Source organism: Juglans microcarpa x Juglans regia, chromosome 1D (assembly GCF_004785595.1).
Source record: "Juglans microcarpa x Juglans regia isolate MS1-56 chromosome 1D, Jm3101_v1.0, whole genome shotgun sequence".
Classification (NCBI taxonomy): Eukaryota; Viridiplantae; Streptophyta; class Magnoliopsida; order Fagales; family Juglandaceae; genus Juglans; species Juglans microcarpa x Juglans regia.
This window is the reverse complement of record NC_054594.1, coordinates 37254633-37315580: the sequence shown is the minus strand read 5'-3', so window position 1 is coordinate 37315580 and position 60948 is coordinate 37254633. Positions and strand designations below refer to the sequence as shown.

The 60948-nt window shown below is 36.8% G+C and overlaps 4 protein-coding genes and 1 long non-coding RNA gene across 6 annotated transcripts; 2 read left to right on the top strand and 3 right to left on the bottom strand.

Moving 5' to 3' along the window:
* Positions 1-8157: 8157 nt before the first annotated feature.
* Positions 8158-25197, bottom strand: LOC121251794. Its single transcript, XR_005938120.1, has 3 exons — positions 25105-25197; positions 19618-19621; positions 8158-8170 (listed from the first exon to the last, which is right to left on the bottom strand). It is a non-coding gene; the product is annotated as an uncharacterized LOC121251794 (long non-coding RNA).
* LOC121251784 (actin-depolymerizing factor) lies at positions 8834-12630 on the bottom strand. The gene is made up of 3 exons (XM_041151138.1): positions 12122-12630; positions 10504-10769; positions 8834-9266 (listed from the first exon to the last, which is right to left on the bottom strand). The coding sequence occupies exons 1-3, from the start codon at positions 12134-12136 to the stop codon at positions 9116-9118; spliced, it is 432 nt and encodes a 143-aa protein (XP_041007072.1). The 5' UTR covers positions 12137-12630; the 3' UTR covers positions 8834-9115.
* On the top strand, positions 18319-22581 carry LOC121251768 (chromatin modification-related protein eaf6). Of its 2 annotated transcripts, XM_041151122.1 has the most exons (7): positions 18319-18581; positions 18803-18897; positions 19221-19321; positions 20316-20385; positions 21828-21855; positions 21962-22022; positions 22236-22581. In XM_041151122.1, the coding sequence occupies exons 1-7, from the start codon at positions 18569-18571 to the stop codon at positions 22342-22344; spliced, it is 477 nt and encodes a 158-aa protein (XP_041007056.1). In that variant the 5' UTR covers positions 18319-18568; the 3' UTR covers positions 22345-22581. The 2 variants fall into 2 exon arrangements, with proteins under 2 accessions (XP_041007056.1, XP_041007065.1); XM_041151131.1 differs by lacking the exon at positions 18319-18581 and having other exon boundaries at positions 18793-18897.
* A 10514-nt stretch (positions 25198-35711) lies between the features above and the next one.
* On the top strand, positions 35712-37939 carry LOC121251758 (transcription factor MYB13-like). The gene is made up of 3 exons (XM_041151113.1): positions 35712-36054; positions 36261-36390; positions 36970-37939. Exons 1-3 carry the CDS (start codon positions 35922-35924, stop codon positions 37550-37552), a joined length of 846 nt encoding a protein of 281 aa, XP_041007047.1. The 5' UTR covers positions 35712-35921; the 3' UTR covers positions 37553-37939.
* Positions 37940-41889: 3950 nt separating this feature from the next.
* Positions 41890-45728, bottom strand: LOC121251753 (malate dehydrogenase). The gene is made up of 7 exons (XM_041151099.1): positions 45526-45728; positions 44400-44558; positions 44109-44284; positions 43148-43425; positions 42932-43067; positions 42736-42847; positions 41890-42216 (listed from the first exon to the last, which is right to left on the bottom strand). The coding sequence occupies exons 1-7, from the start codon at positions 45566-45568 to the stop codon at positions 42122-42124; spliced, it is 999 nt and encodes a 332-aa protein (XP_041007033.1). The 5' UTR covers positions 45569-45728; the 3' UTR covers positions 41890-42121.
* Positions 45729-60948: the final 15220 nt, after the last annotated feature.

Sequence of the window (60948 nt, the reverse complement as noted above, 5' to 3'; positions counted from 1 at the left end):
TAATCCATATGACATGGAGATTGCAATGTGACATTAATATATTGATTTACTAAAGCATATAAACTTAGTCCAATTCTTTTAGCACGACTCTAAAAGTCAAGTCGATAAAATAATTAGTTTATCCCAAGATGAATCGAGTCATTTACCCAAAATGTTCTGCCATCAACATTATATGCATTACTTAATTGAATTCTAGAGTTAAGATTTGAGAAACTATACATGTGAATCTTCTCTCAAAATGAAGAAACCCATCAATTCCAATTGTTTGTTGTTATTGTTATGGACAACCTTTAGTTCTCTAGAAATCATATTATTCATGAATTCTCCAATCCTACTGTGAGGAGATTTTTCCTCCGACCCAACCAATTTGGGGGTCCCACTAGGAGAAAGGAAAGAATCTGAGAAAGAAGGGAGACAAAGGCATAGAAAGTGTGCAGTATTAGATATGGGAAAGTAATGTCAGGAAAGGAAAATTGGTGATTTGACATAAAGCAAGATTGTCAGGAGTGAAGGTGTTAGGAGAGAGGGGGTGTCAGGAGAAAGTAGGAAAGGAAGAGAGACAGACACGCAAGCAGATGGTCAAATAAAAAGGGCAGAGGGCCTACAGTTTCGAGGACTCTAGATTTTCTTTCGACTTTTAAGTTCTTCTTCGACTTCTTCTTCAATCTAAGAGCTTCAGAGAGAACTTCTTCTCCAGCAAATAGATCTATATCTTCCATTGTATAGTAAGAAATGAGAGGCTATGAGAGACTGTAAACAAGTTTATTATAGTAAAATCTCCTCAAACTCTTGTGGACATAGGCCTAGTACCGAACCATGTAAATATGTGTATTCATCTCTTCTTATTTCTTTTGTACTTAAATATTGTTCATCACCATGGATGTACGCACCGACACTATACAGCCACTGGACCACTGCCGATGGCTCCACACAACACCGATCGAGGCCCAGTTTGGAAAACCTGAGTTGCTGGAACCTGGCTCAAAAGCTTGCGAAACACAACGTTAACAGTGGCGCCGTCTGTGGGATCGTTATAGGTCTTGCGTGTACTTCGTATGTCTATGACAACCCATTCTAGGTAACTTGGAAGTGAAAGAACGGGATTTTTCTTCGTGTAAGCAGCCGAAGATTTTTCTATGGGACCGGAAGCGGAAGGAGGATGATTTTTCTGTGCGAAATTATCTCCAAATGAGCAGATGAAACTCTCTCAGATAAGTGTTCTCAACCTTTCGACTTTTATTTTTATAAAAAAAAACTGTTGCAAAAAATGGGCAAATGAACTTCTCCTCGCCTAGGCAATTAAGTGCACTGCATTTATTTACTTTCCATGCACGCAGTGTAAGGCCGGGAACCCAAACTCCCTAGCCACTCGGATTGCGGATATTCAGTCACAACCACATGGTTTACAAGAAAAGAGAGGTTGGGGTACACTGTGTAATATCCCGTATTTTAGTGTATTTTCACTGAAGGATTATTTTTAATAATTCAAAAAATTTATTCTCTTATTTTATAATTATCGTATATTTTAAATGGATTATTTTATGATCTTTAAATTGTGAAAATTAAATTGTTATATTTTTTAATATTTATTTATTGTTGTACATTTAAATTGTTCTTCATTGTATCATTATGTTTAATTTAATTTAATTGATTTGCTGTTTTAAAATCATTTTCGTCGGATCATTTTCTGTGACCCAAGATGTGACGATTGGACCTCATTTCTTTCCCTTCATTTTTTCTTTTTCCCTTTTTCTTATCTTTCCTTCCTTTTTTTTTTCTTCCCCAGTTTCCCCCCTCCCGCGCGACGCACTCTCTCTCTCTCTCCCGTCCGATTTCTTCTCCACCCAGCCTGCCGCCGTGAGCCGCCAGTGACCGACACCACCCCTTCCGTCCACCTCCCCATCGACCGGCGACCTCACCTCCCAAATCCTAGCCCCTATCTCGCTGCCGATAGCCTCCACGTGCAACACCCAGCCGCGGCCTTCTCTTCCTTCACGCGCCGTCGTCGCGCCACCTCCGGCCACCATCTCTTCACCACTTCATCTCCGACCTCTTGGCAACCCAATGGACCTAACCCCGGCTCCGATCCGTCACCGGTGAAGCACAACCAAGCCCATCTCCGATTTCGACTTTTTGGCCTTAAAACCACCCTTTGCGCCGCCACCCACAACAAACCACCACCACCATTGGCTTCATCGACCTCTCTAGGCCCTACCCTATCAATTTCGGGTCTTAGTTTGTCCCCATTCAAAAGTGGGTATTTGAGACCCACGGCCACAGTGTACTTTACACTGTTACGTTGCTGAGTCACCACTTCTTGCACCTCTATGATCCTTCGGAAATTATTATATAGCACTGTAAGTATTTTTCCAAATAACTATCGCGATTTAAATGTATTTTTGCACTAACTCATATTATTGTAAACTGGTTGGACATGCCGGACTGAGTCCGATGAGTTCGGGGGTCGGATGGATTATGAACGGAGTTGTGTGTTTGGTTGGTATTGTGAATTGTTGGTTGTTGTGGTGTTGTTCATATACATGGCATATTGCACGCATGATCATGTTTGTAAAGGAAACTAGGTTTTCGTGTACATGCATTCATGTTCATGTGTTTCATGAAAACTGAGTTTTCATGTGTTAAAGAATTTTGGGTGCGTGTGTATCACGACCCCAAGCCGAGATGGGGTATTATCTCGGTGGAGCTCCTCTGGTCACTCGGGAGCAGAAAATACTGAGTGACGTTCCCTGGGTTGTCGCTGGGTGATAACGGGATCAGACGAGATGGTCTCGTGCCGACTCCGTGGCCCCTCTGCTGGTGGGAGCTAGAGGATACTTGGCCACGTACGCGCTAGGCGCGGAACTGGGCATCGCTCGTTGCGTAGTGGGAGCTTGGCCACAAACGCGCTCGGCGCAGAATTGAGCACAGCTACGAAGCCAGGACGTACGGATGATCCCTAGGAGAGATCATGGTGCATTGGTTAATGGAATAATGAGCTGTTTTCTGTGAAAATAGCGTGTGTTGATTAAAAGATTTTTATGTGATTTATTTTCTGGAAAAAATGAGATTTTATTGATTTGGGTTATTTTCTAAAAAAATGACAGATTATTGTTTTGAGCCAAAATGGGATTTTGGCGTGTGTTAAAAATATCTATTTTCGGAGAAAATAGTATTTTGGGATTTAATGCATATCTCATCATATGCATGCATGTTGGTAGCATTAATGTATTTTTATCTCGTGGTTTTTTGGGTTATACTTACGTGTGGTACCATTTTGTGGTAACGCAGATTTTGATGCAGAGGAGGATAAGGGTGAGCCTAAGGAGTCGGCTCCTCCCGAGGAGTGATTGGATCACTCGCATTTTAGTTTGGGACTTGTAAATATTTATTTTGGATGACTGTATAATTTTTTTAAAACTTTTAACTGATTGTTTAAATTGTATTAACAATTATGGTACTTAGTTGTATTAATTATCCGCTGCGTTATTTTTGTACACTGTTGCATGTACACACACTTGGCACTAACGTTGGGATGTGTGACCCTGTTGTCATCATCCCGAAGTCTCGATTCTCGTGTCTCCTTACATGGGGGTCGCCGGCGCCACACACTGCACACGCTCACAGGCAAGGACCAAGTGTGCACAGTGCATTGGTGCAAGTGGCTATGCATGGCATGAACAATGCCATGCATGTACCATGTAGGGTGCAAGGCAACGTGCACCCAGGAGCTCGCAGCACCCAGCCTCGAGCTTGGACCACCCACCGGTGGCCACCGGTGGCCTTCTCTGGGTGGTCTTTGATGGCAGACCTGCCGGCCCCTACTGGCAGGAAGTCGCGATCAGTGTACTCCCATGTGCACCTTACCTCACACACAGGGTAGTGGCTCTGACCATCAGTGGCGTGACCAGGGGAGCTTGTCGGCAGTCACCTTGTGGTCTGTCGACGTCGTCTGTCCTCGTTGGATTGGTTTCCGACCATTGAGGTGGAAGAACGCCATCAACGACCATACACGAACGGGCAGCGTACTCACGGCAGGCTCATGGTAAACTGTCGCAAGCCTTTTGTTCCCGTCGGCGGTCACCTCCTGAGGTGGACCGTCGGCACCTTCAGTTGGCACAAAAGTGGTCCTTGACCACCATGGCGGGCCCACAGTCCTTGGCGCACACCCCGTATGTGGGAGACTCACAGAGATCTCTCGGCAAAGTCGTGAGCTCCTTGCTCGAGCCTAAGGTCTCCACTTGGGCCTCCGGCATCTTCTGCAGACAAAGGGGTGGTCCTAACCACGACGACTGAACCTGGTCTCCCCTCGGCCAAGCACCCAATGCATTGGACTCGTTGGCCATGCTACTCCACGGCCATTCATGCACTCTTCAGCTAGTACACTCCAAGGCCACGAACCTCTCGGCCACCTTACTCCTCGACCTTGGGTCCCCCCCCCCTCCCGGGGCCACTTACTCCTCGGCCTTAGGTCCCTCGGCTAGAGCCCTCACGAAGCTCCTTGGTCATGGGCTCCTCACCACCCCTGACCTCCCCCTTAGCCATGCAGTGGTAGCCAAATACTCCACGACCATGCACGTAACTTCCTTGCCCATCACATGCAGGTGGGCATCAACCCATCTCGGCAACCGCACGAACCAGCAACCACAAACTCGCCCATGCGTCAGCAAATCCCGACTCGGCCATGCACGGAGAAAGGTAACTCATCGCCCACTGCACTGCGAACATGCAACTAAATCTCCTCGCCCATATTCAACCGTGCAAACTACTCAACCAACAAACATCCCAACAATAGACTGACTAAAAAAAATAATAATAAAAAGAAGAATAAGAAGAAAAGAAAGAAAGAAAGGAAAAAATAGAAATGAAAATAAAAATGAGGAGCGACGAAAGGAAGAAATGACAAACAACTGTGGGTAAAAATCAGTCGTAGCAGCTAAACGATCTGGTTGTCCCCCTCAAAATTTATGTGAATTTTGTTTTACTAATATAATTATTTCCTATGGTGCAAAACAACAGTTGTACGACCCGACACAATATATCTAATCAGCATAACCTACAACAACAAAATTACCGTCAAGTCAATAACTATCTTCCCTACGATGTCAACAGGTAGGAGCGGGTCTAGTTGTAAACTGCTGAAATAATGTACCTCATGCAGGATCGAAGGGGAGAACTGGGCCGAAGGCCGTTCAACCCCTCCCGCGATAGAAAGCAGGTCCTGCCCCCCCAGCAACCAGAACAACTTACCCTGACCTCTATCGTGACAAAGAGCGGACCAACTATATCATTATCCAAACTTACCTTCCTTGCGAGCGTCAACAGGAGGAAGCAGGTCTAGTTGCAAATTGTTCGAACATTGTATCTCCCGTGGGACTAACGAGGAGAACTGGGCTGAAGGCTGTTCTACCCCCCCACCCGATGGGCTGAACAACTTACCCCAACCCCTATCGCAGTGAAGGAGTGGACCAGCCACATCGCTATCCAAATTATCTCTTCACAGGATAACGGAGGGAAATGTAGGCCTAAAGGTTGTCTTATCCCTCATTCGGCGGAATGCGGGTCAACCTTTGACTACCTGAAGACAAAATCTCCATCAGCAACTTACCCTTATTGCGATGTCAACGGGCGGGAGCAGGTCCACTGCTCGAACATCGTACCTCCCACTAGACCAAAGGGAGAGAATTGGGCCAAAAGCCGTTCTACCCCTCCCGTGATGGAGAGCGGGTCCTGCCCTCTTGACGGCCCAAAAAACTTATCCCGACACGTATTGCAGTGAGGAGAGGACCAACCACATCGTTGTCCGAATTATCTCCCCCGCGAGATAACAGAGAGAAATGTAGGCCTAAAGGTTGCCTTATCTCTCATGCGGCAGAGTGCGGGTCAGCCTTTGGCTATCCGAAGACAGAATCTCCACCAACGGACTCTACGCCAGCGAAATATCCATCAGCGAATTACCTCCCCCACAGGATAATAGAGAGAAAAGTAAGCCTAAAGGTTGTCTTATCCCTCTTGCAGCGGAGTGCGGGTCAGCCTTCAGCTACCTGAAGAACAGAATCTCTATCAACAGAATCTCCATCAGCAACTTACCTTCCCGCAAGACAAAAAGGGAAATGTAAGCCTAAAAGGTTACCTTATCCCCCTGTGGATTGACCATTGGCCAACCGAAGACGGAATTTCCATCAGCAACTTACCTCCCCGCAAGACAAAAAGGGAAAGGTAGGCCTAAAAGGTTACCTTATCCTTCTCACAGAAGAGTGCGGGTCGGCCCTTGGCCACCCGAAGCTAGAATCTCCACCAACGAACTCTACATCAACGAAATCGCCATCAACAACTTACCTCCTCACAAAACAAAAAGGAAAATGTAGGCCTAAAATGGTTGCCTTATCCCTCTCGCAGAGGTGTGCGGGTCAACCCTTGACCACCCAAAGATAGAATCTCGACCAACGGAATTTCTATCAACATAATCTCCATTAACAAAATCTTCATCAACGGAATCTCCATCAACATAATCTCCATCAGCAGAATCTCCATCAACAGAATCTTCAACAATGGAATTTCCATCAATGGATCTCCATCAAAGAAATCTTCACAAACAGAAACTAACACTCTGATAATGCAAGAAAGAGCAAATGGAGAGGAAAGCAAAAGGTAAGACAAAAGGCCCGACGGGGTAAAGCAATAGGAGCGGAGCTAAAGGAAATAGCTAAGGGAAATGCAGCTAAAGGAAATAGGAAATGGAAGAAAAAGACAGCTAAAGGAAATAGTTAAGGGAAAGGCAGTTAAAAGAAACAGGAAATGGAAGGAAAAGACAGCTAAAAGAAATAGTTAAGGGAAAGGCAGTTAAAAGAAACAGGAAATGGAAGGAAAATGCGGCTAAAGGAAATAGCTAAGAGCAAGAGAGCTAAAGGAAATAGAAAAGGAAAAGAATGTTAAAGGAAATCGATAGGACAAAGCGACGACAAGAAGGCTCGGTGGAGTAAAACTCCACCCAAAGATCGACGAGTGAAAAAACTGACGGCGCAGCATAATGAGGCGAGACGAATGGAAAACAGGCTGAAAAATTCCTATCAGACAAGTCCGATGGAATTGGCGGAGTAACTGTGAGGGGATTTTTCCCCTCGGCCCATGGAATTTCCTAGGTCCAACCCATTGGAGGAGGACTCACTAGGAGAAAGGAAAGAATGAGGGAAAAAGGGGGGGGGGGGACAAAGGCATGAGAAGTGCAGTATCAGACATGAGAAAGTAATATCAGGAGAGAAAAATGGGTCATTTGACATAGCAAGGGTGTCAGAAGTGAAGGTATTAGGAGATGGGGGATGTCAAGAGAAAGTAGGAAAGGAAGGGAGGGTCAGATAAAAGGGACAGAAGGCTTACAGTTTTGAGGACTCTGGATTTTCTTCCGACTTTTGGGTTCTTCTTCGACTTCTTTTTCAACCTGAGAGCTTTACAGATGAATTCTTCTACAACAAATAGATCTATAGCTTTCATTGTACAATGAGAAATGAAGGGTTATGAGAGACTATAAACAAACTTATTATAGTGAAATCTCTCCTCCCTAAACTCCCGTGGATGAAGGCCTAGTGCCGAACCACGTAAATCTGTGTGTTCATCTATTTTTATTTTCTCTACATTTAAATAATGTTCATCGCCATAGATGTACGCACTGACACCGTACAACCGTACTAGACTATTGCCGGGGGCTCCACAAAGCACCAATCGAGGCCCAGTTCGAAAGACCTGAGCTACTGGAACCTGACCCAAAGGCATGTAAAACACGACATTAACACTTACTATTGATCAATTTATCTCTAGAGATTCTAGAACTTATAAAGACCACTGTAATGAATGGGACTAGAAAATCCAAAACAACAATCCAAGATGACCCCTCCCACCACAAATCACTAATCAATCACTTTTGATGTAGTAATCAAACCAAATGGAAGCACGACAACAACAATTTGTAGATCAAGAAATGGCTCTTTGAAATTTGTAATAATCGTATTCACGTGCGGTACCAACCCAAATCAAGCGGAAGCCATTGCAACATTCATAGGAGTTCAAGAAACTCATTCACAACATATAAGAAAGATCATTATTGATGGTGACTCACAAGTAACCATCAAAGCCATTGATCAACCTCAAAATACTTCTAATTAAAATATGGAAGTAACTGTCAGAGATAGCAGAGTTTTCCTCCAAGATAGTTGGAAACTAGTAAAAATACATCGATTTCAAAATTGATGCACACATTCCTTTGTAGAATGGGCACCTTCCAACAATTTGTACGAAATCATCCTCTTATTACAATTCCCTAGTGATTACTTGATTTTTTTTCCTTCTTTTTTTTTTTTATGTAGGATAAATAGGATACATTTTTATGTTTGTATCATACTATTTTTCTTAATGAAGTTTGTTTGCTTAGAAAAAAAAATTCTAAAATATTATAAAACCTAATTCACAAGACAAAAAAACATTGGCAAGTTACATCGACTCGTTGAAAGCTCTACATTGCGCGAAAAAATATAAAAAGTAACATCTCTCTTTTTCCCAACCAAACCTCCAATATGTATATTTTCTTAACCGACAGCGGGTGTCTGAGACAAAGTTCTAACTAATCCTGGATTCTCTGGAGTGCATAAGAAAAACTCCAACATAATGTATAAATCACCACAATCTGCCTACAAAAGTAGTAAGAAAACCTAAATTTGGAAACGACAAATCCTCAGTAATAGAATCCTTAAGTTAGTATGCGAACCTCCGGGGTCCAAGTTGTCTGTTCAGAAACAAATAACTTGCCATGATAAGCGATAAAATGAACTGAAGAGAGGCCCGCTGGTACAACATCCACATATTCGTAAAATTGCAGTCATATTCTCAATACACAGAACATACCCATATTCACCTGGGAAGCATCATGGCAATAAGGAAGCCCAAATTTCCCCGTACATTATCTACGAGCCCCCCAATCAGCCTTCCCAGGTGGCAATTACAATTATTTAATAGTCAAGCTATATTAATTTGTGTCCATCTAATTGCAGCATGAAATTGCATTTCATTCGATCACCAAAGAAAACCCTTGGCGTTCTCTGATAACAAAGCCTTTTGAATCCAATGCTCAGTTTGCACGGTCTCTGAGGACTTCAAGATCCATTTCAGTTGGGTCAGTCGCCTGGATCTCGTAATGGATGCCATCCAGCTCCCTTCTGAACCTGTCCTTTGATGTTGCATAGAGCATCTTAGCACGGATTCTGGATACAGCAGGAGACCTGGATTTATTGAGAAGGAAAAATTATTAACATCACATATTAAAAAAAACACAAAAATACAGCTAAGAGACATTCCCACAAGACTAGTATTCCAATCATTCCACAAGGAACATTGAAAATTAATGAACAGAGAACATTCACAACAGCCACATTAATGAGCCGAGTACAAATAGGAACTTTAACAATTTGGAAACATGCCCTTGCCAAGATCTGTCTTCAGCATCACTTGCATGGAGACCAGATTCCAGCTCTGAAACATTCTTAAACATCATTCTTTCATCAAATTCGAGAGAACTAGAGGATCATGAAACCAAAGAAAGGGGAATGGATTCTCAATGACCCTACAAATACCAACCATTAAAACCTTACTTCAACCTTCTCATTACAAGAGTTGAACTCTAGAAATCCTTACTATTGAAAGCACCCTTTCCAAATGCTCATCCAATAGTACACACCAGAGAGAGACATCATTGTCATCCCATACATTAGTAATCCTCTGTCTTCTAATGAGCAACACAAATGATGCTATTCTCAGAAAGACAAGGCCATCTTGTTGTGAAAAGGCCGCCTGGTCACTTTATTTACCCAGTTTTCATGTAATTGTGCATGGAAGCCAAATACTTGAATTATGAAGCTATTCTTCATAGAACATTGGCAACCACATAATGACATTGGCGACCACACGATGAAGGGAAGCTATCTATATCACCATGCTGCTACTCTAAAAAACAAAATGAGCGAGACATGAAACTTTGATCGAGATGGAGATGCTCCTGTGTCGATTACTAGTCCACATGTACCAAACAAATGACAGTTTAAAAATCAGATTGAAAGTTGAGAGGTAGCAGATCAAGGTTGGACAGGAAAACTTCATTTAGACATTGTTCTGTGATAGACTAATCATCGGGAAAAAAAAATAGTGGTCACAGGAAAAGATCATCTTAACACACCATAGAAATTAAGGGAAGGTCCATGAACACAATGTGGTTATGTATAGCTCCTTCTCAATGTACACACTTCATTCTCATTCCAACAAAGAAAAAAAAAAAAAAAGCAATGATGTATTCAGATTGCAACTTCAGCACTTGCCAGAGTTTTTGCCAATAAAAAGAAACACAGGAAAATACTAACATGACTGGTCACAGGATCTAAGGCACATTTGATGAGTGCAATACTACAATTGTAGTCTGTTCCCGACCAAATAGTACAGAACTAAGCAATTGCAAAAGAGACTAACCATGCAATAAAAAATATTTTGCTCTTCTGGCAGTTCTCAGAAGTCACAAAGTCGAAGTCATAAACTGCATATCGGCAATCATTCTCTGGCAAAGCAGCAGTGAAGTCCTCATAGCTCTCAGCCGGGCCACCAGTTTTTTCAACCACAACCTCTTTTTTGTTCTCATCAATCTTGAAAATTAAATAGCGGTGCACCTTCTTCCTCTGCAGTTCGAGGAATGTGGACTTACTGAGCTCAGCAACACCCATGCCAGAAGAAGCATTTGTCTGAAAATGAAGTTCGTTAAAGTACTTGATCTGATAAATTGTTAATAAATATAATTACGATGATAATGATGTTGATGAAGATAACGGTAATAGTAAAAAAGCAACTATAACAATATAGCAAAGATAATTCTGTATTGTTTTGTGATTTTTCCGATGCTAATCCTGAAAATATCCTCCAAGTGGCAGTTCCTATGATCAACTTTTTCTGGCACCTGTGAACGTCTTTACTTTGGGAGGGCTTTTGATTGGTAGGACTTGGTTACCCTCTAAAACTGTTACCATTTGACAGTGGAATGGCCCAAGGACCATGGTTATGGAGCTTCTTCTTGAGAAATGGAGCACAATTTTTGGTAAGTTCTTCGGCAGTATAGCATACATGAGTATTCCATTCTTTTTTCTTTTAATCAATTATCTTTATCTCTTCTTTCCTGGTTCACGTTAGTGTTTTCAAACACCGGTTCATTGGTTTAAGAAGCAAAGCACGGTTGTGGGTTCAAAATAATGGCTGCTCCAAACAATATAGAATCATCCATGAAGCATGACTTCTAATGCATTCAATATTCAACATGCACAATGCTTCAAGCCTTCCCCAGTTTAAACAATACCTTACAAAATAAGAACAACGCAAACATTCATCCAGACTGCAATTGATCATAAATAGGGAATTCGATTCGTAATACTTTTTTTATTTCAGATATTATTACTAAACTATCTCCCACATTTGCATGCAACCATACAAGCCATAACTGCAAAGAAATTCAGACCCCACAAGCAAGACTCTGAAAATAGCATCAACCCAGGTATTTACGATATAAGATGTATGTCAAATTACTTACATATATATATATATATATATATATATATATATAAATGTATGTAAAACATACTCAATTTCAGATTATTTAAAAATGGGAGGAAATAGGCACTGATACCCAAAAAAACTTCCCAAAGCAGTGGGACAAAACCAAAACCAACTGGTATTCAGAGCAAATCACAACCTTTTCAAATAAAAAACTATTTTAAAAAAGTGCAAGATAGATACTACTTCATTTCTTGATAAGGAATCAGAATTCCGAAACAATAAAAAGGGAAAATCAGTAAGGCAAAGATATATTCGACTTTCCCCAGTAGAAGCTCCATCAAATAAAATCCCAGAACTTAAAGAGAGTTACTCTGAACTACAAGAAATTAAGATCTATATCAGATTTAGATTCACGCCCAATTATATATTAAATAAAAAAAAAAAAAGAAGAACCAAACATTAGATCTAAAGAAAACGGTTGCAGGATCGAAACGAAGTGAAATAAACAAGAAGAGAAGGTTGCAGACTTGCAGTGATAGCCTAAGCTTACCCCTCTGAAAGACATTGCCGCTTTGATTGCTATGGAAGGGAGATATACACAGAGAGAGAAAGAGAGAGAGGACAAAGAGGCTGTGTGGAGAGGAGAGAATGGGAAAAGGCAGCCACCGAAGAAATTCAAACAGGGAAAAGAAGAGAAAAGAAGAGGAGGATTCGTGCTTTAAGGCTGAAGAAAAGAAAGGCACAGCGCCGCTTCAGTCACTCTTTATTCTTTTCCCTCCCAAAAAGGACAGCAATTACCCGGTGGACAGAATGGGAGCCCCCCATCATGCTTTGCTGTTAGATTTTGTCGCCACAGATGTGTGACACTGGTGATTGTTGATGGATAATCACTGAACAGATGATGGAAGTGAAGATTTTTTTTTTTTTAATTGTTCATTTTTTTTCCCTAGATGAGATAATTGATGAAGATCTTAATTTATTCCGAGAAATGCTTCGTCCATAGATAAATTCTACGAAAATTAAACTCGTAAATTCTATGTGAGATTATAAAATTTATTTGACTTATTTTAATTTTTAAATTTATTTATGTGAGATCTATTTATAAATCTAGGGTTGTACAAGAATTGACAGAATTGGCAGAAATCAATAGAGAACCGATTGGCTGGCAGTAGAAAATTGATGAAATCGACGTCGGCCGATTCGGTCCAGCACTGCCTGATGCAATATTATATATATTTATATATATATATATATATATCTTATGTAAAATGATGATATTTCACTTAAATGATGTCGTTTTACACTAACCGTTTAGGAAAAATATTAAAATAAATCGATGTTGTTTGGTTTAATTCACCAAACGATATCGTTTAAATTTAAGGTTTAATACCCCCTTCCGTCCCATTTCTTCCTCCAATTCTCCATTTCACTCAGGCTACTACGTTTGGATAGTGAGAATACCTGAGAAGTGTTGAGAATGTTTGTGAATAGTAGTGAAAAATTAATAAAAAAGTAATAATAGAATAATGAATAATAGGTAAAAAGTAATAATAAAATAAAGAATAGTAATGAGAGTACTTGAGGTACTCTTGATATCCAAACGTAACCAGACTCTCTCTCACGCAGTATTGTTTGCCGGTCCATCTCTATCTCTCTCCCTTGTCGCAACCTTTATTCTATCGGCCTCTCTCTCATCGTGCCACCGTCGGAACGCCGACAAACATATTGGAATCACGCTGAAATTGAGCATGTTGATTTTCTCCCTTTAATTGGCCAGTTTTAAAAATGTATGAAACCAGTCAATTTGATTTTGCCGATTTTCACCCCCACGTAGATCTAACACTTTAACTCTATAATACCGATAATTGTTTTTATTGAACCCTTAGATTTAGACAAGAAGAAACATAAACATATAAAGTAGTCTCAAACATTTATTAGGCATCTTTTTAAGAAAATGTATGGTACTCTCAATTTTATTGATAATCTTTTTTTGTAGCGGAGGAATATATTTTTACAAGTAGTGGAAGAGTTTATATTTCCAAACTAATACGTACAATAATTGTTCCAAACTAAGAAAAACTAATACGTACAATGATTGTTCCAAACTATCTAGTACAATAAAAGAAATAAAGTTAGTGTTCAAAAAATTTATATTTCCAGGAAACCAGATTTATCAGGAACAAAAATCACATACAATTTCCTAGGTAATTGTAAAATGGAAGAAAAAGACAAAGTAATACCCATCGCTTAAAGTTTAGCTAAGTCATCTGTCATACCATTACATTATCCGTATATATGTTACGTATCAAAACTTAAAAACTTGTTAAAATCAATTATATCTTCCCAAAAAAGCGTTTTTTTTATTTTTATTTTTATTTTTTTATTTTTATTTTCTATACCAGTTAACTACTAGCTAAGCATCCGACTAAACAGACATCATAAAAATCCAGTTAGTAAGAGACCTTAAATGCAAAAACTTATACAAAAATATTTGTACCAATCCCTAAATGAATGAAGAAGCCATGTATAAACTGTCCATAGTGACTAAACAATTTGCTCGAATGACTATAAATAATATATGATTTAATTTATATGTTTATCTTTCTCTACTTCTCTAATTTCAAATTCAGTCAAGAACTCTAAAAGGTACAAATCCGATATAATGCTATAAATTTGGGTCATTGCAAAGAGGCTATTTTATTAAAATGATAAGAAATGATTTGCACAAATTTCAAATAGAAAAGTTTCCATAAATATTCTGTAAAAAATTAGACTTCACCTTGAAAAAGTATGAATAAAATCATTCTTTTTTATTGGGACTTCTTTTTTTTTTTTTTTACAAAGGGTCTGTGCACGATTTGTCTAATTGGAGCTTGTATATAGTATTATTTAATATTATTTTTTCATAACTTTTATAAATATATTTTAAAAAAATATTTTAATCATAAAAGAATTACATAAAAGTAATTCTATAAACTAATGTGTGTCTTAATGTGATTTATTAGATTTTAAAATTATTTTTATTATAAAATCACGTAAATTGATTGGACTACACTTATGTAAGTATAAATAGCTGTAGCACTGTTCATTTTAAACGAATGGTAGTTGTACCAAACTTAAATTCAACTAAAAGGTTATAGTGTGACTGGGAGATAGGTCATCCAGACTCGCACATGGCTATGGCCTATGAGTCTCAAAGCCAGGGTCTATGTAGTAATGTACACATACTCACGACCATGGCTGTGAGTTTCGAATGCATGGACCCACGACCACACCTGGGTCTCGAAGGCGGACGAGCCATGGACCTCAAAGGCAGAAACTGTTACATCCAAGGTTGTGGGTCTTAAAGCTGATATTTTAAATATCCTACCGGATGCTATAAAACGAAATATTTTAATATTGATATCATTTTATATACAATTTTAAAATAATTGATATATAAATAAATTATATATATAAATATATAAAAATTATATTTTAAAATAATAATCTATATATAAATAAATTATAAATAGTTTAGTCTGAATTGAGAGTTAAAAAATAATTTTATAGTTTCAAAAAATTAAAAAAATAAAAAAAAGTTAAAATATAAGCTGATACGAAACACATATAATATCTATACTGATCACTAGGCTAAAACGGCAAATTTTGACCATGCTTACTAGTACAACACGAAATTAAAAATACTGCTAAAAGCCACACATCCAACACGATCGTAGACCCAACAAAGTTGTGGGTCTTGTCCTCACAAAGCCACACAGGAATTTGGTCTCGGAGGCATGGATCTTAGATGGGGTTGATTGGATTGCTTTTGGTGCGAGAGTTTAGCAGAGGTGAAAAAAGAAATAAATAAATAAATAATAAGTTGAATGGGATCGGATCAGTGCGGTACCAGTTTATAAGTGGTCCGGTGTGGGAAACTGGTTCGGTGTTCTAAACCGGTGTGATATCAACTTTCATAATTTGAAAATTGATTTAAACCGAATCTGACTGATATATAATTATAAGTTTTTATATTATATATATTATATACTAAATTCCTAATTAATACAATATGAAATTCTAACCTTATTATTTTTATAACATAAAATTAATATAACATGTAATATAATATAAAATTAATCTTATAATTTTTTATATAACAATTGATATAACATATACATTTTAATCTTATAATATAAGATTAATATAATATAAAATTTTAATTTTAATTTTAAACATAAACATTAATATTAAGTTATTACTATTTAACATACACTTACTTTTGGTGTGTGTGTATATATATATATATATATATATATATATATATATCAAGGATAAATACATTTTTATATATTTGATTATATATGCTCAAATAAAAAGTCTAGAACTTATATAGACTATAGTTAAATCTAATATTATACTGATATGTGTTAATTATTATAAAATAATATACTTATACTATAATATAAATAGACTAATAATTTGATATATATAAACATCATATTATAACTAACATAAATAATTTGTAAAACTGAAAAAAGGGGATCGGACTAGACTGAAACTGAAAAACTGGAAGTTTCGATTTCGATAGCGAATTAGTTTAATATTGGTTCTTAAATTTTCAAAACCAGTGTATACCGTTTTAGTTCTAAAAAATATATAAAATCAAACCGAACCGAACCGGTTAAACCCCTAGATCTTAGGTTGATTTGGGTTTGATTTTATTTGGAATTCAAGTTTGAAACATACGTTGATACAGTAAGACTTGATTTATTATAAAAAATTAAAATTAAAGTTTTTTACCAATCAAATATTGTCATGTCAATGATATGGAACGTGTTAATAGTATTAAAGATATTATTTACACAATGACTTACATGTAGAATAACTTTCAAGTTTATATATTTAATAAAAAAAATATGTACAAATGAGATGGTAGTTACATAGCCTCAAACTTGGTTTACATATTTAAGTTGAATCAATCACATATATGAAATTGGGAGGCGTTATTAAAATAAATTGACTTTAGGTGCAGAAACCAGAATAGAAATGCTCTATAAGCATCCATTTTGGCCCATATGCCAACTACTCAACCTCTAGTTTCTGCACTTTGCTTATTAGAATATGGAGCTAAAATATTTGTTTCATTTTTCTTTTCCAATGTAAGGTCGTCATCAAAATCAAATGCGCATAAAGAGATGCTAGCTATATTTCTTCAATATGATTTCTTGTAGAATATCTCTTTTTGAATTTGAAGTTGATATAGTAAAAAAATACCAAGTCTTACAAATTTAAATAAGCAAACTATTCTCATGTCTTCCTTTTTACATCCTGCATAGATGCAATGCTGTGTCAAATTTGACTTTCCTTATACCACGATCACTGCTGTGTTTTCATAATATTTTACAGGAAAAGAAGTTGATACGGAGAATACTCTACCGATATATTGGCTTTGTTTCGATATTAAGAACGAGGTTAATGATCATCTCTGGTTACTCTGACTGAAAGAAGTGAGTGATCTCTCTCATATGTTGTGTCGATTTGTTGTTACCCATGACATGCTTTAATTAAGCATCTTGAATCATATAATTTCTTGTACTAGTTCATCTTTGTATTAATATTACCCAAAAAACTTATATTCTATACAAAAAAAAAAAAAAATCTTACCAAACTTTAATATGGCCTCCACAGATAAATTTCTTAGTATACCACTAATCATAACATACATATTGTACCACATCCATTCTTTTCTAGTTTGAACTGAATTAAGTTGAGTTGAGATGATAAAATATTGTTAGAATATTATTTTTTGATATTATTATTATTTTGAGATTTAAAAAAGTTAAATTGTTTATTATATTTTGTATTGGAATTTAAAAAAATTGTAATAATAAGTTGAGATGAGTTGAGTTTAGTTTCCAAACGTACCGTTTTCATTCTTTGCATTTTACTGTTTCATACATTCATTCAATTCACTGGGTTTTTGACTATTTTTATTTGCACTTGTAGAAATAAATTACACTAGAAGAGAGAAAAAAAAGGAGAAAGCAAAGGAGAAAAGAATAGAAAAAATTTTAAATCAATTCCTTATATTATATAAATATATCAGAATTGTCCATGATGCTCTTCCTTCTCTGTCTTCTTCTTTTTTCTTTTTTCTTTTTTCTTTTTTTTTTTTCATTCAGTTTTAAGCTTAAACTAATTAACTGATATCCTTCTTTTCCAGACATTTCTTAATTTGAAACTGTACATATTCATTCGACTCATGAATTTTATGTAAATTGTAAAGACGATTTGATCTTATGCATGGTGGGAAAAAGAAAAAAAAAAAAAAAGGTTTTGTGAGATAATGGGTGTACTAATTAGTCACAGAGAGTTCCCATCTTAAAATTAAAAAAGAAAAAGAAAAAAATTAGGTTGACTTGACCCAGATTTTAGGGTCGGGTTGGGCTCAAACACTAAACAGTTTGACCAGATTGCAAGCCTAATTGTAAGAAAAGTTATAAAATTATTTAAAGCAATATCATTAAGCATCCATTTGAATTTAGAGATGATATCAATTCATTTCATCTTATTTTATCTAATCATTATAATTTTATTAAATTTTTATATAAAATATAATAAATAATTTAATTTTTTTAAATTTTAAAATAATAATATTTTATTTAACTTTTAATATAGATTTAAGTAACAAATAAATAGACACAAACCAACCTTTCAATTTATACCAAGGTGTTATTTGGATTTGAGAGTTTTGAAAGATTATGGAAACAATTTCTGAAAAAATGAGGGACGAATTATTTGGATTAGAGCTATGAATGTGATAATTTTAAGATGTAATTTTTCATTTCGAGTTAAAAAAATAGGAGCGAACGCTTAAATCCAGAAAGGTCTTGTCCATTATTCAATCCAAAGGCTCTATCTAAAACACAGGCTCGCTCCCTGCCCTAGGCCGAAGCGCTCAATTGTAGAAAGATTTTCAAGCCTTTCTCGGGATTTGTAATCCACCGCGAAAATGGATTCCGATGGTAACTTGTAACCATCCCGAATTTCCTCTCCTCTCCCCCAAAATATCCGCGGAAAAATAGAGAGAATCAATCTTTTTCCAATTTCAACTTTACAATCTTTACTATTTCCTGCCTCCGATTCTCTGGGAAATCGATTATTATATTTATATTATTTTTTAATTTTCCCTCTCGGGCTTAATTTGGAATTCTTTGAATTTGTGGTCTGCATGAAATGTTCCTAGGGCAAAGAGGTTCTACAAATCCTACGGCCTTGCTCCAGTCTCTCTTGAGCAAGAGGGAGAAGCTTCAAGAAGAGCTCCGGAACATCGAAAAGCAGGTAATTCGACTCTATTTGGTTGCGAAGAAAACTAAGCAAAACAAAATGGAAAGTAAATAACATAATGTGGGTTTGTGCTTTTTGTCATTTATTTGTTTTGGGTAAGTAAGGTTTATGCTTTTTATTATGCCCTCTTTTTGAAAATGCAAAGCACAGTGAAGTAGTTGAATTCCCAATGGTTTCATTTTCTTTATTTTCCTTAATTTAATGATTTACTTCTTTATTCAGTACACTAATTTCTTGCAAAACACCCATATTCATGTATTATTTCTAAGTATAACTTTTGAGCCAAGCTAAAGATTACCCGTGTTATCAAATTGTAGGTTTATGAGCTAGAGACGAGCTACTTGCATGATTCCAGCCATTTTGGGCACGTATTGAAAGGTTTTGAAGGCTTTCTTTCTTCGTCCAAGAACACAACAAAGTAATTGAATTCAAGACAGTAAATGCACCGATTCCTTGCCATGCAAATACATATCCCTTTTCTCCCCTGGTGATTTGAATGCGAATTGTATGTTTTTCTTTTCTAATTGTAGTGGTTGTTGATCTGCACCACATGGAAAGCGATTCTGGTCAACGAATTGGGCATGTTTGAATGGAAAATTTACTCTTTTATTGGTGCAGATGATGTGTGAAGATCATAAGCAGCTCCTCGTTATGTTGCTTGCAGGGTTGTATTGCGAGTTGTCTTACAATATATGTAAACAATATAATAGTTACAAAGCTTGAAATGAGAAACTGCAATTGGTTGTGATCTCACTCTTCTTCTTTTTTTAATGAGGGAACTTTTGTTTCATAAGTAGAATATCAGGAAGGAACCTGATCGTTGGTGTAAAGATCAGGAGACATTGAAAATTTCTTTAGGAAGATATAGGCATGTTGAAGGATAATTTGTAGAAGTTACACTTTAAAAATTAATTTGAAACCAAAGCTCATAAAATATTTCTTCTTTCATATCTTGTAGGGAGTGAACTGCTGAACAGGCAAACAAAGAATTGTATGAACAATTGTAGGGGGTGTATGAACAATTGCATATCAAATCTGCTGCTTTTGGATATTATGATATCAGATGAGAATCATGAACTTTTCATTTTACTTCTAAACAGACACTTGAAGCTTCTTAAATTACTTGCTTTTTATTGCTATTTCTGAAACACCTTATGATTTTGCACTTAATATATCAATTATTTGTCCTTTCCAAAATAAGTATGTATTAGAAACTTCAATAGCGTGATTGTTGACTTGATTTATTAATTGCAATCATATTACCAAGATGACGTTGCTTCTTATATACAAGGTATTCTTACATCTGTATGCATTGTTTCGGTGCTTGCAGTGAATGTGAAATATGAAATATTCAAGTGTGACTTTTGACTAGATTTTTGTGACAAAAGCTTTGCCTAAAACTGTTCCTGCAGCTTAAAGAGGTCCAGGAAATTCCAGCCTGAAGATAGACTCTTCTCATTGTCTTCTGTTACCTCACCAGCAGTATGTATTGAATTTCACATTATATTTGATGAACTTCTTCAATATCAAACAGAATTATCTTCTTGTTGATGCTGAAAACTCCATGTTAGACTGAATGCCATTGATCTTATAACTTTGCAACTTTGCTTATGTGAATAGAACTCTAGATGTAGATTGGGCTTGCACCCAAGGCAGATAAAGGGTTTCCTCCTAGCTAGTTGTTTTTTCTTTTATACACCTTGTGTACTTGGCTACACCTATTGATATTAATCAAATTTAGTTATATAAAACACAAAAAGATGTATCTTAAATAAGGGTGGCAATATGTGACACGACCCGTTAACCCAGCATGAACATTTCACAATAATAATGGATTTGAGTTTAGTCTTAACGGGTTCGAGTCAAAACCAGTTAACACGTTAAGACACAATTTATTAACGGGTTGATAACAGGTCAACCTGTTTTGACCCGTTATAATCTGTTATGATCCGTTAAGAAAGTTAAAGATATAATTATACCCTTGTACCTAAAAGTAAAATTGTTGTGATTTTAATTTCAATATTTTTATTGTTTGGATTGTAATTTTAGACTTGTAGTTTATTTTATATTTTTTTTATAGAGATTGTGATTTTAACATTAATATAAAATTATGCTAAACTTAATCAGATCAAATGGATTAATTTCGGGTCTATTCAACCCATTTACATAAACGGGTTGAAACGGGTCGGATCGGGTCGTGTCAACCCGTTATGTTAATGGGTCGTATTAGGGTTTGAGATTTTGACACGATAAGCTTAATAGGTCGTGTTCGGGTTGACCCATATAGTATAATATAGATGTTTTGACACGACACGAACACGATCCGTTAACATGATTTGACACCCCTAACTTCTTAAAGGGCGTTTTACAAAATATGTCCTAAAGCATTGAATCTGAAATCATTTTCTGTTTCAGATAATTGGGGATGAGAAAAATAAAAAGGGGTGTGGGATGTCCAATGCGATCACATTTTAAGGCAAGTATATGTTTTTCAAGTGAGAAATGATTCAAATAAAGTTTAGAGATTGGAAAAAGTTTATTCGAAGCGATATTTTCTGAGAAATATAAAATTTGATGATGTATTAAGACTCTTTTTACCCTTCTCACTCTGGCAATCTATGCTCATATATTTAATTGAGGGATCATAAAAATTAATGCAGAACTACCAGGGGGAGATTATGAAGTACAAAGTGGTCACCTCACAATCTATATGTATCATATGAATCTTTTTTGAGCTAATTGCTGCCCCTTTTCCTTCCTTGAATGAGTTTGCTTCCCTTTTATCATGTTTGTGCAATGTTTATTCTGTTTTCTACCAGAAGCTGAAATCACGAAATGGTTATGATGAGGCTGCATCTCACATAGGGTAGAGATATATTCAGACTTAACAGGACTGATCTCTTAAATTGTTTTTCTATGTTCAGGCTGAAGAACTTGGAGTTGGGCGCGATGGTGAACCCATATACATTGTTTTACATATATTCCTTCTCTAAAAAAAAAATAGGTTGGAAATTCCATAATTCTTTTATGTTTACCCTCTTCTTTCTATTCATTGCAGATGGAAGATCTGATTTTGGTCCAGGTCGGTCTAAGGGCGGAAGCTTCCCCACCAATGGCCAGTAAGTGTACCTTTCCATCTCAATGCATTGAAGTACTGAATATCAGTAGGCAAAAAAAAAAAAAAAAAAAAAAAAAAAAAAAAAAAAAAAAAAAAAAAAAAAAAAAAAAAAAAAAAACATAGATGTTTAAAATCATAATTAATTATACTGAATTTTCCATTCATGAGAAATTCTTTTGGCATCTTTCAATGTATAACGCAAACCATATTTTAGGGGGAAGCCAAAGAAGGGAAGAACAGCATCAAGAGATGGAAAGAGAATCAGGCCATCAAGCGAACAAGAATTTGACGAGGAAGATGATCCTGATTTGAGCTTGAGATGAATTGTACTTGATGAAGGAATGGCTATACAAACATTCAGTGTAATTGCAGGTTATAGGAGTTAAAAGAGAGACTTGTGTTGTACTGTATCCTAGGAAGTTTCTCTTTTGGTCAGGCTGACTAGGTTGATTCAGGATGGCTGCGTTGCATAATTAGCTTGTCTTTAGCAATGAAATGCCTCCTTAATTTATGTATTCTTTTCACCTCAGGGTTCTTACCCAATTCTGTTTCTCTTCCAATTGAGGTGTAAGTATTATTGTATAATCGGGAAAAAGAGAGTGAACAGATTAGGTAATAGATATATTTCGTCGTCACAGTTTCAATAAGGTGATGCGGATAAACCCCCCACCCCCCAAGCAACATGCACACGCACGCACGCCCATCTTTTCTTTTCTTTTTAATTTTCTTGACTCGGCCATGTTTGTTGAATGCAATCATGCATCTCTCCCTCTCTGCGTGTGTGTGTGGACAGGCAGCGTGGTTCTTAATAAAATTAGAAGAAAGTTTCAAAGTTATGCACAGGCAACCTAACTCGGGAAAGTACGAACCACAAGAAAACCTTAATACGGAGGGTTGAAAATTGCCGGAATGATTTGTTTATTTGAAAAGGCCTTGTTGGTTCTGTAGTGAAGGACTTGGGAACATCTTCCAGAAAGAATGACTTTTTGATTGCTTTGTACATTCGAATGGCTCTTCTTTTAACCCTCCCTCCCTCACATACCCCTTGACTTTGTATTTCGTTCGTTCTTCGTATCTTCAAGAATCACCCGACTTCTTTTCCGAATCCTGCTAAAACGATGCAGATCATCTTTTATTATAAGAGTTCAACAGGAGAGATACCAAGAGAACTTTTTTTTTTTTTTCGTATTGGATTATCCATAATCTAAGTACAGCACCTCATCCTGGGCTTCATATGCCAATACCACTCGATAAATTTTCTAAGAGATAAATGCATTTTCCGTCTTGGTTTTGCAATCGCATCTTAAATTACTAAAATTGACATATTACTGTTTACAATATAAAATTATTAAAAGCGGATATTCTGAATCCTTTTTTAAGATTTGATCCTTACAACTGTGTTACGGTCAAATTAATGCAAGGTCTCGATTGGAAATAATCTGAGGATCTAATGTATGGTTTTGAAATTATATAATTTTTCCCCATTTTTCATTTCAACTTGTCACACTTCCATGGGCTTGCTTCTGTCAAATTTAAAGCCTGAAATGACAAGACAACGACAAAGTATACACAAATGGGCCACCGCTCGTCCATTTATTGGACTTTTATAATTATGGGATACACTTTGTCATGATGGTACATGGTTTCACATTGGCAGTTTGAGTTTCACGTACGATGATGTTTTTGGTTTTCTTCTCTGAATTGGCAAAGACTTTCGAAATTCCCTCTGCACCAAGAGATCAAGCAAGCATCTAGATCCCGCTTTAAAAGATTAGGGATATTGAAACTTTCGCCCACCAATTCAACACCCATAATTTACAGTTAATGTATAACAGACTGCATCATACCTAATACCCGTTTTCCTGGTCGAGTATTACCTAACGCTTTGATATTTCTTCAATCCCATGCATGCATTATGATCAATCCAAGTTTGCCTTCAGCAATAGTCGGATCTCTGTGTTTCCTCCCTGAGATATATATTAGAATTTGCAAACCTTATCTTAAACTACAGATGTTTGAATTTTTGCTGCATCAAGAACGAACGTACGCGTTTGATGCTGCCTGCAGTTGACATGGGAACCCCATTGAGTGGATATGATGCAGCTTGCATGTTCGCACGCATATTAATTGTCAATCTAGAAACGATGAAGTGATCATGCTGAGATCAATATGTTTCATTGCTGAGTGACGTGCTTGGCGCAGGTGACAAAATCAACCTATCCATGGAAAATCTAAAAATATGCAGTAATTTTAAATTAAATTAAACACCGTGCCTTTGTCACATTGCACATGCTGGGAGAATTAACCCAGTCATTGATATGACCCTAGCTAATTATAATTATCATGGGTAGATTTTTTTGGGTTCAAGATTGGTTGGCTAGCTCTGGGAATCATTCAAATTTTACCTATTTGAAGGGGTCTGTGTCAGTATGCATTTCCAGAAAATATTTAGGGAGTGAAGAAGACAAAAGTTAGAACAGTACTAATTAATTCCGATAGAATAAAATAAATCAAATAAGGACGAATAAAGAGCATAATTAATGATGATTACGAGGTTAGCTAAATAAATAGTCTCCAATCATCTAATATCACATGAAGAAATGATGAGAGAATGATGATAAAAAGAATTATGTGTAACATTATTCTTATATATATATATATATAAATATATATTCTGCACAACATATTTCCGATCAGACATTGGAGCATACTATTTGGGGGCTCTATACATGACTTTCAAATACCAGTTACAAAAATATTTTTTTTTAATTTTTTTTAACCTCAAGATCAGGATACTCTATAATAATATATACACACACATATATATATATATATATATTTATATATCGATGTGTCAAAATCCCAGAAAGACAGAAGTCACTAATTTCATATATATAATGCTTCTTTTTAACAAGACATGCAGTTTAATTAGATTTCAATTGATCTCTTACATATACATATATGTTGTAAAACTTATCGACATTTTTATATTGGCTGTGTGTTAGGGTCTCACAAGGAGATGGGGTAAGGAGCGGCGATGGGGGACACAGAGAGATGCAAGTATCGAAGGAAGTAGATGGAACTGAAGTGAAGAGTTAGGGATTTTAAAGGGAACTCGCAACGCAGCGTTTAAGAAGGAAGGATGAAGCTCACCGTTTCAGGGAATGACCAGCACGACGTCGTATGAGGATGGGGAACGTTTCGCAGGCTACTTGCCGTTCAAGTCCATTAAGTCTTAGTATTGTCGTATTAGTCTATTTTTGCATTCTGTTTTCAATTATGTTTTACTTTACACGTGTTGCAATTTCCTTTGTCAAGTTTGTTATTCTTGCAAGGATATGTAGTGGAACGAACGTCTGAACAAGGACTGGAAAATCATTATTAAGAAACATCTAGAATTTGGAGGTTAAGGGCCCTCGAAGAACCCTTTGGCAATTTGATTCCTCAGTTGCTTTTTATCAAACAGTTATCTTGCTAGTTCTTTAAGTGTGAATCCATTTACATTACCTTCTCCATTCTGAAACCCTGCACTACAACCCAGAAACTACCTACATCCACTCATACACTCAGAGAACTCTTACAATTGGTATCTAGAGCCCACGGTCCTAATGGCTAAAAATACAAGATCTAGTAAACAGCAGGAAATGCTTACTAATCACGAGCACATCATTCAGGAGTTAAGGGATCAAATGCACCAGATGAATGACATGATGCGCACCATGATGGCTACTCAAAATCAGATCCAAACACAACTTGTGACTCGGGATCCTCGTGTAGATGGAGAACAGGACCAGATGGAACACCGACGACCACCATTTAGAGGAATCAAGCTGGAGTTTCCTTCCTTTGATGGCACAGACCCGACGGGCTGGATTTTTAAGGCCTCACATTACTTTGACTTTCACCAAACACTTGGTACCCATAGACTTCTCATGGCTTCCTACCATATGAATGGTGAGGCTCTTGTGTGGTATCAGGATGCTGCAGACACTGGCCAATTCACATGCTGGCAAACTTTTATCCAAGCTCTTCAACTTAGATTCGGGCCTACTGCTTATGATGATCCCATGGAGGACATCACACGCCTCAAGCAAACCTCATTTGTGGCAGAATACAAGGCCAGATTTGAAGCTCTTTCCAATAGACTGAAAAGACTTCCAGATTCCCATAAGTTAAGCTGCTTCCTCAGTGGCCTTCGAGATGAGATTCGACTTCCCCTTCGTATGTTCAACCCAGTAAATCTGAATGCAGCATTTGGCCTCGCACGAATCCAAGAGGAGTATATTGTCAGTTCAAGGAGATCAACAAAAACATGGGGGGATAAGGGCAGTACATCTTATTTCAGTAATAACCAAGGGGGATCAATCAGTGAAAACACTCTTAGAATTACCAGACCAACAGTACCTACAAGAAAAATTTCTTCTATGCAAATGGATGAAAAAAAAAAAAAGGCTTGTGTTATCACTGTGAAGAGAAATGGAACCCATCGCATGTGTGTAAAACCCCTAAGCTCTACTTACTACATGGTTCAGAAGCTGCTGCAGAAGACATCACTGATGAAGTATTTTATGACTCAACAGAACCTGAAGAGACGGGGCCTAAACTACTGCTTGGAAGTAATCCAGAAATTTCTCTCAATGCACTCACGGGCACTCCTTGTCCGAATACAATGAGGGTATGGGGGAAGATTGGCACCTCTATGGTGGTGATTTTGGTGGACTCCGGAAGCACCCACAATTTTCTGGATCCTCTAATTGTAAAGAAAAATCAGTTACCTATGGATGGAGCTGGACAGCTCAAGGTACGGGTGGCGAATGGTGAGCTCTTGCAAAGTCAAGGCTATTGCAGTAATGTACTCACTAACATACAAGGTACCACATTCTCTCCCTCATTTAACGTTTTATCCTTACCTGGATGTGGTGCTGTGCTGGGAGTACAGTGGTTAAAAGGCCTTGGACCAATTACTTGGGATTTTGCTAGCTTAGTGATGCAATTTCGATGGAAGGGTAAAATGGTGGGGTTGAAGGGCCTACAATTAAGTGATACTACTTTTGTTAATGAAGATGATAAATTTTTGTTGCAAACTGTTCAAAAAGGGAAGGCACTTATTTTACAGTTAATAGATACTGAGGTGGAACAGCCATCTCAGCCTTGCTGCACAAAAATTTTTCAGTTGCTAGAACACTTTCACCAGGTCTTTCAAGAGCCTGTGGGCTTGCCTCCTCCCAGGTCTCATGACCACAAGATCGTTTTGAAGGAGGGCACTAGCCCAATCTCTACCCGACTCTATCGATACCCTCACTACCAAAAGGCTGAAATAGAAAAAATTGTCTCTGAATTACTGACAACTGAAGTTATTAGACCCAGCTCCAGCCCCTTTTCATCTCCTGTATTATTAGTCAGAAAACATGATGGCAGTTGGCGTTTATGTGTCGATTACAGAGCCCTCAACAAGGAAACTGTTAAGGATAAATTCCCAATTCCAGTAATAGATGAATTACTGGATGAGTTATATGGCTCAGTGATATTTTCCAAGTTAGACCTACGGTCTGGCTATCATCAAATCAGGGTGGTAACCGAGGATGTCCATAAAACAGCCTTCCGCACCCATGAAGGCCATTATGAATTTTGGTAATGCCTTTTGGGCTTACCAATGCACCCTCTACATTTCAAGGGCTGATGAATACAGTTTTTAAACCTTTCTTGCGGAAGTTTGTGTTAGTTTCTTTTGACGACATACTGGTTTACAGCAGCAGTATGGAAGATCATCTGGATCATTTACAGCAAGTCTTAAGGACCTTAGCTTATCACTGTTTATATGCAAAAAGGTCTAAATGTTTGTTTGGGGTGAATGAAGTAGAATATTTGGGGCATATTGTGACTATTGGTGGGGTCAAGGCAGACCCAAAGAAGGTGGCAGCCATGCTTGACTGGCCGGTGCCTAAGAACACTAAATCCTTACGAGGATTTTTGGGGCTCACTGGGTATTATCGTAAGTTCATTAAAGGGTATGGACTCATTGCATCACCACTTACTGAATTGTTGAAACTTAACTCATTTTTATGGAGTGAAAGGGCAGCTACAGCATTTCAGGATCTGAAGACAGCCGTGACTTCACCACCTGCTTTGAGGCTGCCAGACTTTTCACAACCTTTTACACTGGAATGTGATGCCAGCGGGGGAGGCATAGGAGTTGTCCTAATGCAAGAAGGCCAACCAATAGCTTTTTTCAGCAAGGCTTTAAAGGGTAGAGCTCTGACCCTATCAACTTATGAGAAGGAGTTCCTAGCACTTGTAACAACAGTTCAGAAATGGCGACCTTATCTATTGGGTCAGGCTTTCACTATCAAGACTGACCAGCAGGCCTTAAAATTCTTACTCGAGCAAAAGGTGGGCACGGTAACCCAACAAAAATGGATTACCAAACTTATGGGATACGACTTCAACATCCAGTACAAAATGGGGAAGGAAAACAAAGTGGCAGATGCACTTTCACGAAGGCATGAGTTTGAAACAGTTCCTGAGGGGTCGTTAGCTGTTATTACCTTTCCCACCCCTCTATGGATTGAGGAACTAAAGCATACTTATAGTACCTCAACAGATTTACAGCAACTATTAGCCAGATTTGACAATAACCAGGAGGTGCCTACTGGTTACACACTTCAGCACGACTTAATCTTAAAGAAAGGAAGAATAGTGGTGGACCCTCAATCGGCTTTCAAGAGCAAAGTTCTTAAGTTTATACATGAAGATCCCCAGGTTGGACACTCAGGATTTCTTAAAACTTACAAAAGAGCCAAAAGAGATTTTTTTTGGAAAGGTATGAAAAAGGATATCAAAAAGACAGTCAGGGAATGTGATGTATGTCAAGTCAATAAATCTGAGTCTATTTTACCCCCGGGCCTCTTGCAACCACTACCTATTCCTGGACAAGCTTGGGAAGCAATTTCTTTAGATTTTGTGGAAGGGTTACCAGTGTCTCAAGGTGCAAGTGTTATACTGGTAGTAGTGGACAGATTCACTAAGTATGGCCATTTTATGGCACTCTCCCACCCCTATACAGCTGCTGGGGTAGCTCAAATCTTTCTAAAAGAAGTGTTCAAACTTCACGGGGTTCCTAAAATAATAGTTTCAGACCGAGATCCCATCTTTCTAAGTTCTTTTTGGAAGGCCCTTTTCGAGCTATAAGGGTCTACCTTGAATTATAGTTCTGCCTATCACCCAGAGACAGATGGACAAACAGAAGCCCTTAACAAAACCATGGAGGGGTACTTACGATGTTACGTGGGGGTAAAACCTAAGAGCTGGGCCCAATGGTTACCCATGGCAGAGTTCTGGTACAATACATCCTATCATACATCTACCAAAATTTCACCCTTTGAAGCCCTCTACGGTTACAGTCCTTCTAAACTCACCACTTACATGCCAGGCACATCATCAAATGTAGCAGTGGACAGTTTATTACACACAAGGGATCAGATCAAGTCATTGCTCAAACAGAATTTAGAGGCATCACAAGCAAGGATGAAATTTTATGCTGATCGTAAACGAATTGAAAGGGAATTTACTGAAGGTGACTGGGTTTACCTCAGACTTCAGCCTTATCGGCAGAAGTCCATAGCAACTCGTCGGAATCTTAAGCTCTCTCCACGTTTTTATGGGCCTTTCCGAGTACTCCAGCGAGTGGGAAAAGTGGCTTACAAGTTGGATCTGCCAGCAGCCTCCCGGATTCACCCAGTTTTCCACGTCTCTTGTTTGAAGAGAAAATTAGGTGAGCAAATCTGCCCACTGCCGCGGTTGCCACCCGTGAACGATAAAGGTGAAATCTTGCCGGAACCCGAAGCCATTTTGGACCACCGTCTCAAGAACATACGCAGCCGAGCTACCACCGAAGTTTTAATCAAATGGGTTGGAATCGACCATGAGAACAATAGCTAGGAATCACTCTGGAAGCTTAGAGACCTTTATCCACACCTTGTGGGCAAGGTGCTTTAAGGGAGGGAGATTGTTAGGGTCTCACAAGGAGATGGGGTAAGGAGCGGCGATGGGGGACACAGAGAGATGCAAGTATCGAAGGAAGTAGATGGAACTGAAGTGAAGAGTTAGGGATTTTAAGGGGAACTCGCAACGTAGCGTTTAAGAAGGAAGGATGAAGCTCACCGTTTCAGGGGGATGACCAGCACGACGTCGTATGAGGATGGGGAACGTTTCGCAGGCTACTTGCCGTTCAAGTCCATTAAGTCTTAGTATTGTCGTATTAGTCTATTTTTGCATTCTGTTTTTAATTCTGTTTTACTTTACACGTGTTGCAATTTCCTTTGTCAAGTTTGTTATTCCTGCAAGGATATGTAGTGGAACGAACGTCTGAACAAGGACTGGAAAATCATTATTAAGAAACATCTAGAATTTGGAGGTTAAGGGCCCTCGAAGAACCCTTTGGCAATCTGATTCCTCAGTTGCTTTTTATCAAACAGTTATCTTGCTAGTTCTTTAAGTGTGAATCCATTTACATTACCGTCTCCATTCTGAAACCCTGCACTATAACCCAGAAACTGCCTACATCCACTCATACACTCAGAGAACTCTTACACTGTGATTTAAATTCGAATCACCAGATCAAGCCATGCATTTGCCTTCTTAGAAACATACATACATATATATATATATATATACATACATACACATATATATATATATATATAATATATATATAGGTCCAAGACTACCGATTACTTCAGACTTGACCGATCGCTATACCTCCAAGGTGGTGCGTGGCTCTCACGCGCCATCACAGTCGTTTTTGTATTTTATTTTTCTCCAAGGTTGAAAATGCGGATCCATATCTTTTCAAGATGTAATCTATTATTTTTCTATTTTTTTATTTAATTTCTGTAATGTCTTTTGTTTTAGAAAAAAAAAAAACACGGTCTCTAGGACTTTCGTCTGTAGAGTGTGTCCTCTACTCTATCTTAAACGGAGTATTTGGTTAACTCTGTGTTAGATAGATGTGTGCTGTCTCTCAGACTTTAGGTCTATAGAAGTTTACAGCTAAGACTAGATCATTTTAATCACGGTTCATGTGTACTGGACAACTATAAATATTGTACTTAACTTGTAATGTATGTTTCAAGTCAAGTTTATAATGTTAGTTATGAATGAATGCAATATATTTTTTTTCAAAAAAACAAATGAATGCAATAGACTTTTCTCAAAAAGAAAAAAAAAAAAAAATAATGTGTTACATGAGCTGCTTGGACTACAGGAAATTTCTCGACACGACGTGCATACGATAAAACGTGCCGTAAATAACAGTACTAAAAAGATCGAAGAGCCGTAAAGGAATCGACTATGATCACTAATGTACAAATTATGACATGCATAAAATTAGTGGCCGGACTGGGGATAACATTATCAGTTTAAAGAAATTAATTAAATGGGATGACCAGAGTACTGAAAATCTTGATCATGAATAGTCAAAATATTGGAGTATTATATATATATATATATATATATATATATATATATATATATATATATACACGCATGCAGACTAGTCAATGTCGATATTAATGAGATCTAACAAATCTTAAATATTTAATTTACATCTTCTGGTGTACTTATGAGGTGATCAGGGACCATATTTACCGGACAATCTTAAATCACTGACCGACATTGTAATCGATCTCTTACTAGCGGCCTTGCACTAATCTTTTGTTCAAAAGTGAGCTCGGCCACCATAAATAAAATCAAATTAAAAAATTTAATTTAATTTTTTTTTAACATTTTTTTAGTCGTAGTAATTACTTTTTTATAAAATTCTACGCGATATTTGTATATTTTAGACTTATATATATATCATTATAATTTAGTCATATATATAGTACTACTACTGATCATTAATTTTATAATAAATTCTAACAACGAAATATATATATGTTTTCAGTCGGGTAAAGCCCTACTAAATCTTAATCATGTAGCCTTCATTGTATTTAGAATATATTGAAGGCTACAGTACGATAAAAGATGAGTTAACCTTGAAGTACCACTTGTAAACTAGAGAATGGGATATATTAATATTAATCGTGTATGCATTGTTTGCGAGCGAAGCTTGTACTTCAGCATACGATAGATTCATTAATTTATTGGGAAGTAGTAGTTCTTTTCTATTTATTTCGTACGTCTTTGACTAATTCTGAGTTATGCAGACATATATAATTAACTTATAAAAGATTCATGCATATCTTATATATTGCATGCTTTTAATTTCATGTACAATATCTAAATATTATGCATCTACATGAACGTGCATGCATGCTAGCTTAGGCAGCAGAAAAATGCAACACGAAGCATATATATATATATATATATTATAATTATATAATATGATGGATATTCTGTCAATTTGTCTTTTATTGTTTTCGTTCTTTTGCTGCTTGTTCGTGTAGCAGTCTTTCTCTGGAAATATTAAATCTACAGAGAAGTAAATATATATAATATGGTCTACAAATTAAATAAAAGGCTAGAATATATATATATATAATTTGAATCTAAAAAATCATTAGCTCGGATTTGAACGGGTACAAATTAAAAACGACTGCACAATGCAGATTTGCTGAATTGACAATAGCCCACAATATTGACTTGACCATTAATTGTCTGTTCTGTTGGCACCAATCTTGGTAACTATTCATTAATTTGCTAGCTTAGCTAGCTTGACTTGACCCAGACAGCTCGCGTGCATATCCATCCGTGAGAAGTAATCATTTTAGAGAAATATATTATAATTATACAAAAAATAAATTAATAAAAATAAATAATATTTATAGTCATAAAATTTATAAATAATGCATATTTTTTTTTAAAAAAATAATAAATATAAAATTCACATAAAAAAATAATTTTTTAATAATATTACTTACTTTTTTTCAAAATAATTAATATGCAACGCTTCTACAACCTATAATTATATCTAACTAGCATTACTTATTTATCAAATGATATGATTTGATATCATGTACGCTAGATTTTAAATTTATTTTTATCATAAAATAAATCTAACGATTCACATACACATCTATACATACATACTTTGTAATTCTTAAGAATAATTAAGGTGGCACGTGCAATATATAAGAACCAGCTTATAAGTAATTTTTTGTTAAACCTATATTACAATGTCAACAAAAGAATTTTGTTAGGTACAAGTAAGTTTACGTACTAATCTACGTATTAATATTATTATCTTTATATTTTAAATTTAAATTAATATTATTTTTAATAAAATTTACTTTCTAACTAATTATATTATATAAATACACATATTAATACGTAAAACTGCTTACAATTAAATTTTTTCTCAATAAAATGTAATAATAAAGGTTCGTATATTGTAGATACTTGTTCGGTTAGAGAACTTGCAAAAAAGCAAAAAAACGGTGCATTAATTACGATAGCAAGGCTTTTTTTTTTTTTTTTTTTTTTGGTGTATTAGACATCAGGCCACACGATTTTAGAACGAAAAGGTTTTGGTTACGTGGCTGGCGGATGGCGGATGGCCAAGCCTGCCGTCATAGACCACACACACACGTGCATATATATATATATATATATATTGGTCAAAATTTGCCTGCATAATTGAAATTCCATATTCCGGCTCGTTTCCTACTCTTCACCAAGAGTTGTTTATTTTTGGTTCTTTTTTCGTAGTTGAAAACAATGTTTTAATTATACGCATAGAATAGCTATATATGCAGCCATTATTAATTTGTAATCATTATTTTGTTGGACTATGCTGCATATATATGATCAATGTGCATGTGGAAGTCATTGCGGCATTCCATTTTAATTTTCCTTTTGGAAGGAGAATAGGATTTCAATTTTATTATATATTAAACTCTTATTTTTAATAAATAAATAACTTTTCACAAAAGAAATAAAAGTTTTGGGCGTATTTTTAGCCACATTCGTATTATATATAATAATAATATGAAACTTAATTTTCAGTTAAATTAATTGAGAAACTCCTATTAATAAAGGTCTCCAATGTCTTCTTGTCTTACAAATGTTCATTGACTAGTCCAGTCAAACCAATCGGCTTGTCCAATGAGAAAATGGCAAGTCATTTTATTGGCAATGTTCCACGTACCGACGAGATACACTAGTCCATGTGCACTTTCCAACCAAATGCCATGCATCAAGAGAACAATAATAAGTTCACTATTGTCCCTGTATTTGACTCTGGAGCATCCTCGTATCGTGTGATGATGATCATTAGTCTTAGGAGTTTCGTAAAAAAACATTAACAATTATTATCCAAATTTCGAGTGGCACGTGGCTATATTTGATCAATTTCCTCCTATTGACCAAGTCAAAATGACAAACTGTCTTTTGTTCTTTGTGGTGTTTATGATACAAATACACAGAAATGGGGCAAATCTAATCCCACTAAACTCTCTCTTAATTGATTACCTCTATATATAAATCCCAATTCCATTTGGTAAATGCTAACCTCCCTAATCCTATCCATGAACTACTCTTGCATGCATTCATGTCCAATCCTCATGTATATATGTATCCCCTAGCCTGCATGGTCGAAACTTGAATGTAATTTTACTTTAAGGTCCTTTGACATCTCTTTATGAGATTAAAGTCAATGCAATTGCAAGTGTTCTCCACTAAACTCCAAAATTTGGCCGGCAAATACATATAGTTGGGTATATTCGACTTACCAACCTGGATGCAGCATCATAGATTTAGCTTGGTTTGATCCTATTCTCCATCGTGTCACTCTGATTAGACTGTGTGCGGATGGCAAGAGATTTCACACATTCACCCAAATAAGAAAGATAATCCATATTCAAGATAATGAGATCATTGTGCAAATTAGTCTAAAGCTGGAATTTTTAAAAATATATACCATAACGAATCGGCAAACTAACTATATAATTCTTTGTACAAAAAGCTTTGAAGATAGATAAATATGAAATGTAAACTCTACAACATTTAATACATTTTACATGTAACTAAGGGCTCGTTTGGATAGTGAGATGAAGTGAGACGAGATAGTTTTAAATGAGTTGAATAAAATATTATTAGAATATTATTTATTATTATTATTATTATTATTATTTTGAGATTTGAAAAAATTAATTTGTTTATTATATTTTGTGTAGAAATTTAAGAAAATTGTAATGATAAAATGAAAAAAAATCTCCAAATCATGTAATGAATGATGTTTAGTAGTGCATGGCAGCTATAAACAAGATAAAAATGCTAATAAGAAATTATATGCATGGAAGTGCATGCTGAGTCGCTGACTGCCCACCATGCATTTTCATTGCTGATGTTGTAATTTTCATTTAAATAATCTAATTTTGAGGAAAAGATATTTAAAAAGTAAGGGTTTAATTTATATATCGCACTGGTTCGATCGATCTCTTCAGTTGAAAACTAGTAATTAGAAAAAAGTACTAAATGTCAAAAAGGGCGTCTTTTTGGCTGCGTTTTGTAATATAAATGTTTATTCTATAAAAAAAAAAAAAAAAGAAACGATCTTCCATCTGATTCACTTCCTCGTGTGCTTTCAGTAGTCGCTAAAAGTTAAAAGTTAAAACCTACAGTTAATTGCAATTCTATTAATTGTATATATTTAGGTTTATTTTTCTTCGTGAGGGGAGAGATCCAGCTCCTTCCCGGAAGTTGCCAAGAATGAAATAATCCTCATGATGCTCCTTTTGTCTTGATCTGTTCAAGCTACTTGCGGGTTGTCGAATATTTCCGCTATAAATATCCAAACAAGGGCTAGGAAGATTTTGAGCTCACGGATCTCATTTGAAAAGTAAAGGGAACGAGCATTTGAGAGAGTGCGAAAAGACTTGGAGAAGAAATATTTGAGATCATCATGGTGAGAGCTCCTTGCTGTGACAAAGTCGGTCTAAAGAAGGGGCCTTGGACTTCCGAAGAAGATCAGATTTTGATATCCTACATCCAAAACTATGGCCATGGCAATTGGCGTGCGCTTCCAAAGCAAGCCGGTAACTACAAATTCCTACCTGTTTTTCTCTATGAACAGGTCCAGGACTCCAGGCCATAACTACATAGAATTAATCCAACAAAAAAGTTTCAAGGAAGGGATAAAAAAAAAAGATATACATGTTTAGTTAGGGTTTATTAAAACTGGGAACTAATCATTAGTTATCTTAATAATGATCTGTTTGCCCATTTCCTCTGTTTTGTGTAGGTCTGCTACGATGTGGGAAGAGTTGCAGACTCCGCTGGACAAACTACTTGCGTCCAGATATCAAGAGAGGAAACTTCAGCAGAGAAGAAGAGGACACAATCATTAAGTTGCATGAAATGCTAGGGAATAGGTATGCATCAATACTGGAGTAGTTTTTCAACTTTAAGAGAATATTGTCTTTCTTTCTGGTTATTTCATAAATAAATTCATTGGTGCCGACATGATCCATAAGAAACATGAGTAAATTTATAAGCAAGTCATTGTATTTATGCTAGGGATTAGGTATGCATAAATCTTGACGGAGATTCTATAATCCAAAAGCTTTCAAGTAGTCTTTTCGATCAGTTGGAGGTCACTGGAGCCATTGCTACGAATGTACAAGTCTTTTTTTCACATGTAGTGCGGACTAGAAGCCATTGCTGGCCTGAGGAAAAAAAAAAAGGAAGATTTATCTCTTAAGAAAATCAAGTAGTGGGGCTGAAAGATTCTCTAGGTTGACCCGACATGGCTGCAACAATATTGTTGCGCGCAGCACATGCAGCCATGATACATGTCTATATTATGTGCATGATTGTGCGAATTAGAATCTATTAGCTAGTTATTTAATTGTATAAATGGAAATAAGCTTTTCTTGTTCTGGCCGCCATTACTTCTACTAGCACATACAAATCAACATCATTAACGAAACTTCTTTTCCTCCATTTTTCAGGTGGTCAGCCATTGCAGCTAAATTACCAGGACGAACTGACAACGAAATAAAAAATGTCTGGCACACCCACTTGAAGAAAAGACTGAAACGAAACCAGACAAATCCAGAAACCATCCTGGACTCTACGAACTGTGATTCCAATGCCCAAAGCCAATCGCAATCCTCCAACTTTAATCTTGCTTCCCATCAAGGGTTTGAGAGTCCAGCATACACATCAACGTCACCGCAACCATCTTCTAGTGATTTTTCATCGGCCACGAATGCCTCAGTTACGTTAACCATGGAACCAAATTACAATTACATGATGAGCCATATTAAGGCTGAAGACATGGACTTGTCGGGAACTTTGCCTGAGATTGATGACAGTAGTTTGTGGTTTGAACCACCACTGCCCGAGAACACCATGGCGCCGTTTGATTTACCGGCGATCACCGATGAATCACAAGCTCAGTATCCGCCCTTCAATTCAATCGAACAAGTGGAACCAGGCTATCCTTATGGCTCAATTGTTGACGATGGCATGGAGTTCTGGTACAACCTTTTCATCGGAGCCGGGGGTTCACCGGAATTATCAGAATTTTGAAAGTTTCGCTTTCTGTTTGGCGGTTTGGAGGATTTGCTCAATGGCTTTCATGGTATCATGTTTTGACCGTTGCAACAACGAAAGGACAGCACCGATGTTTAGTGTGGGGGCAGATGTGTCTCCAAGTCTAAAAGCTGTAATTAATCATCCATTGACGAGCTAAAAGCAGGTCTTGGCAATGAGGTTAAATTATAAGGAAAAATACATCTAAATTGGTAACAACTGTGGTGAGTTGAAGGGAACTATAGGGAGAAAAGAGAGATTAATTACTTAGAAACAGCTTTGTAAAGTGACGGGAGGACTACGTACAGATCAAGAACAGAGTATATATATATATATATATATATATATATATATATATATATATCTTCGCATTCTGATCTTTCATTGAACAAATAAATTATGCTTCTTGAGCTTATCCTTGTCAATTTTTTTGTTACCATAATATATATATATATATATATATATATATATATATGAAGATGACAACAATGAATTAATTGTTGCATTTCATGGCATTAATATATGTTCGTTCGAGGAATATGAAGTTCTTTCTTTGCTTTGGATAAATTATTTATTTGATCTGATCGTGGAAAATGAAAAGGAATATGATTTTTTCTTTGCTTAAGATAAATTGTTGAGTTGGTCGTGGAATCAATTCATTGTTGAGTTACTTAAATTACACAAAATTAAACTATCTCATCTTATCTCAAATAATCATTACAATTTTTTTAAATTCTCGTATAAAATATAATAAATAATTTAATTTTTTTAAATTTTAAAATAAAAATAATATTATAATAATATTTTATTTAACTTTTAATGAAATATATCATCTTATCTCATCTTAAAGACATGACTAAATGAGGAGAATTTTAACTTGCAGCTGGTATTTGAATTAGTCGATTTGACAAATGACCTGAAATTAATAAGATTTCGAGGTGTACAACGTAATAATAGCATTATAATTGAGCATCATATAACAATCTCAGAAATGGGACAGAAAAGAAGTAATTATTACGGAAAATTAAAATCTAGATTTTAATGCAAAAAAAAAAAATTGTAGATTTTATTATTAATTTATATCTTAACATTCATCTTCATCTGTGGATTATATTTTTTAGTAAGCCCAAACGTGAAATATTTAATTGAATTCAGGAGCTCAGCTCTGATATTATGTGAAGATATATATTTAATTACTTGTATTATATTATTAACACTCTATTTAATGAGTGAGCCCAATATACATGTGTAATATTTAATTGAGCGAGATAGCGTGTATAGTTAGAATTTGAATTCATGATCTTTGTTTTGATACTATGTAAAATTATTTTTTATCTAAAAAATTTAAGTTGATGAGAAAGAAAGAGATTTTATTATTGAACAGTTTTGCTTTGCATATTCTGCATGGTGAGAAAGGCAAGAACAATGGTCTATTGACCAGTGTTTTTAATTTCGTACCGTACCGGTCAGTATGATCGAAATTTTTCGTATCGGCCCAGTGGCCGGTATAGGTATCATATGTGTTTCGTACCGGCCTATATTTCAACATGTACCGGCCTACATTTCGACCTTTAATTTTTTTTTTCAAACTATAAGTTTATTTTTTTACTCTTAATTCAGACTAAACTATTTATAATTTTTATATATATGTATTTATATATAATTTATTTATATATAGATTATTATTTTGAAATATAATTTATATATATATTTATATATATAATTTATTCATATATCGATTATTTTGAAATAGTACACGAAACAGTATCGATATTAAAATATTTCGTTCTAATATCTTAACCGGTACGGCAATCGGTACTGTATGCAAAACATTACTATTGACTATTCGACTTCAAAGGAGCAAAAATCACAAATAAAGCATGCAGATGAAAGAGGACCACTAATGCATGGAGCAAAGAAAATGAAAAAAAAAAAAAAAAAGAGGAGGGAAAAAGATGAATACAGATAAAGAGCTTGAGAATAGACTTGCCAACCTATGCTGACTATGTAAAGCTTGTACACCCAATCATAAAACTGCGTTGATTGTGAGAACGGGCCAGACTGCCATTAAAACAGATATCATGTATTTAATTAGTTTCAATGTATTTGGCTCCTTTCTATTTTTCTGTCAACATGATGACTTTAGACACTAACCAACAACAGTATCACTACACCTTGTTAATCAAGCTTAGAAAAAACATGAAAGGTGGAATAGAGACGGGAATGGCTCTCTCTTTAGATATGACCTCTGGGCTCTTTAGATATTTTCCACTTACCCCATCAGTGTACTACTGCCTTTTCCATTGGAGTTGATCGTTTACTCATCAGAATTTCTAGTCTTTGCTAATTATTTATCTTATGCTACTTCCTCGCTCTTTCATAAGGTTTTCTTCCACAATATCTAATGCCTGCCACACTTTTTTTTTTTTTTTTAACGCCACTGATTACGCATGCAGTTCTATCTCTTGTGGTTTCTTTATAATTTTACATCAAATGAAATGCAAATACTTTACATCACCAGGTTAACGTAGTACTATATCCTAGCATTGAATTGCCACCTCTACCCCACTCCCCCAGAAAAAAAAAAAAAAAAAAAAAAAAAAGATATTTTCTAAAGATGAATTAAACAATCACTATTTTTATGGGATTTTCCAGAATTTCTCTCATAATTTCATCGATTTTGACTACCATTTGCTGCTTTATTTCTTCTTTGTTTCCTTTCCCTTTTGACCCGATGACTTTAAAAGTCACTGCACTTGGGTTTATTATTCTAAAGTTGATTCTACTTCTACGCACATCTTGTTAAATACTTAACCAGTGTTTCATTATTTTAACGTCTTGGCCATTGCACTATCCCGCTTCATATCCTTTTTCCTGTTCCTTAACTTAACTCAAATGGGATTATTCCATGGAATTCTCATACCGTGTCAAATAAGTTTTCAACCAAAAGCTAAATAAATCAATATCACGACCTGGAGGAATGGAAGCGATTGAGCTTGGCCAGGTGCCTGGAGGGTTTGTTGCGTAACTTCCGCCATTTAATGAGATGATACCTAAAAGCTTGGTTTTTTTTAATTGACGAGCCCAGCAACTCTTGTGTTTATGTTAACCATGTTTGCAGTGGCTGAGCTGTTTCTCTTCAACAAAATCCTCGAAAGATGGTCCCATACCAGAATTGATGCCCGACAATGTGGACTGCGAAAGGATGTAGATCACTAGATTGTCTATTATGGATGTGAAAGCGCAAATTCTACGAGGGAGCCCCCGAGGGGATTGATTTCGGTAACCACTCACTCGGTCGCTGCATAGCCGATCGAGGGACCACGCTTCAACTAGCAGCGTTGATTTAGAAGCTGTTTGAATAGTCAGATAAGTTGAATTGAGATGGGATAATTTTTGATGAAAATAAAAGTTCAATCAAATATTGTTAAAATATTATTTTTTAATATTATTATTATTTTAAAACTTGAAAAATTAAATTTTTTATTATATTTTCTATAAAAATTTAAAAAAATTATAATGATGAAATGAGATGAATTGAGAATATTTCTCAATCCAAATGAACTCATAGATTATCCCATATCCTCATCGTCTATGGGCTAGTAAAATTAATTAAAATTTTCAACCAGTTTATCAAAAAATAAAAAATCAAATGCCAAAAAAAAACTACTTATCCTAACGTGCGTGGTATGTCATTAAAAATTAATAATTATGTAAACATGACATTTATAACAGGATAGAACTACCAGTCATCTATGCTCTGAAAACACCGAATAATTTTTCCAACAGCAACAAGTGAAAGATGATTTCTGGTGCTGAACAGCTGCAGACTACTGTCTAAAAACCACTGCCTTTAATTTCTGATTATCTGGACAAGTGTTTAACTTATAACTAATTATCTGAATTAAGTTAATACAACACAATTAAAGATGACGTTAAGCCTCAATAAAATAAGAGCGGTGCTGCTCAGAGTAGCCAGCTCTGACCGCTAGGCCAAATTGGCCTTTCATTTTTTTTCAATTTTTTTATTCAATTTTTTTTTATTATTTTAAAACATTTTTAAAAAAATATAAAAATATATCAAATAAAGAAAAAAATTAAAATTCATGAGTTGTCAAAATAAAAAGACATGTTGAGTGGGTAAAGTAACATTTTTCATAAAATAAAAACATCAGTAACACCAGCCGGGGAAGTTATGGACGGATTCATGGCAATCAGGAACGGCTGGCACATGGCAACCATCAAAATAAACAGTCATCAAATCCCAATTACGCAAAGGCGGAGAGAACCAACAAAAAAACCCAGAAATTATAGATCGACAAAGCCACTTCAAATGTTCAAATGTGCATTTGATAGCACGTGATATAAGGATAACCGTTACAAATTCAACCGTCCCGAGTAGAAATGAAAGCTGCGACAAATATAAAATCCAAAGAAGCAGCCTCTCCATCATTAACAGTTTCTCTAAATCTTTAACAATGGCATTATTCAAAACTGCAAGATACTTCTAGAGACAAACAAGAAAAAGCCAGACGTAATACCACGTTATATAAGGAACGAGGGCATTCAAGAGAGGCATGAGTAAGCCAAGGCCTTCTCCTCAGTGAGCTCCTCTGCTGTCAAGTCCAGCTTCTTTCTAGAAAAGTCATCGAGTGAAAGTCCTGGGCAGATAAAAAGGATAACAACAACCAGGTGAGTTTCACCAAAAGAATCCTACACTGAAGACAACCAAAGAGCATAAAATATCCTATTTACAAACTTTTTTATATTGAAGCCATTAACAGTACCAGCACATTCAACTCAAAATAACAACCAGATCTTAATATCCATCATTCAAAGGCAATGATAAAGCAGCTGGGAGAGCTTTTTTAATTCAAGTACACAAAAGGTATAACCCAAGTGCAAGAAGATGGGAGAGCTCAGACGGCACTGTAAAAAGGCATTGAACCTGAGCCTCAACCTCAACTCCCCCCCACCAAAACCCAAAGAAAAATATACTCTCCCTCGACATGATAAAACTTTAAACTGGCTATCTCATCCCTCTTAAAGCTGAGGTCATAGCTTGAACCCTATATGCACGTTGAGCATCATCTAATGCCAATCATTAGTTAATATTGTTGCTACATCTTGAATATAATTGACCTTAAAATCCTAAAATTAGTTGTGTTGCGTGAAATTACCTTTAACTATCGTCCACTCTCCATTGCGGCAAGTGACGGGGAATGAATAAATGAGTCCAGCAGGTACATTGTATGAACCATCAGAGTACACCCCCATGGACACCCAAGTGCCCTGAATTTACAACTAAAATTGTCAATGATAGGAAACCAACTTTTACACAGTATACAATCAAGGAACAGAGAGAATAATACGAACCTCTGGGGTTCCTAGGACCCAATCACGTATGTGGTCACAAGCAGAGCTGGCAGCTGACAATGCACTTGACAGCTTCCTAGCTTTGATAATTGCAGCACCACGTTGTTGAACAGTAGTTATGAACTCTCCCTTCAACCTTTAATAAAGGAACTTATATCAATACAAATGAATTTAAACCAAAAACTCATCAAAATTGAGCATTATCCATTTTCATACCATGCATCATCAGCAACAAGCGCAGGGACAGGCTTCTCTCCAGATGGTGTTTTCACTGTAGCGTGGCTGACATCAGGATACTGGGTTGACGAATGATTTCCCCAGATAATAACATTTTTAACATCTGAAACCTGAACATTCAGTCTCTCAGAAACCTGGCCCAAAGCTCTGTTATGATCCAGTCTTGTCAAACAAGTAATGTTTTTCTCGGGGATAGATGGTGCAAATTCCTTCAAGATCAGTGCATTGGTATTTGCTGGGTTAGCAACAACCAAGACCTGCATAGGAAGCAGAAGCAATAAGTGCACGCTCAACAAAGTAAATTGGTCCAAATTCATATACAAGAACTTGCTTTCTCATTTTCATGTATGGGCATCACAAAGACACAAAATTGCCTGTCAAGTTCTACTTGACTTCAAACTAATTGGTTTAGTACACAAGAAAGGTTCCAAATTCACAATGGGTGCCACTCTAATCTATGACAGCTATCATTACTTGTCAAAGTAGCTATTTGAAATTAAGAGACTCTGAGTTATGATTTCTTCTTGGTAAGTTAACGTGGAGATCTTGAGCCTACAACTTAACCCTCCACCCTTTGCTTACAACGGAAGGACGTGCCATTCAAACTAGACGTCATTGACCCAAGTGATAAATTTGTAACTACAATCTAAACATCAATAAAACCATCTAGTGCTCAGGGGGCATACATACACGCTTGAAGTTTTTCAGAGAACCTTTAGATTTCTACACTGTCACATTATTTGAGTTGATATCAGGATGCATTTAAGAAAAAGGGAGAAAAAATATGGCAAAATTTGTTTCCAGCTTTTAACTGCCATCTGTGCTGCAAGAGGGTTTCAGATTTGAGATGGCACATAATAGATGATTAGGTGAATTCAATCATCTTAGACACCAAAATTACCCAAAAATTTATTTTCCATATTTTAAGAAACTCATTCACCTTGCAGTTTGCAGCTGCATGTTTTTCAAGGGCGGAAGCCTGAGACTTGTAAATTGACACATTTTTCGACATCACATCTTTCCTTTCCATGCCTTCTTTCCTTGGGAACCCACCAACCATGATTGCAATGTTAACCCCAGTGCATGCCTCGACAACATCAGTTGTAGCAACAACACCTGTTGATATATCACGCCATACGTCAGTCATAATCTTACATATCATTAATATCAGTAAAATGCTGGGGCATCCAGATTCTTGAGTCATTTGACCCATTAAAGAGCATTGGCATACCTTTAAGAAGAGGGAATGCAGCATCCACCAACTCCATTTTCACCCCATTCAATGCCTCTGCAGCAGGTGGGATATCGAGCATGTGCAGGATTACAGGCTGGTCGGCACCCAACATCACTCCCCGAGCAATCATAGGGACAAGCGCATATCCAATTTGTCCTGCAAATCCCGCAATAGATCATCAGCACATCACTCAAAATATAAATTATAAAGAGAATGTTGAATAGCGGGCAACCACAGAATTAACTGTATCAGGTGCTAAGGCTACCTTTCTATGATAAAGAATTAAAATAGGAAACAAATAACAAGTTCCCAAGGTTATATTGAGCATGGTACCAACAGCGTCATGTGGATGGTTGAAGAACCATCATGACGATGTTGCTCAAGCTGCAGAACATGTTTTGGCAACACGACCCACACATTGAAAAAGCATTTCGTGTACCAATACTGATATTCTCCTTATCTAAACCTTAAATATCTCGCTGAATTGGTATTTCGTTGTTACCGTGCGAGATTTAATATCGGAGAGTTGAGTCGTTTCACTGTTTTATTCAATTATCGATAACTCATGGATTTGATTAGTGGCCAAAGCAAAGAAATAATTCAATATTGGGAGGGGGGAAAAAGCATTAACAACCCCAACCATCGTGACATAAACCAAATATTGCAACCCAAGCGCAAGCTTAGATCCGCATATTGGATTTTTTTTTTCATACGATAAACTAAAACTTACCTCTTAGAGTACAGATCACAAAGAATGCAACCGAACCAACAACATTTACACCAGATTCAAACAACTACATACTCTGTCCAGCTCAATCAGCAAATAAAAAAAAAGAAGTGTTAAAAAAAGTCAATCACAAGCACGGATCTGGGTGATTGCTTCTTAATCATGACAAAAAAGTAAAAATGAAATATAGCATCAAAAGATCAGTGATTCTCTTCGCACACATGGGACATTTTGTGGATCGTCATGTACCAGATCTAAACCACTCTCCGAGCAGACTAAATTGAATACAGAACACCAAAAAATAGTAGGATTGAGTCTCAGACAAAAGCGATGAATCATTAAAAAAATGAAAGTGATAGATCTGATGCAACAAGAAAGTGGTAATGGATTTGATACCTGCGGCTCCAGTAACGAGGACACGGACTGGTTCTTTCGCCATTAGATCGAGATCGAGGGGACTGAGAAACGAATGGGTTTTTCGACGAAGGCGGAATCGGAGAGTGAATCAGTCTAGTACTGGCAAGAGCGAGGGACAAAAAGGGGGAACCTTCAGATATATATTGGCGTGGAAATGGTGTTATCAGGGGAATGCTGATAGCCGCAAGCGCATAAACGTCGGCGTTTTAGTCATGAAAGTAAAAGAGCAAAGAGGACGAAGTCGTCAATTCGCTCTTTACCCTTTTGAAGTAAGTTGTTAACTTTGAGTTGGTGGGGTGGGAGCCTGACGCGTAGGAGGAATATTCCGCTAAGATGCGCATGACAACGTGTATGTCCACGGGTATCAAATAAATCAAATTTAATTTTAACTGTGAGGTGACGTGGCTTTACCAAGAAGTGAAAGGTTAAAAGTCTTTAACAATTCAGTTGGGAACTAATTCAGCTCTTAATTGGGTGGGAGGGTCAATGACCTCTATAAAAATCAATAAAACATAATGGCATTTACTTTTTAGGTCCTGCTATTGCCTTTCTATCGGTTTATAGCTCAGTGACTTCAGAAATTCCAACTTCCTTTATTTATTATTATTATTTGTTCTTTTTCTCTTCAAGACAGCCTATACCATTATGGTTGTGACGGAGACATTGATTCCTGCAACAATAGCTATAAATAAGGTACGGTTTGGATAATAAAATGGGTTGGAATAATTTTAGATAAAAATTAAAAGTAGAATAATATATTATTAAAATATTATTTTTTAATATTATTATTATTTTATAATTTGAAAAATATGAATTGTTTATTATATTTTGTATAAAAATTTAAGAAAATTATAATGATGAAATGAGATAAGATGAAATATTTTTACTATCAAAATCATGCTTTAATTTTCTATTTTTCATTTTGGGTATATTTTGAGTGATTTTAAATGCATCATAGGAATTAGTAAATATGAGAATTTCAAGATAAAGAGTAAAAGAAACAAGTAAACAAAGAAATCATGAATGTCTTGAAAAGCATAAGATTAGGATTCATGGTGTTAACGTTGTGTTCCGTACCCCTTTGGGCAGGATTCTAGCAACTCAGGCTTGGGCTTTTATACCTACACACTCAAGAAAACAGGGAAAGGAGGAGCCGAGGGGAGACCGGAGAGTCTCCGATGCTTAAGTCAGTATATCTACTTAGTAGTTTGTGCCGGAGTGCAAGAACTTAGAGATAGTTTTTCGTACCTGTGGGTCGGCTTTTATACGAGATTTTTTAGTGGGGACATCCCATACCTTGCCTTAGGTGGCTCATGTTACTTCGACTGTTGTTTGATTAAAATCCTTTAATGCGGCGCGGCTCTTGGAGTGGCGCCATTAATGCGGCGTGACTCTCTTATTAGACTTTAGCCTGCGAGTGATTATTGTCAAGTCTCTCCATACTTTCTGTCAGGAGATCGAGGGTCCTCCGCACCTCTCGCCCACCTGCCTATACAGATTCTCGGGGCTTAGGTGTCACTGGGGTGTGTCAGGGCAGTGAGTCTCATCTGTCCCTATCGTTCGTCTTTCTGGTGTGAGGGTTGCTTCACAGATTGGTTTTTCTTATGGGTTGAGTACTCCGCAGAGGCCCAGTGACTTCTTTTAGAGGAAGGTCGTTGGGCTTTGGACTCTCCCCACCCTTTTTCCGATATCCCTTATGGGCTTGTTACTCGGGCCTACACGAGGAAAAACCCCTTTACACAAGGCATTTTTATCCAAGATGTAAGACTTCTGCTGAGAAATTGGTGGATCAAATAGGTATATAATATTTATTAGAAAGCTATTAGAGACACAAATGAATTCTACAAAGGATTCCCACAAACAGACGTGGCACTGCCACGTATTTGTTTTTTCAATTTCTCCCCCAACCCCACGTCTCTCCTTTGCTCCCAACAGAGCCCCCTGTGCCCCCGCGTCTCCCTGCATTCCCAAACCCCCAACCCCATTGAAGCTGTACCATTTCGCACCACCGCCGCTGCCAGGTACATATTAATTTGCATTTCTCAGTAATTTAGAAAGGTCTAAAGGTTGATGTTTTTTGGATTCTTTGATCCGCTATTTGGTTATCCAGAAAAGTGTAGGTAACTAAGACAAATAAGCTAGAAGACTTTTAAATAAGTTTTGCCAAGCGGTTTTTTTTTTTTTTTTTCCTTTCATGGGTCCCCAATCAATAATCAATAATATCGAAGGTATTACTGATTGTGGAGCCACCATTCTTGAAGCTAGTTTGAAGCTAGAAATTTCTCGCAATCCACGAATCTTGGGATCTAAAGCAAATTCACCCACCCTCCAAGAACCACTTTCTTTTTAATAAAAAACAAAACAAATAAAAAAATAAAAATCTGGGAAAGAAAAAGACAAAATTTTTAGGACGGCCCGGTGATGAGCTTAGAGGCAAATATATCAGATGGGTCTGAGAATTAGGAGTGGTGGAATCAGGGGAGAGAGAGAGAGAGAGAGAGGCAACAAAGAGACGAAGGAGAATAAGAGATAGGTATGTATCAATAAAATAACAGGCACTGCGAAAGTGGGTTGGCAGCGATGTTGGTGTCGACAGGAACTGGCGGCGAAGCTGGGTGGGCTCGGGTTTGAGGGGTTGGGAGGGGGAAGGGGAGTTGCGGCGGGGTGGAATGCAGGGGTAAAAACAAAAACAGAAAAAATGAAAATAAAAAATAATAACTTAGATGACATGGCACTGTGCCATCTCAGCTTGTGGGATTCTTTGTGGAATTCTTGTATGACTCTAGCAGCCCTCTATTTATTATTTTATATAGAAGAAGAAAACAGTTTATTGGGCAACAAATGTTACAATATCAAATTTATAGCTCACTTTTTATGTCTGTCTATCTCATGCTCTAAGTCTTCAAATTTACATAATTTCATACCAAATTGATTTTTTACATAGAAATTCATCTCTTGTTTGGCAATTGAGCTAAATTAAACATATCTTTGCAGTTATTATATGATAAAAAATCATTAAAACATATCGTCAATTTGGGTATTGAGGTTTTCTAATTTCAACAATTTAGAAGATTGCATATATAGACCAAATAGAGTTAAGAAAATGTCAACTAACAACAAAAAAAGGGCTTGGGAACCCTCGGATAGTTCGAGATCTCCATCTGATGGGGGAGGAAAAGAAGCCCGACTTGGTTTTTCTTATCGAAACCAAGCTTAGATCAAGTGAAATGGAGGTTGTTAGAAGGAAATTATGTTTTGAATGGTGCTGTGTTGTTGATGCTGTGGGAAGGAAAATGGGGTTGGCTTTGTTATGGAAGTAGGAAGAGTTGGTTGAGATTTTTAATTTTTCTCAAAGACACATCAGCGCCTGGTTTTAGGGGAGGGGATGAGTAACAGGTGCTCTCTCACTAGGTTTCATGGTCATCATGAAACTGCTAAGAGGCAAGAATCTTGGAAGTTGCTTAATGATTTGTAACCTTGTGTGCAGGTCCCTTGATATGTGTTTGAAGACTTTAATGAAATTATTTTTCAAGATGAGAAGAGAGGGGGTAAGTAGAGGGATGAGAAGCAGATGGAGTTGTTTAGAGAAGTGTTGATGGAGAATTTTCTAGATGATGTGGGGTGCAGGGGAGACTGGCTTACTTGGAGCAATAAGCATTCTGATGATACCTTTACTAAGGAAAGGTTGGATAGGTTCGTAGCCAATCCTACGTGGTTCTCGTATTTCAAAGGGGCTGAGGTTGAGGTCTTAATTGGTAGATGTTCTGATCACAGGCCCTTGTAGCTGTGTTGGGAAGCTTCTTTGCATCTAAGTAGGAGGAAACATTTCCTGTTTAGGTTTGAGGTGAGTTGGGTGAAGGAGGAGGGGTGTGAGAGTCTAATTGCTGATGAATGGGGGAAGGGTGGAGTTTTGATAGATCCTTTATGGAAAGTACATAAATTATTGAAGGGATGCAGTGGTTCTCTCTTGGATTGGGCCAGATACAGGAAGAGGAATAGGTTCAAGGAGATCAATGAGATGTAAGTGAGATCAAGAAGTTGCAGACTGATGAGGGTCCTAACAACTCTGAGAGGATCAAACATTTGCAGAAGGAGGTGGGGACTTTGTTGAAGATAGAGGATTTGAAGTGGAGGCAAAGGGCAAAGTACAATTGGTATAAACTAGAGGATAAGAACACTAAGTTCTTTCATGCTTGTGCCTCACAAATGAAGAAGAAAACTGCATTAAGTCTGTGGTGGATTATGAACAGATGGAATGGGCGGATCCTACTGGCATTGTGGAGGTCTTTCAGAAGCACTATAAGCAGGTTTTTAACTCTACAAACCTATCTGGTGCAGAGTTGGAGGCTTATTTACAAGTTGTGCAGCCCAGGGTTACCAATGAGATGAATGGTAAACTTTTAAAAGAGTTCACTAGGGAGGAAGTTGAGACTACCTTGAATCAGATTGGGTCATTGAAGGCCCTAGGTCCTGATGGATTTTGGGCGTGTTTCTATCATAATTATTGGAATATAGTGGGTGAGGAGGTGAGTGCAACAGTGTTAAAAGTGCTGAGGGGGAGTAGTATGGGGGAGACCTTAAATAACACATTTATAGCCCTTGTCCCTAAGATAAAAGACCCCAGAGCAGTAACTGATTTTAGGCCTATTAGTCTTTGCGATGTCTTGTATAAGATCATTGCTAAGACTTTGGCTAATAGGCTTAAATTATTGTTGGATGAGATAATATCAGGGAGTCAGAGTGCCTTTATTCCTGAGAGGATCATAACTGACATTATTATGGTGGCATATGAGGTTTTACACTTGATGAAGGCTAGGGGCAGAGAAAAGTTGGTCATATGGCTATCAAACTTGATATGTCCAAGGCTTATGATAAGGTGGAGTGGGTTTTTTTGGAGGCCATGATACTGAAAATGGGTTTTGAGAGGAGGTGGGTTGATTTGATTATGGGGTGTGTTAAGTTTGTTTCTTATGCCATTTTGGTGAATGGTGAACCTGGAGAGAAATTACTTCCTTCTAAAAGACTTAGGCAAGGGGATCCATTATTTCCTTCCTTGTTTTTGTTGTGTGTAGAAGGCTTTATCTCATTATTGGAGCAAGTTGAAAGTGTAGGTGAGATTAGAGGGGTAAAAGTGGCTAAAGGGGGGATGAAGATTTCTCATCCTCTTTGATGGTGAATGTGTTATCTTTGGGAAGGCTAGCTTAGATGAGTGGAGAAGGCTCAATTATTTGTTGGGAATTTATGAAGCTGCCTCAGGCCAATGCATTAACAGAAATAAAAATGCGATGTTCTTTAGCTCAAATGTGAAAATGGAAGTGAAACAATAGTTGTTGAAGGAAATGGGAGTTTGCAGTAGCAGTAGTTATGAAAAGTACTTGGGGTTGCCAACTATGGTGGGGAGATCCAAATACAAAACTTTTAGAGGCATTAAAGATAAAGTATGGCAGAAGTTGAATGGCTGGAAAAACCATTTCTTATATTTTCATGAGAAAGAGGTCCTTTTGAAAGCTTAAGTTACCTGTGAGACTATGTAAGAAGTTGGCTAGGATGATGGCTCGCTTCTAGTGGGGCCACATGCAGAATGAAAAAAAAAAAAAAAAACTCACTGGAGGAGTTGGGACAATATGGGATTGGCTAAGGACAGAGATGGCTTGGGACAATATTGGAGTGTTTTAACCAGGCTGTGTTAGCTAAGCAGTGTAGGAGAGTTTTCTCGAATCCATCCTCATTGGCTACCAGGGTTCTTATTGAGAAATACTATAAAAATTTTGATTTTCTAGAGGCAAGGTTAGGAAATAGACCCTCTTTAATTTGGAGAAGTCTAAGGGAGACATTAGATTTATTGAAGGAAGGGCTGGTGTGGAGGGTGGGAAATGGTAAATGTGTAAGGATTTAGGGATAGATGGGTCCCAAAACCTACTTCTTTTTGTATTCAATCCCTTGTTAAAATACTTAACAAAGACTCTGGAGTGAATGAATTATTTGTTGAAGAGGGTCGAGGTTGGAATGGGGGTCTGGTCAGAGCCATTCTTTGTGAAGAGGAAGCTGAGTTAGTGTGTGGTATCCCTGTCAGCTTAACTAGTCTTCTTGATAGGAGGATATGGTTTCACTAAAAAAATGGGATCTTCTCAGTAAGAAGTGCATATCACCTAAAGATGGAAATGAAGCAAAGGGAGAGAAGGGAGTTCTCTGATATTGACAGTTTGAAAGATGTGAGGAGGAGTAGGACTGTAAATGAACCAGTCTATTCAATAGCCAGCTCGGTTAAACTTGAATCGAACTCGACTCGTGAAAAAAAAAAAAAGCTCGTTCGTGAAAGCAGATACCTGCTCGATTTGTAAATGACACAAACCCGACAAAATTCGACTCAACTTGGTTAGGGCTCGTTAAGGCCCGCTCGTTTATACTCGAGTCGACTCGTTAGCTTGACTCGATTAAAACTCATTCATATATTGATAAATATATACATACACCTATGTATATATACATATATATATGTATTAGCTAATAATATAAGCATACCACTTCTATAATTAAATATATAATATATAATCTAATTACTTATATCTATAAAGTGAATATACTTCATAGGTATATTTTATAATTTGTATAATAATTAGTCGATAAAATTTAATAATTTCATATACTAGTATGTGGGAACCATATATGAAACAGATATATGCTATCATATTAAGTGTATGTATTAATAATATATGTATGCATATAATATATTGTTATTTTGAATAAATATCAACTAGTTAGATATTAATTATTTATAATTTTTTTAAAATTTTATAATTCAATAAAGGTTCTACTTGTTAGTTGTATAAATTCAATATTAGATTTTTTATTTATTTAATTTATTAATTATTAAATCTTATTCAAAAAATAAAAAAATAAACAATTTGAGTTTAAGCTAGAGTTAAGAGTTTAGCTTATTGAGCCGAGCTCGAACAAAGAATAAAAAAAATTCTCGAGCTCAAACTCGAGCATTTTGAGTCGAGCTGAACTCGACAAGCCAAATATCAGCTCGGCTCGGCTCGATTATAGCCCTAAAGGAGGTTGTGGAGGCTGAATGTCCCTAGTATCGTGAAGACTTTTTTGTGGAAGGTCTTGAATGAATGCCTTCCAATAAAGAAAAACCTGTTTACAAGGAATATTTGTGATTCCCAGCTTTGTCCTGTCTGTGTAAGGGAAGTGGAGACTGTAGAGCGTGATGTGGGGGTGCAGTGCTGCTTCTGATGTGTGGTTGGAATTTCCTGCTCCCATTTAGAAATGGTATTGCTCATATAAGGATTTCATGGTGCTATGGGACTCTCTTTGTAAGAGATTATAAGAAAAAGAGTTAGAATGGGTGGTTGTTACTATGAGAGGTATATGGATGCGCAAGAATAAATTTGTTTTTGAACAAACTTTTACAAGTCCAAGTCTTTTGGTACAGGGGCAAAAGAAGCCTTGAGGAGTTCCAAAAGGCACAAGAGGGGCCCAAATCAGAAGTTCATCCCCAAAGGGTGGTGAGAGATCAAATTAGGTGGAAGGCATCAGTGGATAACAGATTAAAGCTGGATTGGGATGCTGCTTTGGATTTGAAGAGAGGTAGAACGAGTGTAGGCATCATCATTCGAGACTCAATGGGGAAGCACTGATTTCTCTATGTATGAATAAAGATGATGTTTTTAAAGCAGTGGTGGTTGGGATCCTAGCTCTGTGGAGGGCAGTGGAATTGTGTGTTGAGCTAAACTTGACTGATGTTATATTTGAGGGGGATGCACAAGTAGTGGTGAAGGTTGTTAACAGTAGAGATGAGTTGTGCTCCTAGTATGGACATCTGATTGATGATATTAGAGCTTACTTTGTTTGTAGGGACGGGTGGGATATTATACATGTTCAAAGGGAAGGTAATAAGGTTGCCCATAAGTTGGCAAGTTTGTCTTTGCCCATTAGAGAGGAATTAGTTTGGGTAGAAGAATGCCATGAGGAAGTGTGTAGGGGTTGTTGTTTGACAAATTGGGTATAGCTTAATATTGAGACGAATGAAGTTCATGTTTTATAGTAATATATATATATATATATATATATATATATATATATATATATATATATATACACACACACACATAGTACTATTCAAAGAATTGAGTTTGAAAAAATTCATCCAACTCATTTTAGTGGAAAAAACTTTATCCATTTTCATAGGTATAGAATTATTAAGGAAATAATCACCACCAACGTTGACAGCCAAGATTGATTATAACTGAATCATGATTTGCAGATGTCTGTAACATTTTGAAAATATTTTCATTCTTTGTGTAGTGCCTCAATTATTTCATTCTTTATAACTTTCTTGTAAATCTGTTATGCCATAGACGTTATGACCTCGGACAGACTGTAAATAGATTCTAGCATTGTATACTTGGTACATTGATTAATATATAAACAGATATCTCTCATTGTAAAACGCATGAGAGTTTTTTAGCATTGTCGTGTTCTTACATGGTATCAAGAGCTTAAATGTAACCTCTGTTTCTTTTTCTCTTTTCTTTTTTTCTGATTCGACACTGTGACTTCACCTTCTTCCAACTCTGTCTCCCAGTAAACATCCATAGCCTCGTTACTGTCAAGCTTACAAAGGATAATTATCTCCTCTGGAAAATACAAATTGTCCCCGACTTGCGTGGTCAATGTCTATTTGGCTTTGTTGATGGAACTATATCTAGTCCTTGCCTAACTATTCCCAACCCTGAAGCAGCCACCTCTCAATCTGCACCCTCCGAAATTCCCAATCCAAAATATATTTCCTAGCTTCCAAAATGCCCTTGAGAGAATGTTCGCCTCTCATTCCTCCGCTTGAGCTGTACAGACTTGATAATTTCTCGCTTCCACCAGGAAAGGAAACATGTCAACTTTCGATTATTTCCAGAAAATGAAGTCCTTCTTGGACAACTTGGCTGCAATTGGACAGCCTCTTCAAAACCATGAATTCACAGCATACCTCCTTGGCGGTCTTGATACTTCTTATGATGCGATCGTCATGTTCATTTCCACTCAAATTGACAAAATGTCCTTTGAAGATATGTTCAATCATCTTCTTGCCTTTGAGTTAAGGCTTGAGCAGCAACAAACTACTCTCAACACCTCGGTTGGCTCTGTGAACGTGGCTACTCACAATGACTCTTGGTCTCGTGGTGGCAAAAATCCACAATAGCAGCATTCCTCACAGAATTAGTTTTCTCATGGTTCCAACTCCAACTACAGAGGACGAGGTTGTGGCAATCACGAGATGAGAGGTGGTCAGTCACAACACTCCTCCTCTAACTCGAGACCTCTGTGCCAAGTCTGTGGCAAAAATGGCCACATGACCATACAATGCTATCACCGTTTTGATCATGCCTACCAAGGCACCCCTCCTAATATGGCAGCTTATTTGACATCGCCCTCTTCACCACCAGATGCTAACTATTACCCTGATACCAGTTCCACAAATCACCTCGCCAGTGATTTTCGTAACTTGACACTGCAATCTAAACCTCATGTTGACAACGATCAAATTCATGTCGGCGACAGGGCAGGTTTGCCTATCAAAAATGTTGGTTCTGCTACTATCTTAACATTGACTCATTCCTTTTATTTAAATCAGTTGCTGTATGTGCCACAGATTAAAAAAAATTTAATTTCTGTGAGTCAATTTACAAGTGATAATAATGTGTATCTTGAGTTTCACTCATTTTCCTTTTTGGTGAAGGACGAGGCAATGGGGAAAGTACTGCTACGCGGCAAACCTAAGGACGGTCTCTACACATTTCCTTCATTTGTGTCTCCCACAAGCTCTCCTCAGTCCTACCTTTCTCAATGAGCTCTTCTCGATGTGTGGCATTGCCAGATGGGACACCCGTCTTACAGACGGTCTGCCATCTAATTTCCAAGTTTTCTTTACTTGTTTTATCCAATAAAATCGCATGTGTCTACTCTGCATGTTAGTAAGGAAAGAGCCATCGCCTTCATTTTTCAAATTCTTAGTCAATTTCCAATTCTTCTCTTGAATTAATTTTCTCTAATGTTTGGGGTCCATCTCTTATTATGTCAACAAATGGAAATAAATACTATGTGTTCTTTGTGGATCATTTTAGTAAGTTTACTTGGCTATTTCCAATCCCCAACAAATTGGATGTCATGAAAATATTTTATTCAATTCAAAAACGTGTTGAACACCAATTTAATTGCAAAATAAAATATGTGCAAACTGATTGGGGTGGATAGTATCGGTCTCTTCACACATACTTTGCAAACATTGGTATCCAACACCGGATTACTTGTCCACATACATCCCAACAAAACGGGTCCACTGAACAGAAACACTGTCACATAGTTGAAATGGGACTTTCCCTCTTGTCTCATAGCAATGTTCCCCACACCTATTGGTAGGGTTGTACAAGAAACTGGAGAACTGACCAGGATCGACCTAGACAAGCCACTGGAGCTCGGAACCAGTCGAAACCTGCGTAGAACCGGTTGGCCAGCGGTTGAATTTGGCAAAAATTGATGTCCAATGGTTCGGTCCCGGTTTGATCCTGGGCTGGACCGCTGAACTGACCGAAATGATAAAATGTTTTTTTTTAATTATACATATATAAAATGATGTCGTTTCACTTAAGTAAGTGAAACGGTGTCGTTTTAAGACTCAGTGTTCGAAAAAAATATAAAAGCCAAACAACGTCGTTTGCCTCTAGGGTTTAAAATCCCAACACATTTTCTTCCTCGTTTCTCCTTCTTCCTCCTCATTTCTCATGCCGCCCCCTCCTCTCTCTCTCTCTCTCTCTCTCTCTCCTTGAGGCTTCGCACACAGCGACAGGGTCACCTCCGTCACAACCGAAGACGCCGATGAACTGACTGTAGTTACGCCGAGATCAATATCAACAGTTTTCTCCCCCTTGACCGGTTGGTTTCGGTCGAGATTTACATCATTTTAAGGGATCGCACCGATGCCTTCGATTTTCACCCCTACCTATTGGGATGATGCTTTCCTCATGGCCACATATCTAATTAATCAGCTACACACTACTCCTTTTGGCATTTCACCTTTTGAAAAATTTCATAAACATGCTCCTGATTTTTCATCCTTAAAAATATCTGGGTGTGCATGTTTTCCATATCATCGTCCTTTTAATTGTCATAAGCTTGACTTTAGGTCAAAACAATGTGTTTTTATTGGCTTTAGCAACTTACACCGTGGCTTCAAATGCCTTGATCTTTCAAATGGCAAAATCTTTGTCTCACGACATGTAATATTTGATGAAAACTCCTTTCCATTTGCAAGCCCAAACACAAATTCAAGCTCGGCTCAATCCACGTCCAGCCCATTTACTCAACTTCCGCTCCTACGAAATGACATTCCCTAAACTTCCTCCATATCGTCACCCTCACAAAACGACCTGTCACCTTCCTCAAGTCCACTAAATCCAACAACAACATTTGATCCCCCCTTCCCAGAGTCATCTTCTTCCTCACGTATTGCGCCACTCTCTCCTACTTGAGGTATTTTTCCTACAGATACATCATCCTTGTCTCCTATCTCCACCAATAATCCATTACCCACCCAATCGTTTGAAGAACCTGCCACTATTGCAGCACCCTCTGACCTTTGCTCTCATCGAATGACAACATGATCTCAAAACAACATCGTGAAACCCAAGCACTTCACTGATGAAACCATTAGGTATCCGTTGCCACAGACTTTCCTTGCTGCAGGTACAGTTCCAGAGATGCCATCTTGCTACACAGAAGCTTGCAAGCACAGTGTATGACGTGCAGCCATGGATGAAGAGTTCACTGCCTTGATGAATAACGAAACATGGTCATTACTTCCTGCCCAACCAAGTTTAAATGTTGTCGGTTCCATGTGGATCTTCAAAACAAAACGTAAGTCCGATGGCTTTCTTGAATGGTGAAAGGCATGTCTGGTTGCCTAAGGATACCACCAACAATAAGGAATCGACTTTGATAACACATTTAGTCTAGTGGTTAAGCCTACCGCCATTCGGCTTGTGTTAAGTCATGTTGTCTCCAATCAATGGCCAGTCCATCAGATAGAAATCCAGAACACATTTCTTCATGGGAACTTATCTAAAGAGGTCTATATGCATCAACCTCTTGGTTATGTGCATCCAAGCTTCCCAAATCACATATGCCGACTGCACAAGGCACTTTACGGACTGAAACAAACCCCAAGGGCCTGGTACCATCAGTTGCAAGATCATCTCCTTTCTCTCGATTTTGTAAATTTAAGTGCAGGCACCTCCCTCCTCATTTGCATAAAGGTTCGACTTAACTGTTTCTCTTGGTATATGTCAACGACATTTTAATAACTGGGTCAAGTCCGTTGGCTATATCACAGCTGATTACAAATCTTAGCCATGAGTTTGCTGTCAAGGACTTAGGGGGACTAAGCTATTTTCTGGGCATTGAAGCAAATACAGTTGCCGAAGGACTTTACCTCCCACAATGCCAATATGTTTACAACCTTCTGCAATGTACAAACATGCTTGAAGCTAAATCTGTGTCTTCACCAATGTCCTCCTCCCAAAAGCTTTCTTTGTTTTTGGGCGCTTCTTACTCAGACCCCTCCAATTATCATAGTAGTGTTGTTGGCGCCTTGCAGTACCTTTTAATGACTCGCCCGGACATCTCATTTGAACCACCAACGTTGACAGCCAAGATTGATTATAACTGCATCATGATTTGTGGATGTCTGTAACATTTTGAAAATATTTTCATTTCTTGTGTAGTGCCTCAATTATTTCCTTCTTTATAACTTTCTTGTAAATCTACTATGCTATAGATGTTATGACATCGGACAGACTGTAAATAGATTCTAGCATTGTATACTTGGTACATTGACTAATATATAAACAGATATCTCTTGCTGTAAAACACACAAGAGTTTTTCAGCATTGTCTAGTACTTACAAGAATGATCTTCAATGTGCTTTGATGCTTTTAGCAATTATCCACTTTACACTTAACTACCGATCAAGTGCTTATCGCGAGGACAATAACTGGTACGCTAGAGGTTGTGCCTGTCCCATTACTAGTGCTCGATCTCATATTCTTTGTTTATTTTACCATTCATTTCCCACAAAATATAGTTTCCTCTCATGCCTAAAATATTCCATGAAGTAGTATAAATACACTACAAATTTTATGACAAAAGCCTTACAAACTTGGTATTCATGTGATTAGTACGTCGCATAATCGATGTAAATGTAATAACATATAGCCTCAATTTGCGTTTTAATTCTAGCTTTTGGTGATACCATCGGTTTGAAAATCTAAGCAATCAAACTTGTGTTTCTCCCGTATAACTCATTTTATTACTATTTCAAAATATATTTTTATAATAATTTTATTGCGAACTATAACATACTTTCCAAGTATTTTATATATAACACATGTAAGGTACGAACTTATTCCTATATGTAAGTGTTAGATTCACAATACAATCTCACAACTTACAAGCTTACGTTATTAAACATGATACTTTAAATCTATTTTATTGTAGAAATATATATTTATAATAATTTTATTGTGAACTATAAGATATTTTCCAAATTTTTTATATATAAGGCATGTAAGATACGGACCAATTAATTTATTTAGAGAAGTACTATATTCACAAAAAGAATTTCATAACTCACAAGTTGATATTATTAGATGTAATGCGTTAAATATACTTTATAATAAAAATAAGTTTTGCAATATAGTGTGTACAATAAGCACATCAATTTATTAACTTTACTTTTATGAATTTTTTTTAATCAAACATTACCCATTCCATTTGATCAAAGAAAAATAACAAACACACATAACTTTTCACAATACTTTATATAATTATATTTTAAAATGAGACTTATAAAAATAACATCATAATATAAAAATATTCTATTTTAAAACATGTATTTTAAAATATATTGTGTCCACATCATTACTCTTTAATCAAATATATGAAAACGTTCTCCTAAAATTCTACTAATTAGACAACTTTCTTTAGATCTGTCATTGTCAGTGTCACTAAATATTCTATTACGATAACGAATGAGAATGATTCTTTTCTTTTACGAGAGTTAAAAAGAAAACCTCAAGTTTCCTTTGTTCCTAACTAGGGCTGTAAAAATAAACCGGAGAACCAGCCCGAATCGAACTAGTTCGGTCTGGGACCGGTTCCTCTATTTTAAAAATCGGTCAAGGAGAGTAGAGCAAAATAGTGTTCGAGAAGAATAAGTAATTGAAAGGGGGTATGCGAAGGGGCGTGAAAGGGGAATGCTGTTCTGACAACATAGTGCGAAATGACGGACAAATCATATAACGAAGCGTTGCTATGATTACAAGTCTCATCATCGCGGGGTAACTAGAAGGGCTTTAATCCTTTCTCCCCCTCTTTGTCTGTTGGGTCATGTCATGGGCCCAAACAATAGCCTGGCCCATGAACCTTGAACCTCGACCTACTGATTCACAGAAAGGATAACCACCCCAGAAATCTTGGGAGAGAGGTTATCAATTTGTCATCCTTAGTAAGTGAAGTTTGAATATCTAACGACTTGAACTTCAAAGGAAGGATCAGGCAGTTATCACGCCAAACAGAAGATATCAGAAGCTCTATTTATATCGCCCATGTATGACCATGATAGGATATTTTTTAACACTAAGGAAATAGCCATGCTATACTGACTTAGGCATCGAAGGCGTTCCCATGAACCCCCAAGACCTGTCTCTCTTTGGTTGTAGGTGATCGTGTGGGAGGAGTTACGAAACACTTCCAAAACCTTTGGAACTGGTCAATAACTTTTTGGTAGGAAAAAAGGGGGAAAAGAATTGTTGGAGAATGTGGGCAATTATATTTTGCGAGATTTTTCTTTCAAGAACTTTAGATCATCTCAACATATTTTATATATTTCAATCTAAAAAGTTAAACTCATCTCAACTTAAAAAAGTTAAATTCATCTTAATGGAACCTATAAAATACTATTATTCACAATTCAACTCAACTCATCTCAACATCCAAATACAGCCTTAAACAAGTGGGTCTCATAAACAGCATGTGAAATGGCTAGAGAATTTGGAAACTATTTACATTGCTTTTTTGATATAATGATTGTGGAGCATTACCTGCATTCTAAGGAAAATTTTGATGATTACAACCTTCGTTAAACCTGCAGTTCACACATAATATCATAGATTTTATTGTCTCCAATATGTAATCTCATAGATTTATTACTGTCATTCTAAATTCTAATCCTTTGCTTTGAAGCGCACTTTCTGTATGGCGATCAAATTTGGTGTTTGGTGTTCTAGCTGATTTGACTGTGAATTTACAGAATAATGAAACATTTCTTCAGCAACGAGGATTTCA

Coding starts and splice junctions, on each gene's coding strand:
- LOC121251784 (XM_041151138.1), bottom strand. Junction 9,267..10,503: donor AAAATATTTTTTATTGCATG/GTTAGTCTCTTT, acceptor CAATAAATCCAG/GTCTCCTGCTGTATCCAGAA.
- LOC121251768 (XM_041151122.1), top strand. Junction 18,898..19,220: donor TCCGGAACATCGAAAAGCAG/GTAATTCGACTC, acceptor ATCAAATTGTAG/GTTTATGAGCTAGAGACGAG. Junction 19,322..20,315: donor TCGTCCAAGAACACAACAAA/GTAATTGAATTC, acceptor CTGTTCCTGCAG/CTTAAAGAGGTCCAGGAAAT.
- LOC121251758 (XM_041151113.1), top strand. CDS start 35,922: ATGGTGAGAGCTCCTTGCTGTGACAAAGTCGGTCTAAAGAAGGGGCCT. Junction 36,055..36,260: donor TGCGCTTCCAAAGCAAGCCG/GTAACTACAAAT, acceptor TGTTTTGTGTAG/GTCTGCTACGATGTGGGAAG. Junction 36,391..36,969: donor CATGAAATGCTAGGGAATAG/GTATGCATCAAT, acceptor TCCATTTTTCAG/GTGGTCAGCCATTGCAGCTA.
- LOC121251753 (XM_041151099.1), bottom strand. CDS start 45,568: ATGGCGAAAGAACCAGTCCGTGTCCTCGTTACTGGAGCCGCAG. Junction 44,559..45,525: donor CCTCGTTACTGGAGCCGCAG/GTATCAAATCCA, acceptor CGGGATTTGCAG/GACAAATTGGATATGCGCTT. Junction 44,285..44,399: donor TGCATTCCCTCTTCTTAAAG/GTATGCCAATGC, acceptor ATATATCAACAG/GTGTTGTTGCTACAACTGAT.